This window comes from Erpetoichthys calabaricus, chromosome 4 (assembly GCF_900747795.2).
Source record: "Erpetoichthys calabaricus chromosome 4, fErpCal1.3, whole genome shotgun sequence".
Taxonomy (NCBI): domain Eukaryota; kingdom Metazoa; phylum Chordata; class Cladistia; order Polypteriformes; family Polypteridae; genus Erpetoichthys; species Erpetoichthys calabaricus.
Window position 1 is genome coordinate 1,919,938 of NC_041397.2, and position 60,948 is coordinate 1,980,885.

Sequence of the window (60,948 nt, forward strand, 5' to 3'; positions counted from 1 at the left end):
TGCATTTGCTTTTGTATTTGCATCCTTTTCAACTTCATGTAGCATTTTTATAGACTTAGCTAATGGGTGATTGTTTATGACATGAGTGACGTTTCTCATTATAAGCTCTGTGCATTGTTTGTTTTCAGGAAGGTTCATGCGTTGATAGATTGCCTCATCTGGATCTAGGATGTAGATTTGTGCATATTTGCGTTGTTGATTTGTTTCAGGGTGCACTGTTCCAATGCGATGCAATATTTGTCCACATATGCGAAAGCAGTATGGGCCATTGCCTTTTGGTGGCCTGATATGTACTCCGGTAAATGCAAAAGCAAATGAACTATTGTAGGATCTAATGCAGTTCATAAAGTTTTTACTTTCAGGCACATCGTTAGTTAGAAGCTTCTGTAGATATTCAGGATATGAATGTAAAGGAGGCAGTCTAATCTGCCCCTTTTGACAACAACGTGTAAATTCATTATTTGTATTGCCAGTTGTTTCTTCTGTGAAGTTAAGTGAATGACAATGATTGCAAATGACATTCATTAATCCCAATGAATTTTCCTCAATAGTGGATTCCTTATTGAAGGCGCTTTCAGCCATTTGGCGTAAGCGTTTAACAGGTGCGTGGCGTTGATGTCCGCGATGGGCATGTTTTTCTTTTTGCGTTTGATTGCCTTTTTGTTGCATGTCCATTATTTGTGACGCGCTATTTTATTCTTTTTATTTATTCGCCTCCGCTTTGCGCAAAGTCCGTTTCAGTCTACGCCGTGCATTGTTTGTATCGAGCCTTGTCCGTTTTTGTATGTCGGTCATTTGAGCTTGGTGCTTTTCGCGTCCTGCTTTTTTTTTGTCTGTCAGTTCATTTGCGCGTTGTACACGTCTCCGTTCATTTATTCTGTCTCTTCGCTCCCTTTTTTGTATGTCTGATACGCGAGCTCTTTCGGTTTGAAATCGTGCTTCTTTCGATGCAGCACTTTGACACGCGAATCGTTTTGTACCCATGACCGTGTATTCATGACTTGTTTCTTTCTCAGCATGCGAAATATGGATAAGTAATAAGGAGGATCGCACTCACTGTTAATATGTATCCTTTTCTGCAGTTGAACGGTTAATAGTGCTTTATTGAAAGGACATCCACCTATGCTGACACCTATGCTGCCTAGTGTGAAGGTGTCGACGTTCACTTTAGAATATGTGGCTTTGGGTGTCACTTCTTATGGATGTGTGGGGGGGGGTTGTTGTTGCACGAGCGTCTTCTTTCTTTTTGTGTTCCTGTGTCTTGTTTGAATCCCCCTCTTTGTGTGTGTCCCGTCCCTTGCTTGTAGGGTCTGTGGGGTGGTTTTGTGTTCTTTTTTTTGTCTTCCATGGGCTTGTTGAATCCCCCTCTTGGTGTGTGTCCCGTCCCGTCCTGTCCAGTGCCTGTAGGGTGGGGGGGGTGTGGTCGTGCCTTGCTGTTGTGCGCTCGTCTGTTCTTTTTTTTTGGTGTGTTTAGTTTGGTGTGCAATGTGTTTCATGCTTTGCCCGCGTTTGACTACTTTTTTATGTGCCTTTTCCTTTTTTCATTGCGCCTCATTTCTGTGACTACTTTTTGTATGTGCTCACTCCTTTTTTCTGTGGTCTCGTCCGCCTCTCGCGGCCCCTCATCCGCCTCTCTCGCCCTCTTTTGTCCGCCTTTCTCGGCTCCTCAGCCGACTCTCGCTGACTCTTTTTGCGCCTGCGCAGTACGTCTTATTGCAGCTACGGCCCATTGCCGGATGTGCCTGTGTCCATCATCCGGTTTAGCATTCTCGGTTAGTAATATGGATCTATCTATCTATCTATCTATCTATCTATCTATCTATCTATCTAGTGCCTTTCACATCATCTATCTATCTATCTATCTATCTAGTGCCTTTCACATCATCTATCTATCTATCTATCTAGTGCCTTTCACATCATCTATCTATCTATCTATCTAGTGCCTTTCACATCATCTATCTATCTATCTATCTATCTATCTATCTATCTATCTATCTATCTATCTATCTATCTATCTATCTATCTATCTATCTATCTATCTAGTGCCTTTCACATCTATCTATCTATCTATCTATCTATCTATCTAGTGCCTTTCACATCTATCTATCTATCTATCTATCTATCTTTTATATAGTGCATTTCACATCTAGCTATCTATCAAACTATCTATCATATACTGCCTTTCACATCTATCTATCTATCTATCTATCTAGTGCCTTTCACATCATCTATCTATCTATCTATCTATCTATCTATCTATCTATCTATCTATCTATCTAGTGCCTTTCACATCATCTATCTATCTATCTATCTATCTATCTATCTATCTATCTATCTATCTATCTAGTGCCTTTCACATCATCTATCTATCTATCTATCTATCTATCTAGTGCCTTTCACATCATCTATCTATCTATCTATCTATCTATCTATCTATCTATCTATCTATCTATCTATCTATCTATCTAGTGCCTTTCACATCTATCTATCTATCTATCTATCTTTTATATAGTGCATTTCACATCTAGCTATCTATCAAACTATCTATCATATACTGCCTTTCACATCTATCTATCTATCTATCTGTCATATAGTGCCTTTCATGTCTATCTATCTATCTATCTATCTATCTATCTATCTGTCTTTTATATAGTGCGTTTCACATCTAGCTATCTATCTATCTATCAAACTATCTATCATATAGTGCCTTTCACATCTATCTATCTATCTATCTATCTATCTAGATAATCCTGCCGACTGTACTTAAATTAAAAACTATCTATCTATCATATAGTGCCTTTCACATCTATCTATCTATCTATTATATAGTGCCTTTACCACAGGTGGACTCCAATGAAGCTGCAGAAACATCTCAAGGATGATCAGGGGACACAGGATGCACCTGAGCTCAATTTTGAGCTTCATGACAAAGGTTGTGAATACTTATGTACATGGGATTCCTCAGTTTTTTTATTATTGATAAATTTGCAAAAACCTCAAGTAAACTTTTTTCACGTTTTCATTATGGGGTGTTGTGTGTGGAATTGTGAGGAAAATAATTAATTTAATCCATTTTGGAATAAGGCTGTGACATAACAAAATGTGGACAAAGTGATGCACTGGGAATACTCTCCGGATGCATTGTAGATAGAGGAGACCAAAAACAATGTTAGAGCGCAGTTTGTCCAACATCTGAGACTAATTGAGAATCAGGAAAGGCAGACTGAACTCTATAAACGTTTTCCTCAGCCCCACTCATTTTCCCCTTAATAATCATTTTCGCTGTAGTAATTGATTTCTATTCAGTGCTTGGAGTGGACCAGCACTCAGCGGTACTGGCAACTCTTTAAATTCCGCAAGGCGAGATTCACGAGAACTCCTCGACTGATCATGGAAGACGAAAAAAAAATTATATAATCATCTCGGAAACGCTTGATGAGTTATTCTGTCGTGAAGTGGGCTTTTGATAAAGTTCAGATTGACTGCAGTGGTGCACCATGTTACCTTTTTTCTTTTCAGTTTAGTTCCTTATGTTGGAGTAATGTGTCTAAATTGTAATACCAAATAATCTGCAATGTTTTTGTACCGTCAATTTTAATAGAATTTCATTAAGTTGGGGTTCTTTTAAAATCCAACAAAAAACAACAGTAATTAAAAATAATATTGTTAGTTAGACTTTACTCTAAGCAGAACTTTATCTATTGTGATGGTTTACTTTGGTAATAATTGATCTACAGGTGATCCAAGAAAGGAGGCAGAACAAGATGTATGGGTACACTTTATTAATGTTTGAACTCCGTGAGTGAACGTCATGTATCTACTGTTTATGTTTTTAACAATTACAGTGAAGTAGAAGAGTCCGGTCGTGTTATGGGGCAGCAGTTGAAGAAGAAGGATGGAGAGATGTGTGCTATGTTGAAGTAGCGACTGGTCCTCCTGCCCGCTCTTCTAGAATCCTCCATCTAAACCTCTGCTCTGATCTGCTGTGCCTTTGCCAAGTGATCACGAGGTACCAAACGAATTTGCGTGTCTCACAGAGGCGACTCCAATTGGTTTCTCTTTCCACACAGAGCCTCGAAGCTCAAGACAAGGCGGTGGGCTTGCAGTAATTGTCAGAGCAGACTTAAACATTAAACGAATCCCGATTGACTGTCCATTTTCTTTTGAGTGCCTGGGTTTTAAACTAATAACAGAATCAGGTCCTGTCTCACTCATTGTTCTTTATCGTCCCCCAAATATACAATGCATCCTTCTTATCCGATCTGACTGAACTTTTGACCCACCTAAGCTCTTACTCTCAGAGTATTATCCTTCTTGGTGATTTCAACATCCATATTGACATTACTACATCTGAAATGAGAAATGAATTCCTGTCCTTACTGGACTGCTTTGACTTGACACAACATGTTGATTTCCCCCCCCCACTCTGGTGGTCATATATTGGATCTGATCTGCACTTCTGGACTATCTGTTGCCAACATTTACAGCACTGATTTGGGACTCTCTGACCACAAAGAAGTATTTTTCACTGTCTCATTATCTCTTCTTATCTGTAAATGACAAATTTTTTATAGAAACCTTAAAAATATCTGTCCCTCTATCCTTTTTGGATCCATTTCTGATCGTTTACTGTCTTCACCTATTCCATCAGCACTAGATAGTCTTGTTGACTACTATAACTCAGCCCTTCATTCAGCATTAGATAAAACAGCTCCTTTAAAACATAAGGAGGTTTCCTTTAAACGCTCAGCTCCTTGGTCTAATTCAGAATTGCGATCTATGAAAGCAGCTGGCCGACACCTTGAGAGAATGTCACGTAAGACTGGCCTCACCGTGCACATCCAGGCTTTCTCTGACCACCAAAGAGCTTACAGAGAAGCACTAACTGCTGCCAAGAACACCCATTACGGCAGAATAATAGAAAGTGGCCACGATAACCCAAGGGTTTTGTTCTCTGTAGTTAATAAACTACTCGAACCCGCATCTGGTCCAACTACCTCTTCTACTGAAGTTTCTGAGGAATTCCTCCACTTTTTTCTGTAACAAAATTAAAGATCTAAATAATTCAACTAAGATAAATACATCATCTGTTTATATCTCTCCCTGTTTTCCCACTCCATCCAGCTCCTTCTCTAAGTTCTCACCAGTCACATCTGCGTCTGTTAATAACCTGCTTTGTAAGATGAGGCCGGCCACTTGTGTACTGGACCCCATCCCCACCACACTACTTAAATCCTGCCTTCATGCCATAATCCCGACTGTTACAACAATAATAAACTCATCCCTTGACACTGGCTCTGTGCCGCTCACTTTTAAAATCACTTCTGTGACCCCCATGTTAAAGTCTGGTCTTGATGCTGACAATCTTAACAATTTCTGGCCTATTTCCCACTTACCTTTCCTGTCAAAAGTTCTTGAGCGTGTCGTAGCTTCCCAACTCACCAATTACCTAACCTCTAATAATTTGATGTTACCCTTTCAGTTTGTGTCAGGGCACAGCACAGCTGTGAAACTGCTCTGCTACGGGTAACCAATGATTTGTTATGGCAGCAGACTCTGGACACACCAGCATGTTAATTCTGTTAGACCTCAGTGCAGCATATGACACTCCGGTCAGACGTGACATCCTACTGTTCAGAATGGAGAACATGCTGGGTATCTCTGGCACTGCCCTCCAGTGGTTCAAGTCCTATCTGACTGATAGGCAAGAGTTTGTTAGTCTTGGTGACAGCAGGTCCAGCTCAGCGCCAGTCACACAAGGAGTCCCTCAAGGCTCTGTCCTCGGCCCTCTGCTTTTCTGTATTTACATGCTTCCCCTTGGCCATATTATCCGTAGCTATGGACTGGGTTATCATTTTTATGCAGACGATACTCAACTCTACTTCAAAGTTAAAAGTGGAACTTCATCAGAGCTCTCTCAGCTCACAACCTGCCTTAGTGAAATTAAAACCTGGATGGAGCAGAACTCTTTAAAATTAAATTGTAATAAAACTGAACTCCTGCAAATTGGGACTAAAGTGCAACTTAATAAAATGAGCTCCTTCCCAGTCCATCTTGGTGGTGATCTCATCAGACCTGCCTCTACTGTTATTATTATTATTATTATTATTACTGTAAAAAATCTTGGTGTTATTTTTGATTCCTTCCTCTTATTTCACCCACATAAATCACATTAAGAAACTTTCTTACTTTCACCTCCGTCACATATCCCGTGTTCGCTCCTTCCTCTCCTTCTCTAATGCTGAGAAACTTGTCTCTGCTTTTATCACATCTCACATTGATTATTGTAATTCCCTACTGGCAGGTGCCCCTTCTAATGTTCTATCACAGCTCCAGCTTATTCAAAACTCAGCTGTAAGAGTCCTGACTTGGACCAGCAGCAGCGAGCACATCACACCATCCTGCTCCGTCTTCACTGGCTCCCTGTGTCCTACAGAATCAAATATCAAATCCTACTAATAACCTACAAAGAATTAAACAGCCTTGCGCCAAACTACATCAGTGACCTTCTCCATCACTATGTGCCTGCCCGCCCACTAAGGTCCTCTGATTCTGGCCATCTTGTTGTGCCCCTCACTAATCTACACTCCATGGGTGACAGCAGGACCTTCAGCTGTATAGCGCTCAGACTCTGGAATGACCGACCGAAATTAATCAGGTCAGCTGACTCCATGAATTCTTTTAAAACTCATCTGTTCAGTTTGTCTTTTAGCTCTACTTGACTTTATTACCCTTCTCTCAGTTTACTTCTCTGTCAAGATGCTCATGTAACCTGTGTGTGTGTGTGTGTGTGTGTGTGTGTGAGACCATCAATTATGTTGTCTGTTTTGTTTTTTCAGAATTCACTGTCGTAATCTTCTTTATTTATTTATCTGGTTTGTACAATGCTATATACTGTATACGCTGCCGTTCTTTACTATATCCTGTAAGTGCCTTGAGCATGGGAAAGGCGCTATATAAATAAAATGTGTTATTATTATTATTATTAGCCTATTTTGTTTTTCTTTTCTTCTGAAAACTGTCGTGGTCTCATTACATTGGCCGACTGTCTAACATAGAATTGATTTCAAGGTTCTATTAAATAATTGGAAGGCTTTGAGTATTTCAGACTCTGCCTGTATTTTGGAGTGTCTGCTTCCAACATTTCTTTTCTCAAACGTTACTTTGCTTTTTATTCCAAGATCAACCATAAAAACCAGCAGCTTTCTGTACTCATGCAACAAAATCTGGAATGCTTTGCCAATAGAGAAGTGCCAGGCTACAAATGTCAAGCATTTCGAAAAACTTCAACAAGCCCACTTTTCTAATTTGGCTTTTTCTTAATTACTTGCATTGGTTGTAATTGATTAGAAATGGTACTGTGTACTTTGTAAGCTCTGCACTGGGCACTAACGTCTGCTGATTTTCTCTGTTGTTTTTTTCCAGTTTATTGCAGTGGTTGGATACATTAGGTTTTGTAAACCTGATGCCTTAAGACAAATGGCAATTTTATTAATAATAATTGATGTCTAAAGATATTTAAAAAAAAACACATTTGTTCATAAGAGGGGAATTGCAACAATAGATCAAAACGGAAAAGAAACTTTATATGATTTATTACGTGAGTGGGGAAATAAAAACACTACATTCTTTATATAACATTAAATATATATATAGTACCTGCCAAATAATACAAAGAGTACACAGCGTATAGTTCACCCTAATTGGGGCTCATCAGGTGTGCACACCTAAGTTTCCTCTTATGGCAATCGAACATTGGACATCAAAGTTACGCCACAAAAGCTGCTTCGTTTATTTTGCAGGATGAATATTTTTATTATGGTCAACTAATGTGGAACTAAAATGAATAAACCGTAATGTCAAGTTGTACTGTATGCACAGTTCCGATCAGGCCGTGCCGTAAAGTGGATTTTTTTTTTTTTTGTTTTTAATGTTTTTTTCGCATGCGATGTGTGTCACTACCTGGTCCCCGTTGCCGGCCCGATCCACGTGCGCGTGCGCATTGAAAGGCTACGTCATTACACACTTTACGGTGCTGCCCAATCTGTTTAATGCATGCGTGAACACTTTTACGGCATGCTAGGCTTTCAATACGCCTGAGCACGCACGTCGAGTAGCGACACTGCCTTATTTTTTAATTGTCCTTCTCTGATCGCAGGCTTGAGTGTCAGAACGGCTCTTCCCGAGAGGTTTCAACCTGAGCTGTGCGGTGCCGTGAACTTTTTAATGCAGAAGTTCAACAGAAAGTAATCGCAGCCAGAAGTATCTCCGAGATCCGTCACGTGACGCCCCAACATCGCATTACACTCTGTTTAAGATGAGGGTTGTGGGAGGAGTCATCTGACTGAAAGGGCGTTTCATGAGTGACGTTGTGGGCAGCACCTGATTACGTCATAGCTATCGCAGGAGTCAGTCGAGTTTATTGTTTGTGCGTCCTCATTATAATGAAATGTTATCTGGATTTGTGCCGGCTGTTCTAACGGGACATGCAATACCAACAATAAATATTTAGGAAATACATAAAATGTATACAAAGCATGCAGTACTCATTATTCTTCATAAAGCGCCTGCGGACTGCATACAGACCCTTCCCTCTTTACATGTGTTGCAGCCTTTGTTTAAAAGCTTATCAATTTGACATCCCCCACCACCACCACCACCACTCTCGTCATTTTTGCAAATGTATTGAAAGTTTAAAAAAAAAAAAAAAAAACCTGTAATCTGACCAGAATTCCAATCCTTTGAAATTTGGCTCAAGTGCGCGCCATTGTGTTGATCCCCGCTGAGATGCTAGAAGCCCACCTGTGGTCACTTCAATTGACTGCACTGAATAGGAAAGGCACACACGCCTGTCTGTGGAATGTGAGTAGCAAAACCCGAACCAGGAGGTCCAGGGAGCTGCCTGAAGAGCTTAGGGACAGGATGGAGTGACAGTGACAAACCTGGAGAAGACCGCAGTACTGAAGTCTCTGCAATGCACCTCTTCACCAAAGTGAGCAATTGAGGGAGAAGGGTCTTATTAAGAGGACCTGTGTGGAGATGGGAGAAACTTCCAGAAGGGAAGGCAACCATCACGGCACCACTTAATTAAACTGCAATATGGCACAGATCTGGGCTTTATGGCAGAGTGGGCAAAGAGAATATTCTCCTTGGTAAACGGCCTCTGGAAGACCTCTTGGGGTTTGCTGAAGGACTCTGAGACTGCGAGAAACAAAACTCTCTGGTCTGATGAAACTAACATGGAGGCGCTTGACCTCAGTCCCGAGTGACACATCTGGAGGATAACAGGCAACGCTCACTACCTGTGCAATGCCACTACAATGGTGAAGTGTGGTGGTGACAGTGCTGTGGGGTTCTTTGTCAACTTCAGGGATGGGGAGGACCAGTCAGAGTTGAAAGGAAACCTGAACGAAGAAAAGTCCGGCGAAGTCCTCAGTGAAGACCCACTCAGAGCACCATGGACATCAGTCTGGGCCACAAAGCAAAGACAGCACAGGACTGGCTGAGGGACAACTCTGGGACTGTCCTCGAGTGGCCCAGACTTGAACTTGTCTGGAGAGACCCAGCAATGGCTGCCCACTGATGGCCTCCATCCACCCTGGCAGAGCCCAAGAGGGATGGCAGGAAGTCCCCAAATCCAAGGCTGTCAAACCCAAGGAAACTCCCGGCTGCCACAGCTCAGTATTACATGGAGGGTCTGAGCACTCGTGCCAACGTGAGATTTCAGTTTTTGATGTGTAGTAAATTGGCAGGAATTCCTAAAATCCTGACTTTGCTTTGCCAGGCTGGAGTGTTGTTTGATGAGGGAGAAAACGAACAGAAATGATGAAGCACAACAAAAGGTGACAAAGTGAGGGGGGTGGGGGGCCAAGGATGGCGTGAAGGTGACACACACTCGGCCTTAGGACTGACTGCTCCACACTTTGGGGGTCTCTGAGCACCACTGGTCCTGTATGGAGGAGACACAGACAGACAGACTGAGAAAACACTGCTGCCTCGGCTCAAGGGGTGAATGTGAGTAGGGAGGACATGGAGTGCTAAAGTCGTAAAAATCCATCAAGGAACAGTATTGGGGGGGGGGGGGGGGGGGAGGAGGTACGGGACGGTTTAGCCTGGGTGAATGATTTTTTGCGGTGCAGTGCTCAAGATGTTGGTGGTTTAAATCCCACCGCTGACACCAATGTGTGACCTGAGCAAGTCACTTCACCTGCTGTGCCCCAATTGGATAAACTGCACAAACGGATCCAGTCCCACCTCAAATAGGCAAAGGAATAACAATAAAGGACCACCTGGACTGGGGGCTGCTGGTTTACATTAAATATTCTGGCGGGTGGGGGAAGAGACACACAAAGTGTATTTAAAAACGTCTTCTACTTTAACAAAGTACGTTTAACGTGTCTCCCTCCCACCGTATGCTTTCTTTCATGAACATTTTTACAGTGGAAATCATCCGCCCATCCACCTGTCCATCCATTTTCTTAATCAATTACAACCTGTAGACCCTGTTTAAGGTCTCAGAGTTTATCTGAGATGTCTGCCGGTGCACAGACGTTCATGGTGGGAATGAACCACCTTGTAAGGAGTGACTGCCAAGATGGAAGGCCCGAGGCCCACACGGTGAATGAGAGTACGGCCCGACAACAGGCTCACGTTCATCAGACGATGAGAGATCTCCTGCCATGGCTGCAGTAGAATTGCATTCCAGCCGTTATGGACACAGGAAGCGCCTCATAACGTCACAAGCTAGAGGCCATGTCACATTAGGCGACTTGTCTGCCGCTGTTCAGTCGTAGCCTTCATTTACTTCATCCTTGCCAGTCGGTGACAGTTGGCCGATCACCTAATGTGACAAACCCCACGACGGAGATGAACCAGATTGCGACTGCCCATCTTTAGTCGGAGGGACAGGCTGTGTGTTCATCACAGCGGATAACCAATGAGGGCTTACAATGCAGCGACAACGAATAAGACACACGGGGGTCTTGGACCTCACAAACTGAGGAGAAGCTCGCCAGTCTCATGTCTCAAGTTTTATGTACCACAATAGAATGGAAAAAGAAAAAACGGGCTGAGCCTGCAGCTGAACTCATACCCTTCGGACCCCCACATGCTCTGTCTGGCAGCCCGCTATTGGCAGTCAGAAAAAAATGGGTGAGTGCAACTGTGCCGGAAAGTCATAACCCGGTCGTGGGCCAAGTAGAGATGCCCAGCAATTTGTAATCCAATCAGCCACTGCAGTCGGGGTGTCTGACAAAACATCACTTAGCGTGACCTCAGGCCAAGGTTGGCAGCTTGTGATGCTAACAGCGTGTTGGCACACCCACCACACGACAAACCATGCTGACTAGGACCGGAGGGCAGCGGCCGACACCTGGAGCACCTTGGTGCCGACCCTGGAACAGTGGGTTTTTTTTTTTTTTTAAATGGTGGCTGGAGTGCCAATCCTGCCACCAACCCTCCCAGTTTTCCCTGTAAGTTGAAGGACCCGCTCACGGGGCTGGGTGCAGATTAGCGTCATACCCTGGGCGACGAGCAAATGAGGGGGCATCGTGTGATGTTGTGGGCACAGCCTCACCAGATTAGAGGGAGGGAGTCACTTAATGACATTTCAGCAGTGGTGCAGATGTTCTTGTGGGGCAAAACGTGGAGTGACTGGGACCCTCAATAGGGAAAGGAGACAGCAAGAGTGCGGGACTGGGCCAAGGAGCACACAACTGAGCCGTGTGGACTTTTTGTGTTTATTTAACATTCTGACGATGAAGACAAAGATGACAGCATCAATAAATATTAAACATCTAAAATCTGAAATATATATACACGCAGTGAGTGAGCATAACGGCAGACTCGCTCTACTAACAGCGTGTAGGCAACGGTGAGGAGATCAAATACTTGGGATCAACAGTACAGAGTGACGAGGAGTGTGGAAGAGAAGTGAAGAAGAAGAGAGTGCAGGCAGGGTGGAGAAGAGTGTCAGGAGTGACAGAAGGGTATCAGCAAGAGTGAAAGGGAAGGTCTACAGGATGGTAGTGAGACCAGCTATGTGATATGGGCTGGTGACGGTGGCAGAGGAGACAGAGCTGGAGGTGGCAGAGTTAAAGATGATAAGATTTGCATTGGGTGTGACGAGGATGGGCAGGATGAGAAATGAAGACATTAGAGGGTCCGCTCAGGTTGGACGGTCGGGAGGCAAAGTCAGAGAGGCGAGATGGCGTTGGTTTGGAGAGATGAGTGGTATAATGAGAGAAGGGTGCTAAGGATAGAGCTGCCAGGCGAGAGGAAGGCCTAAGAGAAGGTTTATGGATGTGGTGAGAGAGGACATGCAGGTGATGGGGGTGACAGACCAAGATGACGAGGACAGGAAGATATGGAAGAAGATGATCTGCTGTGGTAACCCCTAACAGAGGACGACAACAACGACAAGAAGAAGAACAGACAGACTTTATAAATGGCGTTCAGAGCCCTGCAGTGGTTTACTATGGAGGCCTTTGACGCAGCTTCATAGACCCTTTCATGTTCGTCAGTACACTAAACCTTCAAGAAGTTAAGATTTCACCGCTAGTGAAATCGATGGCAACTAGAAACGTGTGCAGGCGCTCAGAGCTTCTCCTCAGTGAAGGATACTCTGCAACAAAATAATTACTGTAAATAAAATTGGAGTGGAGCAGAGAGTCATGAGTATTTATCTATTATAAAAAAAAAATCTTTGGGAAACCAGGGAGACGAGACGTGATCTTCACAGAAGTCAAGCCCTGTGAGAGACACTTTTAACTTGCTCCCAGCTCTTAAAATGACAAGCAAAACACGCAGCTCACCAGCAGCAGATGATCCGACCGCTCCTCCTCGTGTGCGTTCAGCCACCCTAACCCACCCCAATCACAACGTGAGCGGCAGAGACGTGAAGTGGCAAAAGGACAGCTGCTGTACAGGCTTTGAAACGATTGGGCAGCTCACCAGCAGCAGGTGATCCGACCGCATCTCCTTAGCGTGCGTTCAGCCGCACCCCCTTCACAACACGAGCAGCGTTATACGTCCTGTGAGAAAGATGTAACCACACCTGGGGCCGGAAATAAAGGACAAGTATTGTTTTTACAAAAGTTTTAAAGTAAAAGTGAAAATAATGCATATGTAACAATTCACAAGAAAATAATCTCTTTAAATTGTATATCTGGTAAACCAAACCCGGGGGTGGGTCAGCGAAGCCCCCTAGTAAAATACAAATAAAGTGCAAGGGTCACCTGCATAGCAGAGAGCTGAAGGAGCAGAGCGTCCCACCAGACACGGCACTTTGGCATTTCAGTCGTTGGCGCTGTCTGGGGGTCCGCTGCGTAGGCCTACACATTGTGTGTATTACATGTATGAGTACACACACACACACACAGGGCCTATCAAGAATACACACCCCTCATACGTTTTCACATTTTCTTCTTCTACAACATGGAACCCCAGTGGATTTACTTTGGCTTTGCGACTCTTTAATATCAAAGTTCTAAATTAACAGCAAATATAAAACCCAAATGACCGTTGGCGCAGCCCCCTAAATCATCATTGGTTCAGCCCACTGGTTTTCCAAGTCCCATCATTAGTTCCACGCCTATCGGGGGTTTCCCTTGATTGTATCTGGACGGCCCACTCAATTTGACCTAACAAACCCAATGAAGGCACAAGAACACAAAATGCCACTCAAGTCAGGGACTGAGGGAGACCAGAAAACCTCCAAGTCAGAGAAGCTCCACTTCTAATCAGTCGTGAAGAAACCCAAAGAGCACGGCCTGTCCACAAAGCCTGAACCCCGAGACTGGTGAAGGAGTCACAAGCTACAGTGGGTGACACTGCAAACAACAGCTGCGCTTTATGGCAGGGCAGCAAAGTGAAAAGGCAGAGGACATCGTGGGAGAAGAACGTGAGCAACTCTGAAGTCAGCTGGAAGAGCGTCGTGTGGACAGAGGAGACCGAAATGGAGCTTTCTGGCTGGTAGACTAAATATCTTGTTAAGTGGCACATCACCTAAGCTACATCATGAAACATGCCAGTGGCAGCATCAGGCTGTGGGGATGCTTCTCTGCGGCAGGCCCAGGAAGGCCTGAGACATTAGAATGAATGGGGCCAAATATGAGGTGGGACACCTGCCCCCCGTAGAAGACCACGAGAACAAAGCTTGGCGCGAATCGATTCAGAACAACAACATGAATGTCCTGCAGTGGCCAAGACGGAGACCATGACTCAATCCAATGATGGGATCTGAGGCGAGACTTGACAAAGGCTCTTTACTCAGGACCACCAGGACACCTGACAGAGCTTGAGCGGTCTCAAATGGGGAAAAACGGCAGAGCTGATAGAGGGGAACCTGGGCACAGAGACTCGAGGCTGGCACGGCTGCCATCAGCTAATGATTACCGACGTGAAGGGGGTGCACATGCCCGAGACCAACGAGTTTGTGGTTTAGATTTGTAATTCGTTTAGCGCACTCTGCTCGGAGATCGGCTTTCACTTGGACTTTACAATTTGTTTTTCTGTTGTCACAAAACGAGAAGAAAACTTCAAAGGAGGCAAACACTTTTTATAGGCACCATGTGTGTGTGTGTGTGTGTGTGTAGGTTTATACACGGCAGTGTGCAGAAGTATTCAACCCCCTGAAAGTCATCCTAATTTTCTGCATGACTAAAGATTTGTCCCCATGTTTCTCCATTCACGATTTTTAACATACATATGGGGTCACTCGGAGTCCCCATGGGCTACAGGAAAATATTCTGCAGTTCAGTAGCCCACTATGGGACAGTTGGTGCCACCAGGGTGAGCTCTGCCCAAGTCACAGAGGGGTGCAGGACATCCTTCAGGACTCTGGCAGTGCTTAAGGTTGGGGGGCACATGTGAGCGGCACAAGGCACAGTTTTCACAGGGTCTTCCTCCTCTTGGTCAGGAGGCCACTGGTGTTAAAGGGGCTCACTGTGACAAAGGCAGAGCACCAGTGACGGAGCAGCCAGGGGTCACAACAGTTTAGATGGGTGCTGCGGGCAGAGATCTCCATTTGTAATTCCTGTATCAATTATTGGTTTTTATTCACAAAACCCTTCTTTTATTCTTCCTTTAGACTGCTGTGTCTGTGTTTTAGGCTGGTGGTCAGCGCTGCAGTGCCCCCCATACAGTCCTCTTGTTCATATAAGATTGGTGGTATATTAGACAGGGCTGGGAGTGCATGCTGACTGGAAGGCCAAAATGGATGGACCATGGCAGACCACCTCCAAGGGCCAGGTGTTCCTTTAGGGGGCAGCATCTCTCTGGTAGGACTCCCATTTGGACATGACATGGGGTCCTCGGGTGCTGTTGGGCAGAATTGCTATAAGCCTCCCAGGTCATTTGGTGGTTTTGACTGATCTGGAAGTGCTTCCCAGCCCCCCATGGCACCCAGGTGAGTTAGAAAGAGGAGGAGGGACAGACGATTAGTGCACTGGGTGCAGTGGTGTGGTTTGGAGATTTTGTGCGTAATGAGCGAGTCCATTTGGAGTGGAAGTGGAGTGAGTGAGACAGTGGTGTTCTGGCTTTAGGACACCCCCTAAAGGTCACACACGTTTATTACTGGAGGGGTGTCCCAAGCCAAGACTGTGATTGGATGAACTGCTTCAGACACAAACTCCAAAGGCCCAGCCGCTTAACTGTCCTCCGATTTACGACCGTCACAAAGAAGCTCCAAGGGATGCCATCGAGTTGCGGTTCTCTTCGTCTGCTCAATCCCAAAATAGTCCGTGGCTCAACAAAGGTAATACTGCATTGTGAATCCAGCAGGTACAGTACCAAATCTCTTCCAAAAATAAAAAGGGAGCCACGTGTGTGTCGGCTCGTAAACTTGGGGGTCTTGGCCGCCTGATCACTCATCGGCAGTTAGTTGTGGAAGGCCTGGTGGAGTCATCAGTTTTTTTTCTGCTTGATGAGGGTCTCCTCATTTGTTGAGACTGAGTAGCTACCCTGCACTTGTGCCCCATCATGCCGAGTTTCCTACCAGTTTATTCAATGCACCCCTCACAGGTACAGAAAGTGCTCAGTGCATACGTAATGGTGGCACGCTGAGCCATCACAGACCACCTTTGCTTCTACAGCCATGTGTTCCATTAACATTAGCTGGACAGAAAGCTGCTAATGGCCCTCGAGCGCTGCAGCCCACAGTTAAAGCAAACCGTTTATAAAGTGCACCGTACGACTAACGGCTTAAATATCCACAAGGCTCATCATCATCATCACTGTCCTCTTCTTCAGAGTCTGAAATGAACAGTGGCTCCTCGTTGTGATCCTCACTGACCGCGCCTTTGACGACACTCACCGGCTCCACAGTCAAAATGTCTGAAAGCTTCTGCTCCACCTGCTGGTCCAATTTCTCTAAGCGAATGTCTCCGGTGACTGCATCGTTGGTCACACATTCCTGCTCAAGGTCACAGAGCATCACTGAACACAGAGGCACATCTTCATAGATCTCCAGGCTCTCGGGCGGGCACACCTGCTGCTCCAAATCCAAGGGTTCCAGATGTTCAGATGTCACCCCGGTTTGGTTACCCAGCACCTCACGGCTCGACTCCTCCTCTCCAAACTGCTCACACAGAGGGGGATTGACGTTCTTCTCAAGCTTCTTGTTGCTGTTGTAGCTTTGCTGGACTGGCACCTTCAAGCCACACTTCTCATAAACGTCATCTTCTTCATCATCCGAGTCCTCGCTCTGCCTTGACTTAAAGTAGGCATCTCTGTATAAGTTCTGTGTATCGTCAGGTCTGGGCAGAATTGTGACTAAGATGGGGTAACACTTCTCAATCTCTGCTACTCGGACGACATCCTGAATCACGAAAGAGGTCTGCAAAATAAAAGAAAAATGTCAGAGGGTCAGAAAATCAGCTCACTAAAGCATCGCATAAGGGATAAGAGAATGGCCAAAGCAGCTAGGAGGCCAGTTTAGGCTCTGGTACTCTGATCAGCCTCATCACGTTTGCCAGAAGAGCCACAAAAACCATTTGAGTGTCAGCAACCCGATAAGCTAATGGCAGACAACCACCACCATGCAACATGCTACTTGTGCTGTGGCCTAAAACAGCCTTTTGCACATCACGTCTACTCCAGCAAACAACTTTAACATGAAAAACAGTACTGTGAAAAGGTATGTGCCCCCTCCTGGTATCCACTCATTTCAGCATATTTGTCACAGTGAAGGGCTTCAGATCTTTAGACAAAATGTAACGCGAGATGAAGGGAGTCAGGATAAACAGAAAAAACTCCATGCATAAATCGCTACTTCATATATTTAACTAACAAAGTTATCCAGCATAAGTGTTGAGATTGGACAAGACTTTAGGTGCTGCTTTTTCACTTCCCTTAACAAACCATACAATCATGGCCGGGTAAAGGCTACAAGGGCCGCAGAATGAATTAAAGCGTAAAATCTACAAAGCCTTCCTGTGTCTAGACTGGCCGATTGAACCCTCTTTAACTTCTTTACCATAATCCCTACCATAACTCGTCTACCGATAGTCACACACACACACACCATCATCACAGGTATCCTCGTCTTCAGAGAACAGCCACTAGTGATGGGGGGATGGCTGGTGCAGCAGCAATTGTGACAGTGAATATCGGTGGTCGAAGCACAAAATTTATCGTGAGGTAATACAGAGATGTTCAGAAATGGCCAGTGACAGTACGATAGTCCTAGTGAAGCATACAAAAGTGAGGACTGCAGGCTAACAGTGGAACTAGGACACCACTTCTGTACGAGCATGGTGTCACAAGAACATTAGACTGCTGTTCATCGATCTCCAGAGTGCCGAAAGAAGGATCAGATAGAGACGATCCCTGACAGAATTCCAATCGGTTCATACAGTAGGTGACAGCAGTTAGATGTGACCGTGGCCAAGTCCAGCAGACGTGCACAGTGACTGGTCCAGCAGCACACCCTGAAAAGAGCTGCTGGCTTTCTTTGTACTCGTTGCATATCAAGACAATAATCAGTAGCCTTGAAGTAGAAATTGTGCCGCTTGACAAAACGTTTACACCTTACAGAATGGAGATCACAAGGGAAAAAAATAAATAAATAAAAATTGACGTCAGTTTATTTGTCAGGAGTTTGAATTTTGTTGACAGCAATGCACGAGCCTACCACTTTGTACAGCCGTGCAAAATCTCCTTTAACTGTAAAGCAGAACTTCGATAATCATTTATGTCTACGCATGTTAACAGAAGGTCATTAACAAATCACTTGTGCTTTGGAGCAACTCATCCAGTGGCTGAGCGTCTCTGCTGATCTACAGGTGGCTAACAAAAGTGAAGAGTCGGCAAACTGGTTAGCGACTAAACCTACCGATATGTTTTCATTTATTATTTAAATTCATTTTTGTTTTCATTTCTTCTCACTTATATCCAGTATTCTCAGCTATAAAACAGTTTATATAATAACTTATTTGGCACCAGAATAATATTTTTCTCACTCTCTGTCCTTTTCTCTCCCGGTCACTTTGTTTTTAACATTTGACATGGCAGGCTGTCTCTGCTGAGGGATCGCTTGGTGTGTTTGTGTTGATGGCAGACAGGCATCATTGTGAGCTTCGACATTGAACTCTTGGTCTATCTGTCTGTCAAGTGCACTCAGAAAGTCTTCAGACCCTTCACTCTTTCACACCCCCCCCCTTGTTGCTTTGTCAAGAAATCCTTTAAAAATTTCCCCACATCAAACACTCAACACCCCAGAATGACAAAGAGAAAATGGCATTTTAGGAATTCCTGCAAATTTATTAAACATAAAAAACTGAAGTATCCCACCAACACATGTATTTAGACCCTTTGCCAGTCTTTCCAGCCCAGACACATCTTGGGTTTGGCATGACAAGCTTTGTACACCTGGCCGTGTGGATTTTCTGCCAATCTCCTGTGGCAGGAGACCGTTTGTGGTTCGCTATTTTAATGCGTCTCTTGAGATGTTTGATTGGTCCTGCCAGAGCTCGGACGTAACCCACTCAAAGACATGCCCACAGTTGTCCCTAAGTCACTCCTGCATTGTCATTACTTTACCCTGTTGGAAGGCAGACCTTCAGCCCAGAGTACTCGAGCAGGCTGTGACTTTCTACTTTTCTCCGTTCAGCTTTCTCCCCCATCCTGACTGTTCTAATCCCTAATGCAGCCACCACCATGCTTAACCATTGGAATGGCATTGCGCGGGTGATGACGTTTCCTCCAGACACCGCACGGAGAATTGAGGCCAAAGATTTCAACATTTGGATTCATTAAACCAGAGAAAGTTGTTCCTCACAGTCCAAGGTGCCTTGTTGCAAATCCCAGCAGCCTTCTGTGTGTCTTTTACTGAGAAGAGGCTTTGGTCTGACCACACTGCCATAAAGCCCAGATTAGTGGAGTGGTTCCAACTCCACACAGGATCTCAGGAGCTCAGCCAGAGTGGCCATCAGGTTCTTGGTCACCTCTCTTATCAAGGACTTTCTCCCCAGATTGCCTAGTTTAGTAGAAATTTGGACAACCTGACTTCAATTGTACCAGAACATTTAGAAATACAGATGACATTTTAATTCAACGTCTTTGTTCTCCAACACATGTAAGAAGCCTCATTTCTAAGAACCTGTTATTTCGCCAGACTTCACTATTTTGGGACCTTCGGATGGTACTCATTGGCAGAGTGGTGCTAAGAAACCACAATCTGTGTGCTGAATGGTGCTTCGGGAGTGTCTTCTAACTTATTTGTAAATGAATGTAACTGAGAAAGGAAGCTGTTCTTCTCAAGTTCTTCAGCCTGTCATATGACACTAAACAAGGGAACATGGAGGCCCCACCAACTGCTCTTGTGAAGATCCAGTGCTGTGGCCTTCCCCGATCTACGCCTTGACCCCATCTCTAACCTCAGCAGGCAAATCCACCGGCCTCTGGGCTTGGTTTTTTTGATCACCTGTGGAGTCTTCTGTAGACAGGTGTGTGAATTTCCTAATCGGTCCAATCAATCAACTGAATTGACCACTGGTGGACCCCAAACACCTCAGTGGTGTTCAATAGAATGGGATGCACCTGAGCCAAGGCAAAGGCTCTAAACACTTGTGTCCGTGTGATAAATTTATAGTAATTCCTAAAATCCTGTTTTTGTTGTGTCATTCTGGGGTCTTGTGTGTTTTTTTAAATGATTTCAGCACAAGGCTGTAACATAACAACATGTGTAACCGAGAGAGGGGGTCTGAAGACGTTCTTAAGTGGCTGTATCTCACTCATCACCTCACACGCCATTTCTGTGGTTTTCATGGCCGCCCATTCACCTCTTTCAAGCTCTCGCGCTGCTTGCTGTTCTTAGCAAGTGGCTACTCAGGTCTCTGCGACTCCTAATCTTTGACATTTCAGGTTAGTTTTTCTGAGGTTGCTTCAGGACAGCTAGGTGGGTCTGAATGAAGGATTCAGGTTCAGGGTCCCCTTCTATTTCTTAGTCCTAAGGTGGACTGACAAAAGAAATGAGACTATAAAATATTAAAGGCAAATGTCATAGTAATGACAATAATAAGACCAACAACAGCGGTGGGCTTCTTCACAAAAGGAATCTCTGAGGTAGTGCTAAAGCTGGCCATGTGTTAAGTAAATGAAGATGCCCCTCTGCACCCCAGAGGGGCTTTCATCTTATTAAATAGCATATGGGGTTTATTTGAATTATGTAAAGTACATCTTACATGGATACACTTGTAGACACTCCTAAGCAACTTGTACAATTATGGAATCAAAAATACTTTCCACTTCCTTACCAGGACCTTGGGCTGCTCCATTTTCCAAGAACGAATTAACTCCGTGTATAAAATGAAGATTATAAAGATGCCGAAAAAAATTACAGATGGAATGACGATCACCTTTGCCAGAAAACCTATTCAAAAACATTTATAATACATATAATTACAACAGATTGCAAAAATGATTATTATTATTAAATTAGGTAACAGTTCTAAAACATTACCTCCTTTATTGTGGCGGGCTGTAAAGGCACAGTACCTTCCAGAAGGGATGCTCTTCTCGTTGTTATCTGCATTCATGCTCACCATGACGCAGTACTCAGTAGCAGGCTGAAGCGGAAATATCCGTTTCTCAAATGAAACATTACCATTATTTTCTATTTTGATCATTTGCTGTTAAAAAAAAAAAAACAAAAAAAAAACACGAGATTAAGTGAACAGAGACCAAAAAAAAATGAGCACTTGTTACGTTTTGTTCTCTCTGTAAATAAACTGCAAAGCTCCATATAATGAAGCATTATGTAACATTCAACAAATGTGATCCACTATCACTTTACATGACGCCCCTCACATCACAAGGCACATTAAGGCCACTCGCATTACAGGACTGCGCCACTCATTTACTAATCTGAGAGAGTCGAGACACTCCTGTCGTGTAGTGTGACATACTCACCCTTTCCTCAAGCAGCTTTGATTTTGTCTAGGGGCGGGCTCTGTGTGCATGTGACTGCTGACAGCCAATGAGCACTCAGCCCAGAAGTACAATGCATATAACTGCAGGTACAAGGAACAAGAAAAGAGGACCAACAAGCAGAAGAGCGACTTGTCTGCATGATGCTGCATGTTTTATATAACACTAAGGAAAAGACAGGCAGAGATGTGGCTGAACTCACTATGTCTGTAAACCCTTCGCACCGGCACCAGTTTTGTCAGACAGCTCCTTATTGGCTGTAAAACAGGCGAGCTGACGATACTTTGGAAACGTGAACCTGTGCTGGAAACTGCGTAACGCAGCTGTTTAATTTGCCATGCTTGGCATTTCTAGTTCTGTAATCTGACATACAGGACTTCAGGTCTACAGCTTCTGTAGCAAAGGTCAGAACTCTGGTACAGGATTCAGAGTATTCCACACAGGAGCTCACAAAGAAATTACAGCTGATTTACTGTATTTGAGGATATATAAAGAAGCCTGCATGTATTTGAATAGTTGTGTGTGTGTGTGTGTGGTCTGCAATAAAGAAAGGATAGCGCAAAACCAATCAGTAAATTACACAAAAATCCAGTAGATTTCAGTATTCTTCTCAAATTTAGTCCATTTACTAACTTTTCAGCAGGATGAAATTTAATCTGAAATTTGAACAAATCCAAATCATATTATGGGATATCTACTGTTGAATTCTGCTCTGCACTTGTAATATCTCTATTGTATTGAGAATTATTTGTATTCTGTGGATTGTAATTACACCCCTTTTCTCGACACCCACTGCATGCCCAACCTACATGGAAAGGGGGTCTCTCTTTGAACTGCCTTTCCTGAGGTTTCTTACATTTTTTCCCTACAAGGGTTTTTTTTTTGGGGGGGTCCTTATCTTCTTAGAGTGAGTCACAGCTGTCAAAAGGCAGGGCCTGTTAAAGCCCATTGCTGCCTTCCTTTTCTGATTTTGGGCTACACGACACTAACTTATTTCTTTACACATTCTCAACACATTTACAACACAAAAGACGCTGACGGAGAGGTGCAAAGGGATTTAAGGCGGACGAGGAGTACAAGTTTTTTCGTAGGTTTCGGTAATTCTAGTGTTAAAGACAAGGTGAAATATATTGGGGTGGCCATCACAAAGCCCTGACTTGAATCCTACAGAAACTGAAAAAGTGTATCTGAGCAGGGAGGCCTGCCAACCTAATTGACTCACGCCAGCTCTGTCAGGAGGGACGGACACAAATTCCTGCCAGCTGGCTCAAGTTAAGCAATCAAAAGGCAAGGCTATCAAATACTAACAAAAATCTAATTTAAGAAATAAAGGCTGAAATCAGTCTCTGAGCTACTATTGTGACATGAACACTTATTGGGTGAAGTGGATGCCCTAAGTGACACGTGGACTTGTGAAACATGGAGTTTGAATGTCTTTATCCAAGGTGAAGGGAAACTTTTGGGCATCAGCTGTAAATGTCTCATGTAATATGTGTATACATAGTATAGATGTGTATGTAGAAGTGTGTGTATACAGTATATGTGTACGTGTGCTGTGCTCTCTCAAGGAGGCCGATAAATAGAAGAGTAGTGACCAGAAGTCAAAGGCTGGGCAAAGTCCTAAACTAAAAATATGTTCCACCTTTCATCCTAACTCAAAACGCTCAACAGAAATCTTAAACGAATACTCCACCCAAAAAATTTTTTTACATGTTACTTACGATATGTAGATTGTGGCGACAGGCAAGAAAATGCTTTAATCTCATTTTCATGCAGAACGGAACAAACAAATTTGATGCTTTAATGGAAGTGGGCAACAGTGAACAATTTCAAACACCCATGAGAAAAACTCTCCCATTACTCGTGTTGCATAATCCACATCAAGTCATCCAGCTGTATACTCAAAATGTGCAAAATACTTGCATTCTTCCTAAAATATCGTTAAATCAATTCCTACAGTAAAGCAAAAGCCTTTCACATGGGGTCTCACTTTTGGTTTGAAGACAGGACTCTTGGCCAACATACTGGAGGAGAGATGCTCATCAATTCAAAAGTGAAACCCATGGGCTACTTTTGTTATACTGGAGGAATCTGTTGTTATAAGACTTAGAGATGTGATGAAAAATTGAAATGCACATCATGATGCGGCACTAAGGTTAACAACACGACTCTTTTATCATTTTCGTCAGATTGGATATCGACGACTTTCTGGCCTCCATAAGAATAATTACTTATGAGCTCACTGATGATAATGGACAAAAATAAACTATAAAAGTTTGCTCGGTCTTCTTAAACTGAAAATATATTAATCTCCCTTATTTGTTTTTTCCAATAAGCTATAAAACTAAAAGTTGTTACCTTTCAAAGTCAAACGTCATAATCATCATTTCATAATACACACAAAGTCAACCTCAGTGCAATCCAAATTAAAAGCAAACGGTCATAAAATAACACTTCTGCTACAGATTTGACAGTTTCATAAAATTAATGTATGTGTGAAAACCAAGTGAATCCACAGTGCAAACTGGGTAGCCAAACCTCAAACATTGTGTGGGGCTGAATGTCTGCCCTTTAGAACATTTATGACATTTTTGTATTAGTTTAGAAACTCTGCTTCTAACTCTTAAAATAAAACTCCATATAAATAAAGGCAGTAAACAGTTACGAATTAAGAGAGTAACAAAACAAAGATGTCAGAGCACGGTGTGTTTTGATTTACCCGGCTCACAAAACTCAAAAAGGCTTCATTGAGGCCTATAAAGAAAATCAAACACAGACACCGAGAGGCGGGGCCAAAGGTACTCAGCAGACAAAAGGAGTGGCTAGAGGCGGAGCCTCTCCAAAAACCAGACATAACTAACATGTCATGCAGTGTCATGGAGGACAGGCCTAAAGGGTCATCTGTGAGGATGCGGGTTCACTGCATGCTCCCATCTTCTGCCCAGGAGCCCTTGAACCCAACACTGCCGGTAATGTCACCAATGAGCTCACAGTGAGGCACAACAATGGAGCAAAGAGGATGGTGCAAAAGTGCAAAGTGCTTTTATTTAAAAAACAACAAAAACAACAAAAGTCCAAATTAAATAAAGCGTAGTGCCTTTCAAAGAGTCATTAAATAATCCATAAAACAAGTGCTGAAGTGGAGGTTAAAAACACCATAGAAAAAAGTCTTAAACACAACGAGGTTAAAACAATGCAGGAAGCAGTCTTTTAAAACAAAACAAGCCCGGTGTCTTCAAGTTTCCTCTGGCAGCTCCCCTGCTTCTCTCGTCTAGGCTTCTCAACAGGGGAGTCGCCCTACCTGCAGCTGGCCTTCTCTCCACTCTCCTACTGGTCGGTTCGCCTTACCGATCCCTGACTCCGGTAGGCTCCACCAAACAGTGACTTGGGATCCCCCAATGACCAGGGCTCTCATGCTGGGTATTCCACGTCCCAAGACCCGACTCCCGCTGCCTTCCGTGGAGAGTCATCCGCCTTCCGGTCACTCCCGCTCTTCACTATAAACTCCGTGGGAGTGACCACTACGACTACTCCCCGGGTGTCGGCCCAACACCCAGGCTCCCTGCTCAGCTGCACGCGAGCCTGCACTCACTCACTCACTCACTCGCTCTCCCACACCGACTTTCTGCTTCTGCAACCTCCGTTTGTTTCTTTCATTTTTTCCCCCTATTTATTAAGAGGACGTGGTAGTTGTAGCAATCAGCAGCCCCTGGGAACAATTACGGATGTGGACCGTTTCTCACCTGTGCACTTAGGTGAGAAATGCCCACATCACGAACTTCTCAGGAACCGTTTCGGCCACACTACCACCACGCCCCCTCACTAAGCTGCAAGTGCGGTGATTATTAATTAAAACTGGCCTTTTAGACGTGAGCTGTGGACCCACTATATCACATCATCTCATTACATTTGGGAAATTAACGACAGCCCAGTGCAATACTGCCAAACGGCTTCAAGTCCAGGTCTGCTTCCTGCTTAATGCTCGATATCATCTGAAGTGACTCCTGCTCTCCACAATCACGTATTGAATAAAGAAAGGCATAATAAATTGATATTGAACCGATACCTGGTATTCTTTAAATACTGCCCTTACCTCATTGTTACTTCGCATGTCTATCAGTTTAATTTCATAATTAAACTTTCCATAGACAGCTGGCAAAGAGTGAATGCTTTTTGTCCTTGGTTGCGTGATATTGACAATAATACTGTCAAAGTGTCCAATCATCCTCACCTCTGGGGGTCCAAGGAAGGCTGAAACGAAAAAGAGAGAGAGGTTGAGAGCATGCACTGATACCACGTTGTTGTGCCCACCACATGATGAACCACCTGGATTTGGACCCGAGTGCAGCAGGTGACTCGGCACCACACTGGTGGTTATGGTGGCTGTAAACTGAAGGACCTGCTTACAGGGCTGGATCCAGATAAACGTCATACCCAGAACGAAGCAATTGCAGGTTAAAAGCCTTGCTAAAGGGCTCAAAGGAGTAGAGTCACTTTGGATGGATTCGAACCAGCAACCTTCCGATTGGCAGCGCAGATCCTTAGCCTCAGAGCCACCACTCTGCCCCAAATGAACAAAGCAAATGATAAAATATACAATGATTATCATATGCAAAATTGACCCTGACAATAATGAAGAATGGAGGTTCGGATTCAATTAAACATCCCAGTAGGACCCTAAAGGGTAGAAGGTACAAAAAACATTGTTACAGTAATTATGGGAAATGAACCTTAAAGGTTACCAAGTGCATTCAGTAAATGGATTTATCGCCTTTTTAAGGGCTTTTAAGTTTACCCTAATACTTAACTATCGCCTTATGCACATTTAGGACATTCTTTTAATTATTGAACTACCATTTCAAGGAAACACACCAGCATGGCTAGTTACATTAACACAAGAAAATGAAACTTTCATTCACAGACAGAAACAATGACAGGACACCCTCCAAGGAAGATAGCCTGTGCCAAACTCACCATTTTATGGTACTGCTGTATAAGAGCAGAAGAGACTGGAAGAGAACAGGCCACTCAGCCAAACAAGCCCCCCCATTTCCATTTACCTTGTTTGTTCAGAATAATATCAGGTAGAGTTTTAAAGACCCCTAAGGTCTGCACTGTCCTAGTTAAAGCAGTCAATGAATTGTGGGGGTCATGTCTATTAGACATGGGCACAGCATTTGACACCACAGACCACAGGATTCTTATAGATCACCTTAGTCAATGGGCAGGCCTCTCGAGCAGGGTCTTAAATTGGTGTCAGTCTTAACTTTACAGGTAGAAAATTCTGTTAGGGGTGGCGATTGCAGATTAGAGATCCATGATATTGTATATGGCGTACCACAAGGATCTACAATATTCTGGTGCCTGCTGTCATTTTCAATTTTCATGCTCCCATTAAGCCAAATTACCTCAAAATACCACAGCTACGCAGATGACACACAGCTTTACTGATCTATAGCACCTGAGGAGTCTGATGCTCTGGCCTCTTTGATTCAATGTCTGTCTTGTATTTCAAAACGAAAGCTAAACATGGAAAAAAACTGAAATCTTCGTTATTAATAAAAATGGAAATAATACAGGTATTAGAAATAAATTTGACCTCTTAGAATTAAAAGTCAAGATGGAAGTGAAGATTTTAGGAGCAATCAAGTACTCGGACCCAAACTTTAAACCGCATATTAATTACCAGGACTTCGTTTTTTTCCTTTATGGAACGTTGTCAGAGTTAGACCAGTTATAACATTGCAAGATGCTGGGAAATCATCCATCCATCCATCCATCCATCCAGCTGAATCCAAACACAGGGTCATGGGGGTCTGCTGGAGCCAATCCCACCCCAACACGGAGCACAAGGCTGGAACCAATCCTGGGCAGGGTGCCAACCCACCGTAGGACACACACACACACAAACACACCCACCAAGCACACACTCGGGACAGTTTAGAATCGCCAATGCACCCAACCTGCATGTCTTTGGACTGTGGGAGGAAACCGAAGCAGACACGGGGCGAACATGCAAACTCCACGCAGGGAGGACCTGGAAAGTGAACCCAGGTCTCCTAACAGAGAAGCAGCAGCACTACCCACTGCACCACCATGCCGCCGGCTGGGAAATCAATTCAAGCTTTCATTTTTAGTAAACTAGATTATTGTAATGCACTCCTAAGAGGTCTACCAAAGAAAGATGTCAATCGGTTGCAGGGAGTTCAAAATGACAAGAATTTGTAGCCAGAAAAAGAAAATCTGAGCACATCACACCAGTTTAGCGCCGTTACACTGCTTGGAATCAACATTTAAAATACTACTAATCCACCCTAATAAAGGGAGATGTGTCGGGGTGTCTGTCTGTGTGTGTGTGGCTCCGTCTGGTTGCTATCGTTTTGTCGTTCCATAAGATGGCGCATCACACCAGTTTTAGCATCGTTACATTGGTTACCTGTGCCCTTTAGAAATGACTTTAAAATACTACTAATGGTATATAAAGCTTTAAATAATTTTGCCACCTCCTGCATTTGAGTGCCTATCCCATTACTTTCCAATTCATAACATTACATTTTCTAAAGGTGGTCTCCTTATTATTCCAAGAACCAAGTATAAAGGAGGCAGTGAGGTGGTCTTTTGTATGTTATGCACCACAAATCTAAAATACTTTACAAACAAACAGACATGCCAGGCTAACCTGGAGGATCATTTTAAAAAAAAAACTTCTACAAGCCCACTTTATTATGAGTAGGATAGGCCAAATTAATTAATAGACTATACATGCATACAAGTATCATAATCTTCAAAGAACTTGCAATCGTTATTAATCTTTACTTTTTCTCCATTTTCTGTTCTGGTTCTTCTGTGGTGGCATTCACTACCACCCGATTAAAATCCTGTGTGGACGCCTGTGATGTTTGAATGTAAGTGGATACCCCAAACCTCTCACGAGACCCACTGCATCGAATCCTCTAAGACACAGGTGTCAAACTCCGGTCCTCGAGGGCCGCAGTGGCTGCATGTTTTCATTCTAACCATCTTCTTCATTAGTGAGAAGTTTTCACTGCTAATTAACTTCTTTTGCTTTAGTTTTAATTAACTTGACTCAGGCCCCTTAATTGTCTCTTTCCTTAATTAGTAGCTAAACAATGAGACAACAAGCCACCATATTACAGAAAAAGCTGTGGCAGAATGAGAGCAGCAACAAGCCATTGAATTAAATAATGGGCTTAACAGCAAGAATCAGCTTCTCATTAAGAGACTGGTAGGAGTTTAGCTGGTCATCTGTTGGCTCGTTTCACATCTCATTTCTGTTTGGCTGCCATTTAATGAAGGAACAAATTCAGAGAACTGAATCCTTAAAAACAGGGCTATTGAAATGAAGGGAAACTGATTAGGAAAAGGGTTCGAATGAAAACCTGTAGTCACCATGGCCCTCAAGGCCCAGAGTGCAACACCCCTGCTCTAAGACAAGGCCTTAAAATAAGACTTCAAAACATTTAAGATGGACAAAATGCACAAGTGGGGGCTGCCAGGTGTTTTGGTGTGGAACCCCTGTAAATTTTGTTTTTCTTCTTCTCTTATTTAAAAATGTTTTCTTAGTTTCTTAACCTATGGGTCACAATCCATTTTGGGTTGCATGATGTCTGAACTTGGATCATATGGACTCTTAATGGCACAGAGTCACAATAGTGCTGAATGAGTTGCAGGCAAGGAGAAACTGCCAAGACCACCCCAGGAAATTGTGACCCGTGACAATTCACAAAGGGAAGCCCCACACCACCCCCTGAGATGACAATTGTAGGCGATTCTACAATAATAATAATTTGCATTTATATAGCGTTTTTCTCACTACTCAAAGCGCTCAGCAATTGTAGGTTAAGGGCCTTGCTCAAGGGCCCAACAGAGCAGAGTCCCTTTTGGCATTTTACGGGATTCAAACCGGCAACCTTCCGATTGCCAGTGCAGATCCCTAGCCTCAGAGCTACCACTCCACTACAGGGGGAACGGGCTCCCCTGGATGATGCTCTGCAGCAATTGCAGGTTACAAGGACACAAAGTAAAATAGGGTCACAATACAAAGAATTTTAAGAACCATTGATTTAGAGACTTAATAAACTAATTCTATATTAACTCTTTGAGGGCTGAATGTTTTTTTCCAAAAAAACGATGGTTTCACACAGAAATCAACATAAAACGTCTGTTGCTGCACGCTGTGGCTGCCAGTTTGCCAAGAATGAGCGGCAGGCTTGCTGCCGGGCTGTCTTTGCGCAGCTGGGGCGGCAGCAGCAGCGGTGGCAGTCACGGTCACAGTGCATTACATTCTGATTGTTAAGTGGCAGTCCTCCCTGGCGAACATTGTCAGAACCACAACTAGCTGGGGACCAATCAGCTGAAGTTGGAACCTCACCTTCGATTTCAGTCACTTGTATCAAAATCAGAGTCTGACAATTCATAGTCCAGTTCAGAGATAACAGGCAAGATGTCGTCCATGGAGTATTTTGCTTTTCGCATTTGCTTTGATCTCTCGCCAGATGTCAGTGCCATTTTTGCCATTGTGTGCGCCTTGCTACTCACGTTAGCACAGGGAATCTCGGTCAAACCAATGAAGCTAACTTTCCTTCTTGCAATGAGAGTCCAACGTAACAGTTGGTTTTGTCACAGTTTACAGTTCATTATCATTGTCAACTCCTCCTTTTGACAAAAGTCGACATCAGCACTGAAAGAGTTAAAGGACTCCACTTCTCTTCATTATATATTATCTTACATAGGAATGCCTTATCCATTTTAATACTATTCATGCATTATTTGTTTTCTTGTCCAATTTTAATTTGTTTTTCTTGGACATCTTTAAAGCACTTTGATATTGTAAGCATTATGGCTGGACCCCCCCCCCCCCCAATGTGGATTATGTAACACAAGTAACTTGAGATATTTTAATGGATGTGTTCATCGTGTTTGTTGCTGTTCAGCATGGGTTCCCCTTTGATGGCCAGCATATCAGGAATTTTCTTTTCTGCCAGGTTTGCCAGATGTCTGGCAGACAAAGCTACAAACTGGGAAAATGTCAGACTTTTAAATGTTTATAGTATGGGTTTTTATTTCTATTCTCTGATAGGAGTATAGCTACTAGGGATGTGTCGTTCGCGAACGAGCCGGCTCTAAGAGCCGATGCTTTGAAGCGAACGAGAGGAGCCGATGCCCGTCGAGCAGAGCCGAATCATCAGTCGCTCCTGCTCAGCTCTGCTGAAAATCCATTCGGCAGAGGCGGGACTTTACTTATATGGGCACACAGAACATTGGCTCATAATGCCGGCTCGTTCACGAACAACACGTCGGACAAGGATCGTACCATTATGTGAAAGAAGGAAGGGGGGCAGACGTTCAGAAGACAGCGAGTGTTGGTACAGGCCAGGTACACAGAGCGACTGAGACAGACGAGGAGCCAGATTTAAATGCAAGCGCATCGTGAAGAAAAAAAGAAGAGTGAAGAAATGAGTGAAAGCCGAAAAAGAAGCAGCATCTGGCTGCATTTCAGTGATATTGGAGACTGCAAAGCTAAGTGCAGAATTTGTAATATGAAAATATCTATTAGAGCAGGGTCAACAACAAACCTGCACAGACATATAAGAACCACCCACCCATCCGTGCAACTGGAGGACAGCGTGCCTTCTCTCCTGCCATCCATTGACCCTGGAAAAGAGCCAAGTACTTCTGCTGCAGCATCCACTGTCTTACCGAAAACTGCAGGTATAACACGGTCTTCAGTTCAAATCAAAATAAGCACATTTATTCCAAAACAAATGACGCCAAACAATCAAATAAGTGTCGATGAGGAGCTGGCCAAAATGATAGCTGGCAACTTTCAACCATTTTCTATTGTGGAGGACAGAGGATTTACAACTTTTGTACAGGCCTTAAACCCCATGTATGTTCTCCCTAGCAGAAAAACTTTGTCCCAAACAATTATTCCATAACTATATATCTGAGGATGGAGTACAACACTGTGCTATCAGAAATCACTGCTCTGGAAAAAGGTAGCATTTAATGACAAAAGAGCTGTGGATGAGGCATTTCAAAGAATAAGTGCAGCAGCCTGTCTGCTCCTCCATCAGAGGGCCAAGAAGAAGAAATTGGAGCAGGGCCGTGTTCACAAGAACCATAAGCTTCTGCTGTGTGGAGGCTCTTTGACGAAAGAGCAACAGGAGACACTGCAAGGAGAAATCCCACAGCTGATGCTATGCTGGAGTAGAAGTCCTATCTTGAGGAGCCCCTCATCCAAAGAGCTGAAGACCCACTGAGTTGGTGGGAGGCCAAGGCTGCAGTCTACCCACGCCTGGTTAAGGTAATGGTAGGAAGACTTTGCATTGTCGCTAAATCGGTCCCCTCAGAAAGAGTCTTCTCAAAAACAGGACAAATAATCACAGAGAGGAGAAATCGCATCAGCCCATCTAAGCTGAGGCATCTGGCATTTCTGAATGCCAACCTGGCCTAAAAACTTTTATTCAAAGAGTCATAGTGTTGTGTTGTTGTTGTTGAGTTTGGCCTTTAATTTGTTTGCTGTGGAAAAAATGCATAAAAATACGTAATGTCTGAAAACAATGAATAAGAAATTGCTTAGGTTATACACAAACCATTCATAATTGCTTAATTAGGCTAAAATATAAGCATCCAAGTGATACTAAAGGAAGAGCCATTCAGGAGCCGATCCAAAAGAGCCGAAGCTTTGAAAAGAGCCGGAGTTCCCATCACTAATAGCTACAGTGTATCAATGATCAAAATGGCAATTTTATTTCTGATAACAATAACAGACATCTGTGTTTTTTTTTGTTATTAATTTTGTGATCTTTTGATGAATAACGTTCTACGAAGAGAAAATGCAAATTCCTGGACAGAACTGAGAACTGAGGGACGTTACGGCATCAGGTAGGTGCTTAACCCTTTCAGTAAATACTTTACATTATGATAAAAAGCCTCACTTAGTTTTGTAAACAGTTTTTTTCTTGGTTACTTAGGAGACCCCCCTGAGTGAAACTTCTAATGCGCCCTCTATTTTAATCATTTCCTTCTTTCTGTGTCCTCCTTTCAATACTCAAGTATCTGGCAACCATATCCAGAAGACACAAGATTAAAAAAACTACACGGTGTAAATAGCAGATACAGAAAAGAAACGCACTTTTGGGTGGGCACGTTCCTTAAAAGCTGACCCAGTTACTTACTGTGATCATATGGTTGAAAACACGTTGGTAGTTCTGTCCAGTTGGACTCCTGAAATCTGAAGACAGCTTGGACTCTAGCGACGTAGAGGTCTAAAACATCTACAAAGACTTTTGTCAGATCGCATTCTAGAGGCTCACCGATACTGATATTCTGGCAGTTCTCCACAAGGGTCAAGTTGTTGGTACTGGAAAACAAATCCAATGAAAATTGACATTAGCTTGGATTCTGCAGAAGTAAACGTCAGCTGAACAAACACAAATGTGTGACGAAGGCCCCGGCCTCATGGCCAAGAAGCAGTTAAAAAATGTGGTCACCTTTGACTGAAATATCCAACTCTGTAAAGGGTTCCAGTTGGAGTTCCATCTCCAGGCTCCCACTTCAGGAAATGCTCGAGGTTTTGAGAGGTAATGTTGAGGTTGACCGGTGCTGGAAGCATACAGAGGGCTAATTCAGGGAAAAGAAATTAAATTTAGATGACTATTAAAAAAAAACAAAACAAAAAAAAAAAAACAAACATGCATTTGTACAACCCCCAGGGTCAAATGTCTTTACTGTAGTTACCTCATCTTGCTTGACATTAAGGAGGCCCACCAATGCCTTTAGTTCCACAGAGAATTACTAGACAAGAACAGGCCATTCAGCCCTGTAAAGCATTCCACTTAAATCTGCTAAAATAACATCAAGTTGAGTTTTGCAAGTCCCTAAAGTCCTACTGTCCACCAAACAACTTGATCACTTATAGCACGTGTCTTTGAAAAATTTCCTAATGTTTAATAATAATAATTCTTTCCATTTATATAGCACTTTTCTCACTACTCAAAGCACTCAGCAATTGCAGGTTAAGGGCCTTGCTCAAGGGCCCAACTGCTCTCATGGCATTTACGGGATTCGAACCGGCAACCTTCCGATTGTCAGTGCAGATCCCTAGCATCACAGCCACCACTAATGTTTGTGCGAAATTTACCCTTAAATTTCCAATGGTGTCCCCGTGTTCTTGATGAACTCATTTTAAAGTCACCGTCTCGATCCACTGCACTAATTCACTTCATGATTTTAAACACTTCAGTCAGGTCTCATCTTCATCACTGTAAAAGTCTCAGCTCCTTTAATCTTTTCTAATAACTCATCTCCTGTAGCCCTGAATCAGCCTCGTCGCTCTTCTCTGGACCTTTTCTTGTGCTGCTATGTCCTTTCTGTAGCCTGGAGACCCAAACTGCACACAGGACTCCAGATGAGGTGTGAACAGAAAGTTACTGGGGGCTTTGTCGGGCTTTGAACGGCACAGTAACTGACCCATTTACACTGGACAGGCTTCACCAGGATTACAACAAACAACAACATTTACTTATATAGCACATTTTCATACAAAAAGTAGCTCAAAGTGCTTTACATAATAAAGAAAAATAAGACGAATTAAAATAAGACAACATTAGTTAACATAGAAAAGGAGGAAGGTCCGATGGCCAGGGTGGACAGAAAAAACAAAAAAAAACTCCAGAAAGCTGGAGAAAAAAAAATCAAATCTGCAGGGGTTCCAGGCCACGAGACCACCCAGTCCCCTCTGGGCATTCTACCTAACATAAATGAAACATGTGGGAATGTAGACCAGAGGATGACTTTTACCGGTTACTGCATTTTTGATTCCTGAAATTCTTTTTAGCTTATGTCATATGAGTGAGGAAAAAAAAAAAACCTCTTTATGAACTGCTTTTATTTATTTATTTGTGTAAATAGTTATTGAAGAAGAAAGCGCTTACCTCTAGAGCTGAGGAGGAGGTGACAAGAAGAAGGCCTCCAGTAAACTGGCGGCTTAGCAGCCACACAGGAGCTTGCCTTGGGTCAGGTGAGGCCATGACAGAACACAAGCTTATTGGAGAGGGCTGTAAAAGAGCTGGAGGTCCCGGGCAAAGACTCTGGTAAGAACGTTTACCGGTGGGAGGATGAAAGAGCAGTTTGTCTGTCTGTCTATCTGAGTGAGATCTTGTGGCAGAGGAGAGTTCTGGGAGAGCAGCACCGCATGCGGTCAGCGGTACATCGTAGGCCCTGATTTGAGAGACAGGAGTGACAACACAGAGCATCGCCACATAACGGAGACGGTGAGACACCAGAGAGTGTCTTTGTGTGAGGGACACCTGAGAGAGCGAGCTAAAGTACACAAGCACAGAAAGTAAAGCCCTCAAGGTGGAGAGCTGCGGGCTGCTGATTAGTGCGTATCAAGTCAATCCTTTGTTTCCTAAATTTTGTCTGAACAAAGAAAAGAAGAAAGGAGCCATTTACTTTTGTAAATATTCTTCTTTTTGCTCTGTGTTATGTAGTGCCATCTGGACGAGAGTTTTCAGTTTAACGTTTGATAACTTTTTAGCTTTTATATTTTTCCACTGTAAATAAAGAAGCAGTTATGTTTCACTTTTCCTTTTGGGGGTCTGTGTCTTGTTGCTCAACCACAAGCGCTCAGCTATGAACTACTAGATGCCCAGAGTGGACTGTGCTTGGCCAAGGACACAGGGAATCATGCAGACCAGTGGGGAACTCGGTCTGCTCCGGTGGGTTTTTAAAGGTCTCACAGCCTTTTCGATAAGGTTTTAACTTCAAACCACAACAAGGCCAGCATGAGAATTTTTATAAATATACAAACTGTATTAAAAATCAACAAGGAAGCATAAAACAAATAAGGCAAAAAAGGGCCAAAGGGGTTTGGATTTAAGCTCATTACCTTTTCAGTCAAACTTTATTCTCTAAAACCAACAGAAAACAATCAAAAAACAGAGAAATCCTAAATGTGCCATCTCACAATCAACCAATGACCCTCGGCCTGAAATATAAAGGCTGGGGGCGGTCCTAAGCAGTGATGTCAGGATGGCTCCACCCACAGCACACACGGGGTCAGTGTCAGGGCAGCTGGATCAAGTCCTGACTAGGCAGTGCAGTACTAAGAGGAGATGATCCTCGGGACGAAGTGCTGCTTCTCTCAGTGAGCAACAAGACCAGGGCCGAGGAGTTTAACTAACCCGTATAGAGCACTGCTCATTTTGTTGATAGAAACTAAGATGAAACAATACTCGTCAATGACATTTTTTTCTGTGATGAAAACAAAACTAAATAAAATTGTGCCTTTAAAGACGAAAACTAAAACGAAAGCTTTTAAAATCGTAGCTGACGAAAACTAAACAAAATGAAAATGTTACAAACAGACTACAGTAATCCCTTGCTATATCGCGCTTCGCCTTTCGTGGCTTCACTCCATCGCGGATTTTATATGTAAGCATATTTAAATATATATCGCGGATTTTTTGCTGGTTTGTGGATTTCTGAGGACAATGGGTCTTTTAATTTCTGGTACATGCTTCCTCAGTTGGTTTGCCCAGTTGATTTCATACAAGGGACGCTATTGGTAGATGGCTGAGAAGCTACCCAACTTACTTTTCTCTGTGTCTCTTGCGCTGACTTTCTCTGATCCTGACGTAGGGGGTGTGAGCAGGGGGGCTGTTCGCACACCTAGACGATACGGACGCTTGCCTAAAAATGCTGAAAGATTATCTTCACGTTGCTACCTTCTGTGTGCAGCTGCTTAGTGAAGCGACATGCTGCACTGCTTCACATACTTAAAAGCTCGAAGGGCACGTATTGATTTTTCACTCTTTGTTTTTATCTGTCTCTCTCTCTCTCTCCCCCTGCTCCTGACGGAGGGGGTGTGAGCTGCCGCCTTCAACAGCTTTGTGCTGCGGTGCTTCGCATACTTAAAAGCTAAACAGCCCAATTGATTTGTTTGCTTTTGTCTCTCTCTATCTCTGTGACATGATCTGCTCCTGACACGCACTCCTTTGAAGAGGAAGATATGTTTGCATTCTTTTAATTGTGAGACAGAACTGTCATCTCTGTCTTGTCATGGAGCACAGTTTAAACTTTTGAAAAAGAGACAAATGTTTGTTTGCAGTGTTTGAATAACGTTCCTGTCTCTCCACAACCTCCTGTGTTTCTGCGCAAATCTGTGACCCAAGCATGACAACATAAAAATAACCATATAAACATATGGTTTCTACTTCGCGGATTTTCTTATTTCGCGGGTGGCTCTGGAACGCAACCCCCGCGATGGAGGAGGGATTACTGTATTGGACAACGAACGGTACACACAATATGGGACCACCAACAAATAATGAGAAAGAATGCAGTGGTGCAATTTTAAGAACTTGCATGCACGCTTGTAATCGGCTAACACTAGTTTGGGGCGTCATCAGCCAGAATGCTGCTCCACTGCGCTCTGCAATGACAGCCAACGTGATTGTTGGGTGACAAAAGTAGTCAGACATATGGACCAACTTTAATGACAACGCAGACAAAAATAAAACTCCGTGTAAGCCACGTGGAATGAAGCTCACAGGAAACACCACCAACCTGAGAGGCTTCTAGAGGTGCGCCATCCTGAGATTCATGCCTAGGTATGTGATGTAAAAATAGCAGTGCTAGGGCTATAGATAGGAATATAAGTAACAAGCTGGTTAAGTTTGCAGATGATACCAAGACAGGTGGATTATCAGATAATTTAGAATCCGTTATATCATCAAAGGAGGACTTGCATAGCAGACAGACTTGGGCAGATTTGTGGCAGAAATGGCACATTTAGGATTTCTCTGTTTTTTGATTGTTTTCTGTTGGTTTTAGAGCATAGAATTTGGATTTAAACTCATTAGCTTTTCAGTCAAACCCCTTTGGCCCTTTTTTTACCTTATTTGTTTTATGCTTCCTTGATGATTTTTAATACAGTTTATTTATTAATAATCTCATTCTGGCCTTGTTGTGGTTTGAAGTTGAAACCTTATCAAAAAGGGTGTGAGATCTTTAAAAACCCACCGGAGCAGGCCGGGGTCCCCACTGGTCTGCATGATTCCCTGTGTCCTTGGCCAAGCACAGTCCACTCTGGGCATCTAGTAGTTCATAGCTGAGCACTTGTGGTTGAACAACGAGACACAGACCCCCCAAAAGGAAAAGTGAAACATAACCGCTTCCTTATTTACAGTGTAAAAATATAAAAGCTAAAAAGTAACGTGTTATCAAGCATTAAACTGAAAACTCTCATCCAGATGGCACTACATAACACAGAGCAAAAAGAAGAATATTTACAAAAGTAAACGGCTCCTTTCTTCTTTTCTTTGTACAAACAAAATTTAGGAAACAAAAAGGATTGACTTGATACGCACTGATCAGCAGCCCACAGCTCTCCTCCTTGAATTCCAGGAATCAAAAATGCAGTAATCCCTAAAAGTCATCCTCTGGTCTACATTTCCACAGGTAACCCTGGTGAAGCCTGTCCAGTGTAAGTGGGTCAGTTACTGTGCCATCCAAAGCCCAACGAAGCCCCCAGTAGCTTTCTGTTCACATCTCATCTGGAGTCCTGTGTGCAGTTTGGGTCTCCAGGCTACAGAAAGGACATAGCAGCACAAGAAAAGGTCCAGAGAAGAGCGACGAGGCTGATTCAGGGCTACAGGGGTTGAATTATGAGGAAAGATTAAAAGAGCTGAGCCTTTACAGTTTAAACAAAAGAAGATTAAGAGGTGACCTGACTGAAGTGTTTAAAATTATGAAGGGAATTAGTCCAGTGGATCAAGAACACGGGGACACAGCTGGAAACTTGTTAAGGGTAAATTTTTCACAATCATTAGGAAGTTTTTCTTTACACAAAGAACGATAGACACTTGGAATAAGAAACCAAGTAGTGTGGTAGACAGTAAAACGTTGGGGACTTTCAAAACTCGACTTGATGGTTTTTTTGGAAGAAATAAGTGGAGAGGACTGGCGAGGTTTGTTGGTCTGGATGGCCTGTTCTCGTCTAGAGTGTTCGAATGTTCTAATGTTATCTAGGTGGCAACAGGCCCAACGCCAATACTGTTACCTCTGACTCTTGTTCATCTTGCCAATACTAAGGCTTCAAGTGCAATTAGGGAAGACATGCTCATCAATGGGGGGAAAAAAGCAACACACAGACACACACAGGATTTTGTTACTGCCAGTTTTATCCTTTTATGAGTTACTTAAGAAACAGAGTTGAAAGTGCAATCGGATGCACTCGGCCTCAGATGTATGTTGTAACTGTTTAGCTTGTAGTGTCATGCGTTACTTACAGCAGATGAAATGACAGGGACATTAAACGCTTTCAATACAGTGTCTTAAACAGTCACAATAAAGGAATGGAACCTTTGCATTTGTTCTTTAATTGTAATGAGCACATCTACACCTGTTTGTTTGTGCATCCATCCATTTTGTAACTGATGTATACAGTTCAGGGTTGTGAGTGAAACCACCTCGCACGCATCCACTTACACATATGGGCGCAGTGGCAGTGACGACAACAGCCGTACAATTAAAAAGTAGCCAGCGTGGTGATCGACATTTTGATCTCCTGGGGAAGCAACTTGAGCACAAAAGAAGCACAATGTCTGAACAAACTTCTCAAGAAACCCACAGGGCAAACTTGAAGCTGTTGTGGAGAACAGGATGGTAGCAAAATTGGATGCCACAACATGAAAAATCCCCTCCATGAGGCGCTCTCTCTTGAAACACTTTTAGCCACTGGTACATTCCACCACGGTATGCCAAGAAGCGCCTCTGGGGGGCTTTTCTGCCCCTTGCTCTCAGGCAATTCAATACTTTTACCTGATGTACTTGTTAAGTTTATTTATTTATTGATTGATCGACTGTACTGGACATCTACAGGCGAGGGGACGCTGGCGCACTGATGTTGTTGCCGCTCCTCCCTGTTAACACTTTTCACAAATTCGCCTTAATTCTACACTTTCTTACGCTTGTTTTATTTCTGTTATTGTACGTATAGTTCATGGATACAGCTGACTCGAATTGTATGGATCTGGCTTAATATTTACAGATTTTATGGACTCTACTTTGACTGGGAACAGCTGAGTCTGTGGATCACGGGACGAGACCTACAAACATTTCTTTGTAACTTGGGATGATCTGTCTCTGTGATTATATTTAATTCGCTATGCTGATCCGCTCCCATTTCATCTTTCAGTACTCTATGACTGGAAACTGATCTGATTTTCATATTAACCTGGCTTTTGGCTCCGGGGCGATCCCGCCTGAAATTACCAAGCGTTACTGTTTGTGGCTGTGTATTGGAACCTCCAAATCCTGCTACCTCCTCCTGCTATGCTTTCTGCTGCTTTGCTATCGCCGCTCACCTACGCTACAACACCCGCCTGTCCTACCAGTTCCGCTGTGCTGTGCTGCTTCTCCAGTGCTATTCAGATAAGTATTGCCCAGTATCATGCTAAAATACTCTCATGACAAACTCCTTCTTATTAAACAGTTTGTCCAGAGCAAAATGGTCTGACTGGAACATCCTAAAAGACGCCGGTATTTTCCAACGCCCGAAATATATACATCGCGGGTCAGGTCGCCGCCACCGCCGGGCTGCGAATGAAAAGACCACCGGCAGCATTTGTTCAGGAATACGCAGTCTTTCTCATGACCCTGGAAATAGAAGTGTCAGTGTGCCAAATTTACATTATGTGGAATAAACCCTGATCATGGCTCTGTGCAAAAAGAAGCCTCATTAACTAACATTGCACTATTTAACTCGAGGTCTCTTAATGGCAAAGCATTGGTGCTGTCAGAACTCATCACTGACACCAAACTTGATATTCTGTGTCTAATGGAGACTTGGCAAAAACCAAACGAATTTACATCTCTCACAGAGGCGACTCCAATTGGTTTTACTTTCCACACAGAGCCTTGAAGCTCAAGACAAGGCGGCGGGCTTGCAGTAATTGTCAGAGCAGACTTAAACATTAAACGAATTCCAATTGACTGTCCATTGTCTTTGAGTGCCTGGCTCTTAAACTAATAACGAAATCAGGTCCTGTCTCACTCATTGTTCTTTATCGTCCCCCAAAATACAATGCATCCTTCTTATCCGATCTGATTGAACTTTTAACCCAACTAAGCTCTTACTCTCAGAATATTATCCTTCTTGGTGATTTCAACATCCATATTGACATCCCCACATCTAAACTGAGAAATGAATTCCTATCCTTACTGGACTGCTTTGACTTGACACAACATGTTGATTTCCCCCCCACTCTGGTGGTCATATATTGGACCTGATCTGCACTTCTGGACTATCTGTTGCCAACATTTACAGCACTGATTTGGGACTCTCTGACCATAAAGAAGTATTTTTCACTGTTTCACTGCCTTTCCCTCCTCTTACCTGTAAAAGACAAATTTCTTATAGAAACTAAAAATATCTGTCCCTCTATCCTTTCTGGATCCATTTCTGATCGTTTACTGTCTTCACCTATTCCACCAACACTAGATAGTCTTGTTGACCACTATAACTCAGCCCTTCATTCAGCATTAGATAAAACAGCTCCTTTAAAACATAAGGAGGTTTCCTTTAAGCGTTCAGCTCCTTGGTGTAACTCAGAATTGCGATCTATGAAAGCAGCTGGCCGACACCTTGAGAGAATGTCACACAAGTCTGGCCTCACCGTGCACATCCAGGCTTTCTCTGACCACCAAAGAGCTTACAGAGAAGCACTAACTTCTGCCAAGAACACCCATTACGGCAGAATAATAGAAAGTGGCCATGATAACCCAAGTGTTCTATTCTCTGTAGTTAATAAACTACTCGAACCCGCATCTGGCCCAACTACCTCTTCTACTGAAGTCTGTGAGGAATTCCTCCACTTTTTCCGTAACAAAATTAATGATCTAAATAATTCAACTAACATAAATACATCATCTGTTTATATCTCTCCCTGTTTTCCCACTCCATCCAGCTCCTTCTCTAAGTTCTCACCAGTCACATCTGCGTCTGTTAATAACCTGCTTTGTAAGATGAGGCCGGCCACTTGTGTACTGGACCCCATCCCCACCACATTACTTAAATCCTGCCTTCATGCCATAATCCCGACTGTTACAACAATAATAAACTCATCCCTTGACACTGGCTCTGTGCCGCTCACTTTCAAAATTGCTTCTGTAACCCCAATGTTAAAAAAGTCTGGTCTTGATGCTGACAATCTTAACAATTTCCGGCCTATTTCCCACTTACCTTTCCTGTCAAAAGTTCTTGAGCGTGTTGTAGCCTCCCAACTCACCAATTACCTAACCTCTAATAATTTGATGGACCCTTTCAGTCTGGTGTCAGGGCGCAGCACAGCTGTGAAACTGCTCTGCTACGGGTAACCAATGATTTGCTTATGGCAGCAGACTCTGGACAGACCAGCATATTAATTCTGTTAGACCTCAGTGCAGCATTTGACAGTCAGACATGACATACTACTGTCCAGAATGGAGAACATGCTGGGTATGTCTGGCACTGCCCTCCAGTGGTTCAAGTCCTATCTGACTGATAGGCAAGAGTTTGTTAGTCTTGGTGAACCTAAAAAAACAATGGAAGCAGACGAGGGTAGGAGCCAGAAAGGGAACTATGGGACATCAGACAGCAGCCTGATGGACATAGCAGCACTAGAAAAGGTCCAGAGAAGAGCAACAAGGCTGATTCAGGGCTACAGGGGATGAGTTATTAGAAAAGATTAAAAGAGCTGAGCCTTTACAGTTTAAGCAAAAGAAGATTAAGAGGTGACATTTGACAGTATTCTAATGAGGGATGCCAACTCTGCACCAGTTTTCACTAAATATTAATGGTGAAATGTGTGTTGATCCTAATTTTTCTATTTCTTCCATTACGTTACATAAATATTTCCATGCATCACTTTGCAGGGAGTTAAATAGACTTCATTCAGTATCACGCTATACTTTGGTTCAAATATACACATAAAATGTGCTTTCCATGTTATAATGGTATATTTGTGCTTTTCCATGTCTGCAGAACGCTTTGTGACAATAGCCACCATACTCGGTCTGTTAAAACTTTTCACGAGGTAGATACAGTAGATAGATAGATACTTTATTAATCCCAAGGGGAAAGTCACATACTCCAGCAGCAGCATACTGATAAAAAAACAATATTAAATTAAAGAGTGATAACAATGCAGGTATACAGACAGACAATAACTTTGTATAATGTTAACGTTTACCCAATGGTGGAATTGAAGAGTCGCATAGTGTGATGGAGGAGGACTGATCTCCTCAATCTGTCAGTGGAGCAGGATGGTGACAGCAGTCTGTCACTGAAGCTGCTCCTCTGTCTGGAGATGATCCTGTTCAGTGGATGCAGTGCATTCTCCATGATTGACAGGAGTCTGCTCAGCGCCCGTCTATGTTATGTTATGGTGGTCTATGTTCGTATGCAACTTTGTTCCCCTTCTTGGACTACAAGAAGCCCACTGCCACTGCACTGGGTCTTAGACTCAATCTGCTGCTAGTCCACCCCTTGGAGGATTGGGACACACTGCAATGGTGTGAATCCCAAAAGTTAGTCTCGTCCAGGACTAAGAGCAGAATGGGATCAACCCAATCTGATGGCTCCTTGAAAACGAACCAAAGGATCAAGAAAATACACAATACACAAATACTGAATCATAAATAAATAAAACAACATCAACGGAGTAACAAAACGCATATGACAAACCAGCATTCAAAAATAACCGAAGAACGGAAAATAAAACTAAGCCAGTCGCGTCTTGCAGGGTTTTTGTTCTTAAACAATTTAAAAAAAAGATTTAAATCTTTAACCTTCTAAAAGAAAAAAAAAAAAAACCTTTTAAATCAAATACAAGGGAGGATGTTTTCATTTCTTTTGGCATTCATCAGGAGATGGTATGTCCTGGAAATAACAGATTAAACACCACTAGCCAAAAAAAAATTAAAAAAAACGTCTTGTTAAAATTATAAAAGAGGTCTCAATGGCTCTTAACGGAAAGAGCAAAGCTGCAGACCTACAGTAGGAAAAAATAAAAAATAAGAGCAGAGTTGAGACAAGTAGACAAATAAACACAGGCTCTTCCTTGTGCTTAAAAAAAATAATAATAATTAGAAAAATATGAGCTGTAAAAATGTAGAGGCAAAGTCATGGATAATTAAACCAACCTGAGGAAATGCCACACATGACACAAAAGGGGAAAAAAAAAAAAAAGATTTAGGAAAAACAAAAAACAGACTTCATTTGGGAATTGGGAAGTGCCAAAATTAGGAGGAAAGAAACCAGAAACAGCCTGTAGGGAGACAGATAAGATACTGAGACAGTGTACGGCTACCTTTGGGGGGGGTATGTCTTTGCAGCAATTCCTAACACAACAAGATCAAAACTTGGTCCAGACCTACCCTCCTTGCAGGCCTTTGCCTAATTAGCAGGTCTCATACCAGGCAGCTTAGCCCCAAAATGTTTGGCCTACATAGGCGAGCGCCTTTCAATAAGAAAAACTTCACAAAATGCCCACAGTGAAGAAGAGGGAAACAGTTTGTCCTGGAATGAACTACAATGGCAGTGCATAATAATGGAATCACAAAGTGAATCTAGGAAGGCAGATTAAAGTTGTAACCAGGGACCTCATGTATAACGCCTTGCGTAGAATTCATACTAAAACATGGCATATGAACAAAAGTAGAAATGTGTGTATGCACAGAAACATTCAGATTCATAAAACTGTGCATAAGCAAAGTTCCATACACGTTCCCTTTAGAAATCCCAATCTACATGATATTCATTCTCACGCATGCACCTATAGCTCCACCACGACTCCTATGTGAATATACAAATCAATATAAATTGGCCCTTCTGCTCAGTGTTTTGTTAAGACTACAAAAAGACGTGGGAAAAGCACAAATTAAACATTTCAGCTACTTAAGCAGTGGTATAAGCAACAAAAGGAAAACGGAGTGATACAGAGTGGCAGAAGCACTCACAAGTTTAAGTTCACAAAGTCGTACAGTGCCCAAAACAAAAAAAGAAGAAGCGGTCACATATCAAAGTCGACATAAAAAGGTGAGTTACACCCCACGGTCAAAGTGGCAACAGCACTGGAGGAGGTAGTGGAATTCCAAGGCTCACACTATTTGAGCAGCAAGCTACTGCAATTAGAGACGAGACACTTATAACTGGCATTTTAACGTCACTCAGTCAATGGGTTGGCGAGTGGGGTGAGAAGCCATGTCTTCAGTGGATACCTGCTGTCACCTAACTAATCATGTTATATGGTTACATCATACAGATGACTTACAACTTTGACAAAAGGGGTCTTATCTTACCAAGAAGCCAGCCATCACACACACACACCATTTTCAAGTTTGCTCCCAATACTACTAGTTCAGCCAGACCATCTTACCACAACATTAATGAGATGCATTTTTATCACACAGATAAATTGCACATTAGACTGGAGACTCTATTTACATAAGCAAACGGATTCTCTGAAGGCATCTTTATAGCAATGTGTGTGCAGTCGACCGTTCCGATTACATCTGGAAAACTGGACGATGCTGCGAATTGTGTTTTGATGGTTGCCTGTTCAACCACAGTTTAAGGAAATCTTATATATCTGGATGACAACTGGAAAATGCCATACCATACAGCTGGTATGGTGTGACTCGGTGATGACTTAGAAATATCTGATCAGTCAGCGAGTTCTCGTTGATAGGCTCCTGTGGTTAAAAACCCAAGGGTGGACAGAACTTGCAAAGGAGCAGGTAGAGCTCTGCAGGTAAAGTCTGTCTTTGTAAAGCTCGTGCCAGGTCAGCACACAGCTCGAGGAGGATAGCTCTTGGAAATCGAAATCGACTTAGAAGCCAGTCATCATCATGGACAGGAAAATATGCACTCTCTTGTAATTCTTCCATTTACGAGGTCTTCTAAAAACACTAAAGCAGCCATGGTAGTTGGAATAGTTTGGCCATTCTGTGCACCATTATATCGTTACAGAAGGATTACACTCAAGTGCCTTAAATTTGTAAATGAAATGCAAATCATTTCGGTATATGTGATAAAGCCCGTGTCATGGATGCAAATCTAAAAAAGAAAGTGAGACCACACGGAAACAGTGGCACTGCTTTGACGTTGGGTGCCGTCCATTTAAATAAAACGAGCAGAAAAGTGCGGACACATGGTGGGAGGCTGCCATGAAAACTTGCATGGCTTTAAACCAAGTTTAGTTTTCATACATCTCAACGTGAGCGTGGAAACAGGTGTACACAACTTTTTTGTGTGTATGCACCATTTATGCATGAGGCCCCTGGTGAGCAAGGAACCACAGTCATGTGAAAAAATAAGTACACCCCATGGAAGTGGTTGGTTGACCTTTTCAACACATTTGTCAAAAGACAACCCAGAGCCAATTTTTCAGTTCAGTTGTGCTCGCCCCTTTTTCTGAAAGCCAATAACTTGCTGCCTGATGGACCTGACGATGTTCAAAGGGTCTACAGCTGTAGCAAGTTCAGCAGCAATCTCTGCCCTATTAATTCTTTTTCCATTCTCTTATGGTATATAAAATACCAGTATAACGGCAGACTGCACGATAACGTGCAGTGAATACACTTGACTTGACCATTCCTAGTTTTCATGCTCTTTCTCTGTACAGTGATCCCTCGCTATATCGCGCTTCGCCTTTCGCGGCTTCACTCTATCGCGGATTTTATATGTAAGCATATTTAAATATATAAATCGCGGATTTTTTGCTGGTTCGTGGATTTCTGAGGACAATGGGTCTTTTAATTTCTGGTACATGCTTCCTCAGTTGGTTTGCCCAGTTGATTTCATACAAGGGACGCTATTGGCAGATGGCTGAGAAGCTACCCAGCTTACTTTTCTCTTTCTCTCTTGCACTGACTTTCTCCGATCCTGATGTAGGGGGTGTGAGCAGGGGGGCTGTTCGCACACCTAGACGATAGGGACGCTCGTCTAAAAAATGCTGAAAGATTATCTTCACGTTGCTACCTTCTATGTGTAGCTGCTTCGTGAAGCGACATGCTGCACGGTGCTTCACATACTTAAAAGCTCGAAGGGCACATATTGATTTTTGGTTGTTTGTTTTTATCTGTCTCTTTCTCTGCTCCTGACGGAGGGGGTGTGAGCTGCCGCCTTCAACAGCTTTGTACTGGCGGTGCTTCGCATACTTAAAAGACAAACAGCCCTATTGATTTGTTTGCTTTCCTCTCTCTGACAGTCTGTGCTCCTGACGCGCACTCCTTTGAAGAGGATGATATGTTTGCATTCTTTTAATTGTGAGACAGAACTGTCATCTCTGTCTTGTCATGGAGCACAGTTTAAACTTTTGAAAAAGAGACAAATGTTTGTTTGCAGTGTTTGAATAACGTTCCTGTCTCTCTACAACCTCCTGTGTTTCTGCGCAAATCTGTGACCCAAGCATGACAATATAAAAATAACCATTGTAAGAAGAATGAGTCGAAGACATCACAAAGGTTTGGGGCAGCCACCCGTATATTATGCTTGGCTGCAATTGCTCTTTTTAAACGAAGTGAATCGTTCGGAGTCCAAAACAGAACTGACTCTTAGGAGACAAGATGGCAGCTTTAAAGGCCCAGAAAGGAAATGACGTCTTCATCACAGGAAGTGGGAGTGGTATCCTGGTGTTCGGAAGTGACGTCATCCTTGGGGCCGTCCAGAGGCGGGATTTCCCGGGACAGGTCTGCAAGGAACTGAGAAAGATAGTCAGTACACTCCGCAACCCCCTGACCTGGCGTAGAATTACAAGTGTCTAGGCCCTTCAGCTGTTTCCCCATGCGCACGTGTGTGACAAGGCCCCCCCCTTAGCCCAGACCCATCGGGTCGGGCGGACCTGTCCGAGAGGTCGTGGACTAGAGAGAGGGCATCCGCATTGGCATGAAGAGTACCCTTACGATGAATAAGCGAGAACTTATATGGTTGGAGGTCTAGAAACCACCTAGTGACCCGGGGATTCGACTCCTTGTGAAGGGCCATCCACTGGAGGGGTGCATGGTCCGGCACCAGAGTAAATTCACGGCCCAATAGGTAGTACCTCAACTGCGTAATCGCCCATTTTATCGCAAGAGCCTCCCGTTCCACTGCGGCATACCTGGTCTCCCGATCCAGCAGTTTCCGGCTCAGGTACATGATGGGGTGTTCAACACCATTGACGCTTTGGCTCAGCATGGCCCCCAGGCCTGTGTCCGAAGCGTCCGTCTGGAGTATAAAAGGTAGTGCAAAGTTTGTTGCTTTCAATATGGGTCACAAAATGCAGCGGCAGCCTTATCTGTCCATACCACGTGGATTGGGGCCTTCTTCTTCGTAAGGTCTGTCAAGGGTGCTGCTTTTTCGGAGAACCGGGGTACAAACCGGCGGTAGTACCCAGCTAATCCGAGAAAAGCTTGCACCTGTCTCTTGGTATTCGGACGGGGCCAGTTTAATATGGCATCAACTTTGGAACACTGCGGTTTGACGGTACCATGACCCACCAGGTAGCCCAAATATTTAGCTTCTCTTAATCCAAAGAAACATTTCCTTGGGTTAATTCGAAGCCCGGCTTCCGCCAGTGTCCGCAGCACCATTTCCACCTGCTGCACATGATCCTTCCATGTGCTGGAATGAATGACTACGTCATCCAAATAGGCAGCACTAAACGCGTTATGGGGCCGGAGCACTCTGTCCACCAGACGTTGAAACGTTGCCGGTGCCCCATGTAACCCGAATGGGAGGACCTTGTACTGCCAGTGCCCACTAGGGGTGCTAAACGTGGTCTTAGCCTTTGCAGAGTCCGTTAAAGGAACCTGCCAGTACCCCTTTGTCATGTCAAGTGTGGTCAAAAACTTCGCTTGTCCAAGTCTCTCGAGGAGGTCGTCCACGCGAGGCATTGGGTAGGCGTCAAATTGGGAGACTTGATTCAGTCGACGGAAGTCATTGCAAAACCTCCAACTTCCGTCTGGCTTACTGACCAAGACAATCGGACTGGACCAGGGACTATAACTTTCCTCAATCACACCTAGTTCCAGCATGCGCTTGATCTCAAGCTCCACTTCTGCCCTCTTTGCTTCGGGAAGACGATATGGGCGTTCTCGTACGACAACTCCGGGTTCTGTCACGATGTCGTGCGCAATCAGAGAGGTCCTACCGGGTTGCTCACTAACTACCTCTGGAACGGACAAGATCGCTGTCTCAAGCTCCTGTCTCTGTTTAGCATTCAAATCAGGACCGAAGTTGAGACTGGTACCTTGAGCAAAGAAAGAGCGGGGCTGAGCGGAGGAGGGGTCCGAGTCCCTTTCCTTCCACGGCTTCAGCAAGTTGACATGATACACCCGCTCGCTCGGTCGACGATTGGGCTGTTTCACCAAATAGTCGACGAGCCCTTTCCTCTCCTTAACTTCGTACGGCCCTTGCCAATGGGCAAGCAACTTCGAATGCGAGGTAGGGACCAACACCATGACGCGGTCCCCTGGTTGGAACTCCCGGAGGACCGTGCCACGATCATAATAGTGAGTCTGTGCTGCTTGCGCTTCCTCCATGTGACTCTTTAAAATAGGCCATATTTTTCCGAATCGATCGCGTAACTGCGTGATGTATTCTAATACATTGACAGAAGGAAGCGCCTCTCCTTCCCATCCTTCTTTTAATAAATCCAATAACCCTCGGGGTTGTCGTCCATACAACAGTTCAAAGGGTGAGAACCCCGTAGAGGCTTGTGGGACTTCCCGATAAGCAAAGAGCACGAGGGAGAGGAGCTGATCCCAGTTCCTACCGTCCGCGCTGACCACCTTGCGCAGCATTTGTTTGAGAGTTTGATTGAACCTCTCCACAAGACCGTCGGTTTGAGGATGATACACCGCGGTCCTTAAGTGCTTTATTTTAAGTAACTTGGCCGTCTCCGAGGTAAAGGGCGTCCCTTGATCCGTGAGGATTTCTCTAGGGATCCCGACACGCGCAAATACACCCACTAGTTCCCGAGCGATAGCTTTTGTAGTGGCAGAGCGCAACGGAACTGCCTCTGGATATCGTGTAGCGTAATCCACGAGGACTAACATATATTTAAATCCTCTGGCTGAGGGCTCCAGGGGTCCTACTATAATCGACCCCAATACGCTCAAATGGGACATCAATCAGGGGAAGGGGAACGAGAGGAGCGCGGTCCTTCCTAGGAATTTGCCGCAATTGACATTCTGGGCAAGAAATACAAAAACGGCGAACCTCTTCATTTATTCCCGGCCAATAGAATCTGAGCTTAATCCGCTCCAGAGTTTTTTCGGTGCCTAGATGGCCACCCAGGAGGTGGGCGTGTGCCAATTCACAAACCTGCCGCCGGTAGGTTCGCGGGATTAGCAACAGCTTCCGCACCCCGCCCTCATGATCAGCTATTCGATATAACAGATCGTTGTCAAGTACGAAGTGAGGGCCGCGAGGTATGGGCAGATGAGTGCGTTGGCCATTGGCTAGCATGACTGCATTTTTAGCAAACTTCAGGGAGTCGTCATTCCATTGCTCTCTCCTGAAAGATGCCGGCGTTTTATTAAATTGGAAGTGTAAGTCGGAGAGAGGGTCCGGTCTGACCTCAAGGGGCGGGGAGTTGTCCCGGCTCGTCGAGGCCCTGGTTGATGACGTATCTATTTGCGACGGCCCAGGAAGCTCCCCGTCCTCCTCGGAGCCTTCCGTACCTCTTTCCCCCGGCAAGGTACACGGCGTGGAAACAGCCTGAGAAGGATTCGTTCCTTCTATTATTAGGCCTACAGAGTTACGAGGAGTGGATATTAGTACACCGCATTTATTATCACACCAGTCTCGCCCTAGTATCACCGGAAAAGGTGGGTAAGGGTGAACCGCCACGGGGATCTTTCTCACTGTTTGTTCAAAGCTGATGACACACAGGGCGATTTGATAGGACTGTGTTTCGCCGTGTATACAGCGAATACTGGTCTTTTTTCTCGTTCTCTGTCGCGGTAGTACATAACGACAATCAACAAGGGTCATGTTGCTGCAGGTATCCAACAGTGCTGTAACCTTAAAGCCATTTAATATTACCACCCTCGTATGCCCAATAGCCAGGGGGTTCGTAAGTGCACACAACCGTCCTCCCCCCTTCCACTCGCATCCCCCCATGCTCCCGCGCGAGCGGCCCACCCCGCACCCCAGGGACATCGGAACAGGCTTCGGGTTATATGGAAGGGACTTATATAGTGGGACATAATCCCTACGGAGTCCACTAGAGGACCGTTCTGCTCTCACAGATTGTGAGGCTGGTTTGATGCTTATTTCAGCTATGAGCTCGTCCATTGAATGGAAGTCTCCCCAGACCGGCTGGGCAAAGTTCTTGGGAAGACCTTGTAGCAAAATAAAGCAGGATATCTGCTGCACAATTTGCCGGGTGTTTAATTCAAAGGGCCTCAGCCATTGAGCCTCTGTTTCCCAGAGAGCATAAGCTTGCTCCCGGGCTGATCTCTCTGGATCATATTCCCATGTCTATAATAGTTTTACCTGCTGGTCTGGGGACAGCCCATGTGTCTTTAGGACCTTGGTCCCGACGGGCGGCCCAGTCCTCTCCTCTGAGAGAACATAGTAAGCCCTTTTCGTTTTCCCCCCAGGGACCAGCCCACGTCGGTGGGTCTCCTCCACATTCTCCCTGTGTAGGATTAGGGGCTCATTTTCCCTTGGTGGGAGCGAAGCCTGCCCCGTGCCACTCCGGACCGCTGAGCACGCCACCTACCCGGAAACACGGCCCCGGTACTCTCCTACCCGAGTACTTTTAGGGTTCCTTCCCAGTTTCTTCTGGGAAAGCTGCCTCCTGCCGACTACGCCACTGTAAGAAGAATGGGTCGAAGACATCATAAAGGTTTGGGGCAGCCACCTGTATATTATGCTTGGCTGCAATTGCTCTTTTTAAATACACGAATTGAATCGTTCGGAGTCCAAAACAGAACTGACTCTTAGGAGACAAGATGGCAGCTTCAAAGGCCCAGAAAGGAAATGACGTCTTCATCACAGGAAGTGGGAGTGGTATCCTGGTGTTCGGAAGTGACGTCATCCTTGGGGCCGTCCAGAGGCGGGATTTCCCGGGACAGGTCTGCAAGGGACTGAGAAAGATAGTCAGTACACTCCGCCGCCCCCTGGCCTGGCGTAGAATTACAAGTGTCTAGGCCCTTCAGCTGTTTCCCATGTGCACGTGTGTGACACCATATAAACATATGGTTTCTACTTCGCGGATGGCTCTGGAACGCAACCCCCGCGATGGAGGAGGGATTACTGTACACTTATCATTTGTTTAGAGGTTGATGCACTTGCTGCTTCCTGAGCAGCTCTTCTTTCCTCCACCCTAGCAGCCTGCTTCTTCTCTTTCTTTCGTCGGTATCTTTTCATGTTAAAACTGATTATGTACGTGTTTGTGTTGCAATTACTTAGTACGATTTTCTTAAATTTTTTTACTTAAGCTGGCACTTAAGTCTTCAATCTGCCTCAAGAATGATTTAAGATATGAAGAGGTAGGGGAAGTGACTGAGAAGGTGGGAGAGAATGAGAATGGCGCCTGTACGTATGCGCCACACCGCCGCCCTGCTGGCCGCTGCTGAGGATTGATTCCACAATAAAATAAAATAAAAAGAGTAATAAAAATAAATCACCCAAAAGCGGACAGTAGAGGTCACGTAGTATATGTGTACCAAATTTCAGGTCAATAGGTCAAACAATTTAAAATCCTGGACAGACAAACGGACAGCCATGCTACTGTATTGAGGTATATAAGAAGACAGTGTTTCCCAAACTCGGTCCTGGTGGACCCCTGAGGCTGCAGGTTTTTGTTCCAACCAGCTTCTGTTTTTAATTGAACTCCTGGGCTAATTAAGTGAACTGATATTTCCCCAAGATCTGAATTTAGGGAACAATTTAGAAATTAGAAAACTAAGTTGGCTAAAAAAAAAAAAAAAAAAATTTAAATGTACCAAGCAGTTATATAGGAATAATGGTTTTTTTTTCTTTTTAACGGTATTTTCATCTTGATTTTCATTCTGGGCGGCACGGTGGCACAGTGGGTAGCACTGCTGCCTCGCAGTTGGGAGATCTGGGGACCTGGGTTCGATTCCTGGGTCCTCCCTGCGTGGAGTTTGCATGTTCTCCCCGTGTCTGCGTGGGTTTCCTCCGGGGGCTCCGGTTTCCTCCCACAGTCCAAAGACATGCTGGTTAGGTGGATTGGCGATTCTAAATTGGCCCTAGTGTATGCTTGGTGTTTGGGTGTGTTTGTGTGTGTCCTATGGTGGGTTGGCACCCTGCCCAGGATTGTTTCCTGCCTTGTGCCCTGTGTTGGCTGGGATTGGCTCCAGCAGACCCCCGTGACCCCGTGTTCGGATTCAGCGGGTTGGAAAATGGATGGATGGATGGATGGATTTTCATTCTACTTTTGTAGGTCTTCTAATAGTTTAATTAATCCATTATTTACTCATTAGTGGGTCGGTTGCTAAAGTACTTGCAGCCTTTGATTATTCAGTGTGTTGTTTGCCTGCGTGTCTGCTCTGCTCGTTTTAAATTGTCATTATTAAGATACAACAAAGGGGGAAAAACTGCACAGAGAAAGGGCAAAGTATAATGGAATCAACAAAAGAGAGTTAAGCATTTAAATCTATAGCAAAAGCAGAAATATTTCTAAATGTCTTATAATTGTAAAAATCATGCTGCTATGCTTTTCTGAATGTCAAATAAAAGAAAAAAATAATACCAGCTAATTAAATGAGATCAGTGTTATCAGGTGTTGTCACTGATTAGGAATCCGGTTGGAACAAAAACCTGCAGCCACAGGGGTCCACCCGGACCGAGTTGGGGAAACACGGAGATTGACGAACCTCTCTTCTATTTGTAAGGTTCAAAGCACATGTTCTTTATTTCTTGTGGCTACATTCCATGCATCGTACAGTCAGCTGAATGCTCAGTGGTTCATTTGGTTGTCAACTCTTCTGTGCATACAGCCCGCTTTCTCCGATTAATGAGAAATTCACACCCGTTTGGTTTTGCCCAAGCCAATTGTAGATTAGTTGGTCTCAATCATTAGGCATGACACATTAAAATGATCTGTGACTTCCTCCGACAGGCTAAGATTATATAAACTAAGGCTAGGATTAAAAATCGTTGGAAAAGTCATGTAATATGACATGTGCTGCTTAAGCCTTTCTCGCACTACAATTTCCAAATCCCTCAGCACCTCCTTAGTAGTCCCTGTTACTGTTGGAGTTCATAGACTTCTTCACATGTATATAAACTTCAATAAAGTGCAAGATGAGAGCATTTGCTATTTAGCGGTCTGCATAATCCCAGCACATCTTTACTATTCCTGGTCATCTTCACCACCTCCCTGCCTGTTCTTTTTCTAATAAAAAAAATTGAAAGAATCGCTTTGGCTGTCTTTAGTCTTTTTCTTAATATTCTGTCTTTTCTCCTTGTTATTGTCCTTTTTATTGCTCTCAAATGCATTACGGTTACCGCTGGCATTACTTGTCTTTTCTGTTTCCTTAGTAACTTCCTTCTTAGCTCCTTATTTATCCACCTTGGAGTTTTCTTTAGTTTCTTACTGCTTGTAAAGATTGGGACACATTTGTACATCTACTATATAATAAAACACTAAAGTCTCTGTGTGTCCAACCCCTCTGAGCAATCTGATTGGTCAGCTTGGCTTCGGCAATGCAAATGAAAGAAGATGTGCCAACGTGAAACACTCAAGTAGGAGTAAAGGTGTAGGAGGCACACCAAGAGTCACCTTTAAAGATGGGAAGTGTCAATGCCAACCAGAAGTGAACAAGGCACCTCAAAATGGCAGAGTCTCAGGAGCATGTTTAACGGCAATGTGCTTGAGAGAAGGAGCGCTAGTCAGAAAAAGTTTACACACAAGGATACCGAAGGAAGGTGCCGAGGGTATGTGTAGGGCAAGATATCAAACAATTTTACTTGTCCTAGATACTGCAACGAGTTATATGTAAAACACTTTTAAACCTGCCCCGCATCTCCTCAGCCATCTTCACCCTTCTAAACATATCCCAATGCATATTTCTAAGCTTTCCTGTATCGGTTTAATAATTTGTCTTACTAAAATTAACAGTTTTTGAATATGTGCTCTACAATTGATTAAAATTATTTATAGTCACTAGACCCTAACGGTGGGCTGGTGCCCTACCCGGGGTTTGTCTCCTGCCTTGCACCCTGTGTTGGCTGGGATTGGCTCCAGCAGACCCCCATGACCCTGTAGTTAGGATATAGCGGGTTGGATAATGGATGGATAGACCCTAATGGTGCAATCATATACACCCCCTGAACCTTATCTTAAATACTACATCTAGACGGGACTCTCCACCTGACCAGTATGCCTTAACATACCGTGTTAAAAAAAACTAAAATACAAGCCATTGTGTAGCATCAACAGCAAGTCTTTTTACGTGACACTGACAGGTATGGCCCGTCACATTGATCGGTCGGTCGGTCATTCAGACGACTGGCATTCCATTTCATGAGCCTTTGACCAAGTTGCTTGACATGTGAATTATGCAACATGAATGATTTCCACAAACACGGAGTTGTTTGTGCTTGTCCAGCGTTGTGTCTTAACTTCTGTCATGATAACATGAGATGAAGATGGTTTCTCAGCCATCACTACAAACCACAACGGTTAAGGGACATATTAAGAAAAGACCATTTTTGGCTGGAGTATTCTTTTAACAGAGCATGAATCTTCTTTTTGTGTTATTGATCAGATAGGATTTCCTGTTCAGTTGTTTGAAAGACCACCACTGTCTATGGACCATTTTATAATCATTGAATAAAAAACACACACAACACGCCTCATATTATCTTCTAACCTTAAAGTCACAGATACTCAAACTGCAGATGCTGCACTCTCCTCTGTCCTTTCTTCAGCCATTAGAACAATCTGGATAACAACAGCCTGTCCTGCCCACTTAACTCCAACTCCAAAATAACATCAAGGTTAGTGTTGAAGGTCCCTAAAGTCCTACTGCCCACCACACTACTTGGTCTCTAATTCACCGTGCAAAGAAAAACTTCTGAATGTTTAAGCAAAACTCAGGGCCATTCTTAGCCGTTTGGGGGCCCTACGCGGTTGGATGTGCAGGCCCTGTATGGGGGGGCTAAAAAAACGTCCGGAAAAGGCATTAGATGACCAGTAGGCCTACATGTACACTTGTGTGTATGCAAAGTGGTAAAATACTGATTTTGTTCTGGATCTGGTAAAGGCCGGTAATATGGGGATATGTCATGATCTTACGGGGATCTCTCTGAATGAATGTGAAATGAATCTCTAAAATTAACATTTGCTATAGTGCATTTGGAAAAGTTACGACGGCGTGACAATATTATTAGGGATTTAGGTGAAGATTGAAAATTGGATAATAAATTACCATTGTTAAGATTAAGAGATGCACTGAACTGAATTTCCAGGGACTGGCACAGACGGCTACAGTGCCAGGGGTATGACAGGGCAACAGGCCAACAACAAAAAAATAAATAAAAATTGTAAGTTGGGGCCGGAGTGGAGTGCCCTCTCAGGGTTGGTAGCGAGATCCTGCTTCAAGTGGAGGAGTTCAAGTATCTCGGGATCTTGTTCATGAGTGAGGGAAGAATGGAGCGTGAGATCGACAGGCGGATCGGTGCGGCATCCGCAGTAATGCGGGTGCTGCATCAGTCTGTCGTGGTGAAAAAGGAGCTGAGCCGCAAGGCGAAGCTCTCAATTTACCAGTCGATCTATGTTCCTACCCTCACCTATGGTCATGAGCTATGGGTAGTGACCGAAAGAACGAGATCGCGAATACAAGCGGCTGAAATGAGTTTCCTCCGCAGGGTGTCTGGGCTTTCCCTTAAAGATAGGGTGAGAAGCTCAGTCATCCGGGAGGGGCTCAGAGTAGAGCCGCTGCTCCTCCGCATCGAGAGGAGTCAGATGAGGTGGCTCGGGCATCTGATCAGGATGCCTCCTGGACGCCTCCCTGGCGAGGTGTTCCGGGCACGTCCAACCAGGAGGAGGCCCCAGGGAAGACCCAGGACACGTTGGAGGGACTATGTCTCTCGACTGGCCTGGGAACGCCTTGGGATTCTCCCGGAAGAGCTAGAAGAAGTGGCCGGGGTGAGGGAAGTCTGGGCATCGCCGCTCAAGCTGCTGCCCCCGCGACCCGACCTCGGATAAGCGGGAGACAATGGATGGATGGATGGATGAAGTTGGGGCCGGGTCAGGGGCTACGTGGATGCGTAGTTCACATATGCCTAAGAACGTCCCTGTAAAACTGACTCTTAGCAAGTTTCCAATGGTGTCCCAGTGTTCTTGTTGATGTTCTCAAGGATGCTTAAATATACAAATACGACCGTGTAATTATACCACACTACCGACTAGAACATCGCATGAAGGGATCATTTTCCTGCAGGTTATCTAATGTGGTCTACCTAATTCTCTGCATGAAATGTCCTGACACTGCACTCTATGAGAGAGAAACTGGACAAACACCCCGCCAGAGAATACATTTACACAGGTGCCACATTAAACATGGCAACACAGATGTTCTTGTCACGGCCCACTTCAACAGCCATGGACACTGAGAGGCAACTTTAAAGTCACAGTGCTTATGGGCAACTTCAGAACACAGAAAGAGAGAAAAGAATGGGAAGTCAAACTCATGCTAAAATTTAATACATTACAACATGGTTTGAATAGAGACAAGAGTATTATGGCCAGATATATGAGGATTGTTTGCATCTCTCGGACTGACCCAGACAACCCAACTACAGATCCACATTGTATGGAAAAACTCATCAGAAACTTCAAAAGACTTTGTTGCACAGTCATCTTCTCCAAAGACCTTGACCATACATTGTTCTTCTCTCTTGTTAAACGAATCTTATCTTAATTGTAAAAAAATTAATAGACCTGTTCAGACTGTCTCACATAAAGGTTTTCCAATGTTATTTATTACTTGTCCTAGTGTGTGTATATTTTATATATATATATATATATATATATATATATATATATATATATATATAAAAAAAAACACAGGGAACTCCAGTTTCTGTATTACATCTTGCAAGAAGAAGGGACCCGAGTTGCCTTGAAAGCCTGCATATTGTAATCTTTTTAGTTAGCCAATAAAACGGGTCATTTTGCTCGACTTCTCACTACATTCATAATGGCTAACATGATACAACACCCCAGTACTAAACTATACGACCAAACGTTTGTGACCATCACATCTACTGTATATGAGCCTGTTGGACATCCCATTCCAAAACCATAGGCATTAGCATGAAGTTGGTCACCTATCTGAAGCTATGACAGCCTTCACTCTACTAGGAAGACATTCCACAAGATTTTGGAGTGTGTCTGTAGAAATCTGTGCCAATTAAGCACTTGTGAAGACAGGTACAGATGTTGGACAAGAAGCTGCGACTTGCAATCAGCATTCCAATTCATCAGCTGTGTTGAAGTTAAGGCTCTGTGCAGGTCATTTGAGTTCCTCCATATCTTTATGGACCTGGCTTTGTGCACAGAGACAATCATGCTGGAACACAAAGTGGCCTTTCTCAAACTGTTCCCACAAAGCTGACAAAAATGTCTTTGCATGCTGTGAAATTAACTGGACCCTTGACTGGACTTAACCCAAAGCCTGCCATCATCCCTTCTTCAATACCAAACTTTACAGTAGGCACCATGCAGTCCGGAAGTTAGTGTCCTAGCATGTTCCACACCTCGCTGGTCCATCAGACCACCAGATACTGAAGTGTGACTCATCACTCCACGTTTTTACTGCTACAGAGTCCATTGGTGGGCATCAGACTTTACACAATGCTCTTAAACTCGACCATGGACAACCATTTCAGGAAGCTGTTGATGTTGCTTCCAGAGGTAGTTTGGAACTCTGTTGAGAGTGACACCAGAGAGGACAGGCCATTATTACAAAATGTAGCACTTTCTGGCCTTGCGGTGCAAGTTTGAGTGGTCTACCACTTCATGGCTGTGCTGTTGTTGCTCCTCAAGGTTTCTACTTCATAATAATGGCACTTGAATCTAACCCAGGGCAGATCTAGAAGATGAGAAATTTCACATTCTAATTTGGCAAAGGAGGCATCCCATGCTTAATGTCACTCATTTTACTGTGTATGGAGACTGCATGGCCACGTGCTTGACTTTATACATTAATCAGCAATGAAACAGCTGAGCTCAATCAGTTGGAGTGGTGTCCACAAACGGGTGTCCATATAGTGCATCACATAGTTGTGGACCGCCTAAGCCCATCTTGAATCAATGAGGAATGCTTTGCGTTTGTGGAAGCAATGCTGCCTCAATTGTAAAACAAGGCTCAATGAGCTACATGTCAATTCCATTCACATGCTTAGTGGAACAACAACAACAACACCACAAACACACACACAATTAGTTAAGATTGTCCATTACAAGTTCCAGAATACAAGAATGGGGCTTGGCTAAAAGTGGCCTGAGCTAAACGTTTAACTCCATTCACAATCCACAGACCCCTTTCAGCACACTGGCTACGGCGACGGATAGGGTGATACACATAATTGTGCATTTTTCATCATTTGAGCACAGGTCAAGTCTTTTCTGTCTAACATGATGTCTAAAAATTACAGATGGAGTTAAATGTGTAACCCTGCCCACATTTAGGCACATCCTAATTCCACACGCTGCAGTGAAGACCTCCTCTACTTCGCACCTTCTAGCCTCATTCTAAACGTTTTTGCAAATTAACAACTTGGTTGGAATGAAAATCTGCGCCCACACCGACTGAGCTGCCCCTGGGAGTTTCAGTTGATACTATTTGAAATCAATCAGTGGGTTTACTGCACAGTTGATCAGATTCTGAAAGATGATTAATCTTAAATGGGGTCAACTCACCAGCAGGGAGGACTGCCGTCAGGAAGAGCTCGCCGAGACGCCCCTTCATTTGCTTCTGCATATTCTGCAGCTCACATTCAGGCGACAAACCTAAAAAAAATCAGAGAGAAAGCGTAAGGGCTCGCGTGTTTAATGAAATGACCACCTGTTAGATGTCGCATGTCACGAATCCGAAGAAGAAGAAATAAAATACAACTTACCGGAATGAAACTACTGCGGGCCTTTCAACAGGAAAGGAAGGCACATGACCAGCGCCTCCAGTCTGGTACAAATCAGTGCAACTCGAACACGTTCAGAACACGCCGCCGAGACTCGCACGAAACAAGCGGCCGCTTATTTTGAGACGGTTAATGCTCGCAGAACCACCGTGGACAGGGATATCCATCCGAGAAGCCACTTTTTGGGGGGCTCACTTCACAACAGAGTCTCTGGGTGACGTCCAACTCGTCGCGTACCTTCTTTTTCGGAGTTCCGGGACCTCGCTGCTTCCGCTGAAGTTGCTCTAATGCCCCCCGGAGATCGCGCACAAGCTTCCTCTTACCCAGCCTTCCTTTAAACTTTTTCTGCAGCTATTATGCTTTATCAAAAACCCGCAGCCCTAAAATTTTCAAACAGCTGCACGACCCTGCCTGTTAATCTTAACTGTCTCCGGTTTAGGTGGGTAGGTAGGGCTTTGATTGGCTAAGAGGAGTTATTCAGTTATTCACTCAATGTAGAAGTGGTGAATTAAAATTACGCCCACGCCCATATCGCCGTGCATTCGCTTTAGCTTCAAATACTGAGGGGCGTTTCTATGCAAAACGTAGTATAAGGGGTGTGCTTATGTAAATCTACCAAGGAGCGAATATATCATTGGAGAGACTTCATCGGAAAAGGGCGGTGTCTGCAAATACAACTTGCTATTGGATTGGTACGCTAGGCAAAGCATTTAAAGCAATGGTCTTCAAGTTCAGTCATGGTAGCCCACCCGAACCAGTTTCTTCTTTTAACTGAGCTTTGTTTAAGCAAGCTGCTATTTGCCATTTTATAGGTTTCTGTATTAAAGCATAAATGAAATTAATTATGCTAATCTGTTTTTCACCTGCATTAGATAGATAGATAGATAGATAGATACTTTATTAATCCCAGGGGGAAATTCACATATTCCAGCAGCAAAAATATTAAATTAAAGAGTAATAAAAAATGCAGATAAAAAAAACAGACAATAACTTGAATAATGTTCAACGTTTACCCCCTCTGGTGGAATTGAAGAGTCGCATAGTTTGGGGGAGGAATGATCTTCTCAGTCTGTCAGTGGAGCAGGACAGTGACAGCAGTCTGTCACTGAAACTGCTCCTCTGTCTGGAGATGACACTGTTTAATGGATGTAGTGGATTCTCCATAATTGATAGGAGCCTGCTGAGTGCCCGTTGCTCTGCTACGGATGTCAGACCGTCCAGCTCTATGCCAACAATAGAGCCTGCCTTCCTCACCAGTTTGTCCAGGCGTGAGGCATCCTTCTTCTTAATGCTGCCTCCCCAGCACACCACTGCGTAGAAGAGGGCACTCGCCACAACCATCT

At 43.9% G+C, this 60,948-nt stretch overlaps 1 protein-coding gene across 1 annotated transcript; it reads right to left on the reverse strand.

The window, feature by feature from the left end:
- Positions 1-15,458: 15,458 nt before the first annotated feature.
- LOC114641459 (interleukin-20 receptor subunit alpha-like) lies at positions 15,459-60,300 on the reverse strand. The gene is made up of 8 exons (XM_028790490.2): positions 59,588-60,300; positions 59,388-59,477; positions 32,943-33,072; positions 32,628-32,812; positions 25,520-25,677; positions 20,960-21,128; positions 20,754-20,869; positions 15,459-16,834 (listed from the first exon to the last, which is right to left on the reverse strand). The coding sequence occupies exons 2-8, from the start codon at positions 59,446-59,448 to the stop codon at positions 16,193-16,195; spliced, it is 1,461 nt and encodes a 486-aa protein (XP_028646323.1). The 5' UTR covers positions 59,449-59,477; positions 59,588-60,300; the 3' UTR covers positions 15,459-16,192.
- Between the last annotated feature and the right edge of the window lie 648 nt (positions 60,301-60,948).

Bases quoted from the DNA above. Each gene is read 5' to 3' on its own strand.
- LOC114641459 (XM_028790490.2), bottom strand. From the start codon at position 59,448: ATGCAGAAGCAAATGAAGGGGCGTCTCGGCGAGCTCTTCCTGACGGCA. The intron at 33,073-59,387 runs GTGAGTTGACCC...TCCCTGAATTAG, and splicing joins GACGGCAGTCCTCCCTGCTG to CCCTCTGTATGCTTCCAGCA. The intron at 25,678-32,627 runs GTAAGTAACTGG...TTTTCGTTTCAG, and splicing joins TTTTCAACCATATGATCACA to CCTTCCTTGGACCCCCAGAG.